A 61,689-nucleotide genomic window follows, 5' to 3' on the forward strand; every position below is an offset into this window, starting at 1 on the left:
ACTTGTGTAACAGTACAAATTTAGACCGTCCCTCGCCCATACCCGGGCGCGAACCAGGGACCTTCTGCACACATCAACAGTCACCCTCGAAGCATCGTTACCCATCGCTCCACAAAAGCCGCGGCCCTTGCAGAGCAAGGGGAACTACTACTTCAAGGTCTCAGAGCAAGTGACGTCACTGATTGAAACGCTATTTAGCGCCCACGCTAACTAAGCTAGCCGTTTCACATCCGTTACACTTGCTTGGTGGTTCCCCTTGCTTAGTGGTGTTGGAGACTCCGGGGCCTTTCAGAACAAAAATACTGAGATCATGTGACAGATCATGTGGCACTTAGATTGCACACAGGTGGACATTATGTGACTTCTGAAGGTAATTGGTTGCACCAGATCGTATTTAGGGGCTTCATAGCAAAAGGGGTGAATGCATATGCACGCACCACTTTTCCATTTTTTTTTTTTTTTTTTTAAACATGTTATTTTTTTTTATTTCAATTCACCAATTTGGAAAATGTTGTGCATGTCCATTACATGAAATCAAAATCCATTTAAATTACAGGTTGTAATGCAACAAAATAGGAAAAATGCACCTGTAGCTAGCTAGCTAGTAGTAGTAGCGTATTGCTTCTACTGCTGCTTTTCCTGCTGCTACTACTACTGCTTATGCTACTGCTTCTACTACTGCTGCTGCTACTACTACTTCTGCTGCTACTACTACTGCTGCTACTATTAGTGTTACTGCTGCTACTACAACTACTGCTGCTGCTACTACTGCTCATTAAATTGTTGCTAGTAGTTGTACTAAATTATCCTCTAATTTCACAAGTTGCTTTTGTTTACATTGTGAACCTAGCTAACTTCTTGCTGCTACTGCTACTGCTACTACTACTGCTACTGCTGCTGCTGCTATTACTACTGCTGCTGCTACTGCTACTTCTGCTGCTGCTGCTAATACTACTGCTACCCTTATGAAAAAAGATTGCTGTCAGAGTGCAGTATAACTGCAGTACACTCTAGTATAACTGTAATTAGAATGCAGTATAACTGCAGGAGGCTGCAAATACTGCGTCCTAAATAACACATTTTTTTACTGCATTAATTTAGCAGTTTAACTACAGTTACAGTGTAGTATAACTGCAGTTCAACCCAAGTAAACTGCAGTTATTCTGCAATCACTGCGTCCACAATAACTGCAGTTACTGCACTTTTACTGCTGTTTCAAAATTGCTATCTTTTTTTGTAAGGATACTACAACTGCTACTGCTTCTACTTCTGCTTATGCTGCTACTGCTGACTACACTACAGTGTCTGTGTGAAACTGTGAAAGACATTTACATAAAGTCACTCACTGTCTTTTCCAAAATAAATATTTTCAAAGATTTGTATCCATTAGCATTTTAGAAGCAGTCACTGAAATGGAATGTTAGCATACTAGGAGTCATGGATGACAGAGTCCATTTAAAGTGTGCTCTCGTGAGAATTTGTAAAGTTATGATGTGCAGTAGGCTATTTAGCCTGCTTTCTATAACTTAACCTCATGCTTTACAATGGCCATGGCTTGGATCGTCTGTCTCGTTGGTTTGTCTTCTTCTTTTTTCCCCAGATGACTTTCAATACAGGAAGAGTAGCTGCTGCTTTCGCAACAACTAATGGGTATCCAAACATAATACCCCAAAAAACAAACAAATAAATACACTGTGGCAAGATAAGAAACACTGTTTTCCTGATCCCTCCTATACTGTATCTGAATCCAAGGCCATCCATGTGATTTGCTGTGCGAAGCCGAAGATTACATTTCAGCCCCAGGCTTTGGAGTGGCCAGCCACATGTCTTGGGAGAATGAAAATTGACTTAGTGGGGAATGGTCTAACAAGTACTCCAGACCGGTTTTCATTGTAATCCTTTTGAATGGCGGTAAGAGGTCAGAAACCGTAGAGCACATGAAAAGAGGGGAGTATCAGCTTAAGGCTACACGCAGCAGGCATGTGGATCCAACACAAACCCAAACCTCTCACACACTGAATGTAACTAGAGTGAATATCCTATTGATTTTCACAGTTGTTTCTAATGCACATTTGTTTCTAATGGTTTTTAAAACAAAACAAAATTGTTTTTATTTACCAGACATATCGAGCATTAAAACACCTACACGTTGCAACTAGCTCCTTTTTTTCAGGGGTTTTGTGCTGTCCACTTTATGTTAGAAGTAATAAAAACACTACTCTGTGTGTGCTTTACCCCTCTCTGAATTCTTCAATCAAAGTCAATCAACGAGAGGGATCATCAGGTTCAGGATTAAACATCTGTACTGAACACCACTTAGAAAACCATCTTCCCACTAAAATGTCCTTTCATGCATGAACCAAACATTGCTTTGCACTTACCTAACATAGAACGTGATTTCCCACCCACATTAGATGACTGCCAGATCCCTTTTTAAATTGCTTATGCGCCCCAAGCAAAGTTTGTTTGTTGACAGCTACAACAGCTACCACTGTAATGTGAAAGCCTGATGCAATGTGTCTTTATAACGCACGACTGGCATGCTAAAGTGGTATCCAGGAGCTTATTACTTCCATCTTATTAGTGAACCCAGAAAGCGCATGTAGTTCCTTTAGACCGGGTAAATTCATCTCAAGCAGTGGGATTAGTTAGCTCAGTGTTAAGGTGGTGACAAAACTGTTTTGTTCACTTACTATATTTACCTCCTTCTTCCTCTCTTTTAGAATTGAGGAAGTCTAAGCCAAGAAGCGTAAAATAGAAATTGAAATTGTGCTGTGGAACATGAGCTGAATGGCTTCACAGAATGCGCTGTACAGTACAAGTATGTTGATGATATCAGTGGGGGAGTAGTTAACTCCAAACCAAACAGACACAGCTGGCATACATGTCTGGACGTATTTTAAGGTGTATTCATCAGCCTGTGGGGAGTTGAATTTAATGTCTCTCATTTAGAACTAATGACTGAGACCTTTAACTACACAAAGCATTGATTGAGTTACTGCTGTTGTCTCGTTGTCTGTTCTACCAAGAGTGCTGCTATCTGAATCAATAGTGCAGCTTTACAATCTGTATGGCTGAAGTTCTGGAAGGAGTGCACATACCTGCACAACGTTATGGTTTTGATCCTCCTACACTCCCAGTAGGTATCCTATTAAATGTTGGTTTGAAGGTTGTGTAAAACATTCTCACATGGGGCACCATTTGTGCTTCTTGATGCATCAAAAGTTTAAACACATTTTTTGAAAGACAGCAGCATGCAACCTTAGACCCTTCCTATGTTCCTGCAATCCTATTTTTCTAATTGAAAACCATTGAGTTGACTGCGTTGTTTTACAAATACATTTTCCCAGTTTGGAAGCACTCTGTTTGATCACCCCATTAGGTTTCCAGACCATTACACTCAAATCATACATCGACATCAAAGTTGCATTCATTCAGCTAAATGTAAAAGCGTATTATCCACACACAAGCCAAAACATCTCCAATGCCCAGTTTCCTTGCTGCTCTTATAGGTTTAAACAAACAACACAAATATTCAAAGGGGAAAATACACAGATATATATTATATATCAGTCTACAGATATATACTAATCTAGCGATCAGGCAGAATATTTGTCATATTTTGGTCTGATAAACAAAATTATAGTATAACAATAAGTGAAATGTTTTATCTCACTGTAGTTTTACAGTCAAAGTCACAGCAATGAGCAGCAATCAGTGCATGCATCCTTATTGAACGGTATCTCTCTAGACCTGTCCTTATATGAGTACATTTGTTTGGGGGACAGAGTTAGAGCAGATGGTGTCTCTATGATTTAATCAGTCGGCTTTGGATGCGATCCTCTCGATGCTCCCAGTTCCTCTTTGATTTAATGAGCACTAAATGTGAGTGACTACCAGCAATAGTACCCTACTACCAGCCAATCAATAAGCACTGTCACCTGTGAGAAATAACACTGATCAACATTCTGACTAGTAAACTTAAACCATTTGTTTTCTAGTTCAGTGACAGATAATGGCTATGCATGATTGCACATCTCTATGAATTAGAATGGAGGACATTTTAGGGGATGAATCACTTTTGTTGTGGGATGCGGTAAGCGAATGTAGGAAGTGAGCTGATAAAACGTGGAGATGTGGAGAGCAAGACTGTTGTGGGTATAAAAACAAATAGGTTAGATGAAAAACAAAGAACCTAATTAGATGTAGGATGTATGATCTTAATTTGATCACGCACAGCAGGAAATGCAAACTCGTAGTGCACAGGTGTCAAACTCATTCCACAGAATGCCGATTGGCTGTGGGTTTTCGCTCCTCCCTTGTACTTGATTGATTAATTAAGTTCACTAATTAGTAACAAAAAAAACTGCAGACCCTAGGCCCTCCATGGAATGAGTTTTGCACCTGTTGTAGTCTTTTCATGGTTTAAAAAAGCTTCTGAAGTTTGTAATTTACATAAAAAAATGTCAGACTTGATTTGCCCTAACTAAAAATTTATCAACCCCTACAAAAATGCCTATTCATTAATTCTACAGTATAATCCACACATGAATTCAAACTTCCTGTTGCTGCAGGATTATTTTCCTTGTTTTACCTGGAACCAAAAAGGGTTCTCCTGTGGCAGGGGGGTCAAACTCATTCCATGGAGGGCCAAGTGTCTGTCTCCTTTCAAATAAGACCTAGACAACCAGATGAGGGGAGTTCTTAACTAATTAGTGATCTTAATTTATCAATCAAGTACAAGCGAGGAGCGAAAACCTGCAGTCACTCTGCCCTCCATGGAATGAGTTTGACGCATGTCTTATGGGGACAGACGAATAACCCTTTTTTCTAAAAGTGTATGATTACAATATTTTAGTTTATGTATGTAGACATTAGCCATTTTGTATGCCATTTTTTTTACCCAATATAGCTTATGACAGGTTCTTAATTTCACTGAACATTTACAGTTTTTCTCACACGTGCCTTGCTTTGTAATTGTGGGCCTTTTATATCACAAGAGGTCATACTGTAGGGTTTGAATCTTTAGGTAATGCTGTTATTGGGATAAGACATATAGAGAGCTACTTGTATAAATGACTCTGTCTGTCTGTGACATGTAACATGATGACACAGTAAAAGATCATCACCGGTACAATGGCCACCATTAAATATGAGGATAGTGCGTCATGTCATCACCACCAGTAGTTGGTCCGCCTCTAACCCCCCTTGTAACCCCTCCATGGCAACAATGGTGTCCGTGACAACCTCTCACTGGGATTCAGGTGTATAATCATCCACTTGCAGAGGTCCTGAGGGCAATAGAGCACAATCACTGGAGGCAGATGGATGACCTTGTCAAGATTTTCTAAATGAGCCTACCAAGGCGCAGCGTGCATTGAGTTCAAATCAAATCAAATTTTATTTGTCACATACACCTGGTTAGCAGATGTTAATGCGAGTGTAGCGAAATGCTTGTGCTTCTAGTTCCGACAATGCAGTAATAACCAACAAGTAATCTAACTAACAATACCAAAACTACTGTCTTATACACAGTGTAAGGGGATAAAGAATATGTACATAAGGATATATGAATGAGTGATGGTACAGAGCAGCATAGGCAGGATACAGTAGATGGTATCGAGTACAGTATATACATGAGGTGAGTATGTAAACAAAGTGGCATAGTTAAAGTGGCTAGTGATACATGTATTACATAAGGATGCAGTCGATGATATAGAGTACAGTATATACGTATGCATATGAGATGAATAATGTAGGGTAAGTAACATTATATAAGGTAGCATTGTTTAAAGTGGCTAGTGATATATTTACATCATTTCCCATCAATTCCCATTATTAAAGCGGCTGGAGTTGAGTCAATGTCAGTGTCAGTGTGTTGGCAGCAGCCACTCAAAGTTAGTGGTGGCTGTTTAACAGTCTGATGGCCTTGAGATAGAAGCTGTTTTTCAGTCTCTCAGTTCCACATCTTTTTAATAAAACGTGAAACTAGAAACAAAACAAAACTTACAAAGAACGTGAAGACGTAGTGCCCAAACACACTAACACAAACACTATCCCACAAAATACAGGTGGGAAAAAGGCTACCTAAATATGATCCCCAATTAGAGGGAGTTAGAGGCCAGCTGCCTCTAATTGGGAGCCATACAACTCACCAACATAGACATACAAAGACTAGAACACCCCCCTAGTCACGCTCTGACCTAAAAACCATAGAGAACCAAGGGCTCTCTATGGTCAGGGCGTGACAGAACCCCCCCAAAGATGCGAACTCCGGCCGCAAAACCTGAAAACAAATGGGGAGGGTAGGGGGGGTGCCTAGTGTCGGTGGCGGCTCTGGTGAGGGTCGTAGCCCCCGCCCAGACCCCGGATCCGGCCATGGCGCCGGGCTGAACGCCGTGCCTGTACTGGGCACCGGCACAGAGGAAGGCTCCTGCCACGGAGCGGGACTGGACGCCGTGCCTGGACTGGGAACCGGCGCAGAAGAAGGCTCCTGCCATGGAGCGGGACTGGACACCGTGCCTGGACTGGGAACCGGCGCAGAAGAAGGCTCCTGCCATGGAGCGGGACTGGACACCGTGCCTGGACTGGACATCGGCGCAGACGAAAGCTCCAGCCATGGAGCGCGACTGGACACCGTGCCTGGACTGGGAATCGGCGCAGAGGAAGGCTCCTGCCCTGGGGCAGGACTGGACACCTTGCCTGGAAGCTCCAGACCATTGACCGTCGCTGGAGGTTCCGGATCGTTGACCGTTGTTGGAGGTTCCAGACTCTTGACCATCATAGGAGGTTCCGGACTCTTGACCATCGTAGGAGGTTCCGGACTGTGGACCATCATAGGCTCTGGACTGTGAATGCGCACTGGAGGCCTAGTGCGTGGAGCCTGTACAGGTGGCACCGGACTGGTGACACGCACTCGCCCTGGTGACACTCAGGGCGAGTGCGGGGAGCTGGCACAGGACATACCGGACTGGGGAGGCGCACTGGAGGCCTGATGCGTGGAGCCGGCACAGGTGGCTCCGGACTGGTGACAGGCACTTCAGGGCGAGTGCAGGGAGCTGGCACAAGACGTACCGGACTGGGGAGGCGCACTGGAAGCCTGATGCGTGGAGCCGGCACAGGTTTCACCGGACTTGCACAACATCTCTCTCATCTCTCTCTCTCCCAACTTCTCCATTGTCTCCCTGACGGTCTCTGGCTCTTTAGGGAACCAGCACAGGACATACCAGGCTGGGGAGGCGCACTGGAGATCTGGTGCGTGGAGCTGGCACAGATGGCACCGGACTGATAACCCGATCTTCAGCCCGCCTGCGCTGCAGCCTATTCTTTGCCAACATCATTCTCCAATTCCTCTCTTCACACTGCTCCATCGACTCCCAGGCGGGCTCTGACTCTCTTCTTGGGTCGACCGACCACTTCTCTATCGCCTCCCTGATGGTCTCTGGCTCTTGCCTCGGCTCAACCCTTGTGCCCCCCCCAAAAAAGGGGTTGTCCTTGGGCTTTCTGTGTCCGTGAACCCTGGCGTCGTCGCTGTCCTCCATTATTACCTGCCGCCAAGGAAGGGTTTCGCCTACACCCATCACTTCTTCGCAAATCCAAAACTCCTTTCCCATTTGGGCATGCTGCTTGGCCCTGGTTTGGTGGGATATTCTGTAACGATCTTCAAAATGAGCTGACCAAGGTGCAGCGTGCATTGAGTTCCACATCTTTTTAATACAAAGTTAAACTAGAAACAAAACAACAAAACGTACAAAGACCGTGAAGACGTAGTGCCCAAACACACTAACACAAACACTATCCCACAAAACACAGGTGGGAGAAAGGCTACCTAAATATGATCCCCAATTAGAGGCAACGATTACCAGCTGCCTCTAATTTGGAACCATACATCTCACCAACATAGACATACAATGACTAGAACACCCCCCTACTCACACTCTGACCTAAACACCATAGAGAACCAATGGCTCTCTATGGTCAGGGCGTGACAGACCTGGCTTTCACTGTGACGAGAGTGATGGACTCATGGATGACTTTTCACCATACAGTGGGTGGTTATATAGAATCACACAAAGAAAGAACGGTTGCTGTGCTGAACCATCTGAAGGTATCAACAACCAGACAAAGAACCGTTAAAGTTAGAGATAGATAGAAACATTAAAGACAGAAGCTTCAATTTAGTTTAGTGTATTGGTAACTCAGCATTAAGACATATTGAATAAATCTGATATAAGACCTTGGAATAAACAACCACAGCGTCCCGGACATACTTTCAACCTCCTCGTGGACATACTATCAACCTCCTTGTGAACATACTAACAACCTCCTTGTGGACATACTATCAACCTCCTCGTGAACATACTAACAACATCCTCGTGGACATACTATCAACCCCCTCGTGGACATACTATCAACCTCCTCGTGGACATACTATCAACCTCCTTGTGGACATATAATCAACCTCCTCGTGGACATACTATCAACCTCCTTGTGAACATACTAACAACCTCCTTGTGGACATACTATCAACCTCCTCGTGAACATACTAACAACCTCCTTGTGGACATATAATCAACCTCCTCGTGGACATACTAACAACCTCCTCGTGGACATACTATCAACCTCCTCGTGGACATACTATCAACCCCCTTGTGGACATACTAACAACCTCCTTGTGGACATATAATCAACCTCCTCGTGGACATACTAACAACCTCCTCGTGGACATACTATCAACCTCCTCGTGAACATACTAACAACCTCCTTCTGGACATACTATCAACACCCTCGTGGACATACTATCAACCTCCTCGTGAACATACTAACAACCTCCTTCTGGACATACTATCAACACCCTCGTGGACATACTATCAACCTCCTCGTGAACATACTAACAACCTCCTTCTGGACATACTATCAACACCCTCGTGGACATACTATCAACCTCCTCGTGAACATGCTAACAACCTCCTCGTAGACATACTATCAACACCCTCGTGGACATACTATCAACCTCCTCGTGAACATGCTAACAACCTCCTCGTAGACATACTAACAACCTCCTCGTAGACATACTATCAACCTCCTCGTGAACATGCTAACAACCTCCTCGTAGACATACTAACAACCACAGCGTTCCGGACATACTAACAACCTCCTCGGGAACATACTAACAACCTCCTCGTGAACATGCTAACAACCTCCTCGTAGACATACTAACAACCTCCTCGTGAACATGCTAACAACCTCCTCATAGACATACTAACAACCTCCTCGTAGACATACTAACAACCTCCTCGTAGACATACTATCAACCTCCTCGTAGACATACTATCAACCTCCTCGTAGACATACTATCAACCTCCTCGTAGACATACTAACAACCTCCTCGTAGACATACTATCAACCTCCTCGTAGACATACTTTCAACCTCCTCGTGAACATACTAACAACCTCATCGTAGACATACTAACAACCTCCTCGTAGACATACTAACAACCTCCTCGTGGACATACTAACAACCTCCTCGTAGACATACTATCAACCTCCTCGTAGACATACTAACAACCTCCTCGTAGACATACTAACAACCTCCTCGTGGACATACTAACAACCTCCTCGTAGACATACTATCAACCTCCTTGTGGACATACTATCAACCTCCTCGTGGACATACTATCAACCCCCTCGTGGACATACTATCAACCTCCTTGTGGACATACTATCAACCTCCTCGTGGACATACTAACAACCTCCTCGTAGACATACTAACAACCTCCTCGTAGACATACTATCAACCCCCTCGTGGACATACTATCAACCTCCTTGTGGACATACTATCAACTTCCTCGTAGACATACTAACAACCCCCTCATGGACATACTAACAACCTCCTCGGGAACATACTAACAACCTCCTCGTGGACATACTATCAACCCCCTCGTAGACATACTAACAACCCCCTCATGGACATACTAACAATCCCCTCCCGGACATACAACAACCCCCCCCCCCCCCCGTGGACATACTAACAACCTCCTCATAGACATACTAATGACCCCTCCCGGACATACTAACAACCCCCTCATGGACATACTAACAATCCACTCCCGGACATACAACAACCCCCCCCCCCGTGGACATACTAACAACCTCCTCATAGACATACTAACAACACCCCCGTGGACATACTAACGACCCCCTCCCGGACATACCAACAACCCTGCCGTGGACATATGATGTTGAAAATGAAAGGGAGGAAGAGAGATCATCTACTTTATTCTATCAATTCATCTACTCTATGCAGGACATTTTATTTTGAAAACAACAGGCCCTCATTATGACATGTGGTTGAAGTCGTGGGACTAATTAAACCTGGGATTAAATTCTAGACCAACAGACTGGAAAAGCCAACAGATACAGACAGTAGGTAATACATTAGGTTATAATGACAATCTATGTCTTATTTTGATCATCAAGTTGACTATATTGAATTTTCAGTCAACAGCTGCTCATGAGTGGAGGTTATTGGAAATGTATCTCAGTGAGACACTGTATCCTACTGTCACTGTTATTCCTTATTATCTACACAAACCTGGTTAACCCAGGTCAACGCACCAGTTCTAAGCGCAATGGTTTCAAGAACCTCTGAAAGCAAAACCACAGGTCTTGCAATAAAGAGGGTTCCTTCCGCACATATGGATGTAAATTTCAGATTTATTGAGCAACGCTAAGACTTAAGTCAGAATAATACCAATACCCACATGTATTACAGTAGCTGCATTGTTTGTGATCCCAAAGAGTGTCCCAGTGCTCAAAACTGGTGGCAATTATGTTTAATGTGATGTCATTTATCACGTCAGGTTGTACAGTGCATTCGGAAAGTTTTCAGACCCCTTGACATTATCCACATTTTGTTACTTTACAGCCTTATTATAACATTGATTAAATTATATTTTCTCATCATCAATCTACACAAAATACCCCATAATGACAAAGTGAAAACAGAAATACCTTATTTACATAAGTATTTAGACCCTTTGTTATGAGACTAGAAATTGAGCTCAGGTGCATCCTGTTTCCCTTAATCATCCTTCAGATGTTTCTACAACTTGACTGGAGTCCACCTGTGGTAAATTCAATTGATTGGACATGATTTGGAAAGGCACACACCTGTCTATATAAGGTCCCACAGTTGACAGTGCATGGCAGAGCAAAAACCAAGCCATGAGGTCAAAGTAATTGTCCTTAGAGGGCCGAGACAGGATTGTGTCAAGGCACAGATCTGGGGAAAGGTAACAGAAATGTCTGCAGCATTGAAGGTCCCCAAGAACAGTGGCCTCCATCAATCTTAAATTAAATAAGTTTGGAAGCACCAAGACTCTTCCTAGAGCTGGCCGCCCTGCCAAACTGATCGATCTTGGAAGAAGGGCCTTGGTCAGGAAAGTAACCAAGAACCCGATGATCACTCTAACAGTTCTCCAGAGTTCCTCTGTGGAGATGGGAGAACCTTCCAGAAGGACAACCATCTCTGCAGCACTCCACCAATCAGGCCTTTATGGTAGAGTTGCCAGACGGAAGCCACTCCTCAGTAAAAGACACATGACAGCCCTCTTGGCGTTTGCCAAAAGGCACCTAAAGGACTCAGGCCGTGTTAAAAACAAGATTCTCTGGTCTGATAAAACAAAGATTGAACTACTGGACTGAATGCCAAGCATCACATTTGGAGGAAACCTGGCACCATCCCTACAGTGAAGCATGGTGGTGGCAGCATCATGCTGTGGAGATATCTTTCAGTGGCAGGGACTGGAAGACTAGTCAGGATTGAGGCACAGATGAACAGTGCAAAATACAGAGAGATCCTTGATGAAAACCTGTTCTAGAGCGCTCAGGACCCTCGGACTGGTGTGAAGGTTCACCTTCCAACAGGACAATGACCCCAAGCACACAACAAAGACAACTTAGGAGTGGCTTGTCGTTGATTTGAAGTTTAGAAAGGCTTCTGAATTCACAAATCTCCTGTTGCTGCAGGATTATTTTCCTGCTGTAGCAAACAGGCTCAAATTAAGAACCTACACCTTTACTTTGACAAAATCTGCACAAGGGGAGACAAGCTGCCTGGAAACAACAGAGGTTTGGCAAAGGCTCCCTAGTGTGGAAACCACAACAGCCATGTCTCTAGGCTTGAGGTTGAACTAGGGGAAGAGGGAGGCCTGCCGCAATAATCAAAGACTAATTTCCTACGTAGTTGTGTTGGTGCAATTCAACCTTTTCCAAGGTGTTTACAGCACTAGGACCTTAAAATGATCTATTTTGCTAGCGAGACACTGTCCATTTCTAGGGGAGAGCTGCAGCTAGGTTGCAATAATAATTAGGACCCTGTGCAGCTAGAGATATTGGGTTAATCAAACGACACAGCTGTGTGTTAGGCAGAACGTTTTCGCTAATTCCTATGATTATTTGCAGAGAACTAAATGCAGGGAAGGAAACACTTTGCATGATTAAGCCTTAATTTTCAGAGTGTGTGAAGACTAAACAGACATTAATACACACATCTGTCACTACCTCAGTTCTGCCTTTCCATACCTGTCTGTGTGTGCATCCATGGAACCTGCCCTCCATGTCCTATACCATAAGATCTTTGTTCCTGTGTTCTAATGTACATGATGTATGTTTGGCTGTCTTGACCAAATAAAGAGTTGCGGGCACTAAAAAGCTATAACAATTGTCTTCAATGCATGCGCAACACGGCACTCTAGCATCTAGCAATAGCCTGCCACAAAAAACTGTACTGAGTTTCAGGGTTTTTAAAAACAAATGACTTTTTAGTGCCCACTAATGTACCAATGTTTTGGCAAAGCAAATCATGCTTTCTCAGGTATTGGCTGTCTCAGTGTCTCATGCAGACAGGGCATATTCGTTGGCATTAGTTCATCTAATATAGAAACTCAGGTCTGGATAAATACATTTGAGTCATTTAGCAGACACTCTTATCCAGAGCAACTTACAGTAGTGAGTTCATGCATTTCATTTGTACTGGTCACCCTGTGGGAATCGAACCCACAGCCCTGGTGTTGCAAGTGCCATGCTCTACCAACTTGGTTTCATTTCTGATCCTCTGAGATGCATAAAAAATGCGGTGATAATATGAAGGTCAGCCAAAGTGTTAGTGAAAATAGGCTTCTACTTTTTATATTTTCTTCGCTTTGACTTCGCATTTGGAAAATGACACAAATGATTCACAAGTGGCTCGTAAATTATCTCCATAAATCATTCACCAGGTGGAGACGTAGGTAGGTAGCGCAACTAGGAGTACCTGCAATGACATTTGCCCTCCAGCAAATCTCAAACCTCCCTGCCATTATGGTGGCATGGAAAACATGAATCTGCACATTGCGCTTTAAAACAGAGTGATGGCACATGTCATTATTGCACCTGTCAATCTTCTCACAGCCTCAATGCTAATACTGTATGTCCCTACACTGGTCTTCCCTTAACAATTCAATAATTACTTTGAAACCACAACCATTTCCAGGTAGAGGCAAGCAACCACGGCTAGGTAGAGTAGAACATTTTTTGGAAGTACCTTGTCAATTCAGTGGCTCACCCACCCTTACTGACATGTGTACAGTTTATGCTAATACAATTAATTCCGTTGGCTGGTCACAAGCAGCAACTTGTTCTGTGAAGAGGCTTCTTCAGGCGTGATTTGGGAAGGCTGAATGGTAACTACAAAGTCATGCAGAATAAGGATTTACAAAGGAGGTACAGCCAGGTAATTACTGGATACTTTGAGTGGTTTAACGAAAGGTTTTCTGCCACAAGGGCCCTTTTCTGCCTATTGGCCCTTTGACGATTCTAAATATTGGGCCTGTGTGGATTCTGCCTACTGGGCCTGTGAAGATTCTGCCTAATGTGCCTGTGCGGATTCTGCCTATTGAGACTGTGTGGATTCTGCCTATTGGGCCTGTGTGGATTCTGCCTATTGGGCCTGTGTAGATTATGCCTATTGGGCCTGTGTAGATTTTTTTTAACAATCTGCTTAAAACATATTATGTATTCGCCCTGTGATTTAGCAGTTGGTTGGTTGCTATGTTAGGTGATAAACGAGAGAGGGTGAACTTCAATTTAGGGACATCTAATCTTTGACTGCCCAGTTTCATTCTAGATTTCCATCACAACATCTCCACACTCCAGCCTGGAACTCCTGCATTCCAGACAATCCAAAGGTTCGTCAGCCTGAAGTGTTTGCTTATGCCTAATTAAGGTGTTAAATATTGCCCTGTTTCGATCATCTGGAATGTTTGTTGTGTAGATCAGCAGTAGGGGCTTGGATATGCACTGGTTGCACTGGGTGCCATGCACCTTTGTTGTAATGCACTTTGTTTTTAGTGTTGTATGTTTTATATTTGCTATTTTTACTCTGTATGTGTCCTTGGGTATCTTGAAAGGCGCAAATCAAATGCATTATTATTATTATTACTACAGTATGTCTACCAGGAGTAACAAGTGTTTTAAGGTTGTTCCCTATATGTACTTCTGTACCCAATGCTTTTAGAAACTTAGATTCTTACTTAACTATCACCACAACAAGAACATTTCAAGACCATTTTATTATTTTGTTTGTTGCATAGAAATCCTGAAATTGGACCAGAGCTGCACTCCTGGTATCTTTTGTTAACTGGAGGGTACAAGCTAATTGATTTGTTTTTGTAGAAAAAAAATAAACCTCCCCTCCCTTTCGTTCATTTTTCTGCTCAGAACATGAGAAAAGAGAAGGGGCTCCAGCTGCAATGGGAGTCCTTCAAGTGTTTCTACACACACATACTCCGTGACGAGGGGTCTCCAGTTTCAAGAATAAATCTCTATTTGAAAAGATTGATCAAACGAAGACGCAGGCAGAGTTCTGCATAGGCCCGGCCCAATCAGCCAGCCAGGGCTAGGCCTGCATGGGGCTGGGACTGAGGCTGGAGATACGGCTGGGGCTGCTATCTGAATAAAACATCAGAGGAGACGTTGGATACGTTTGACCTTTAGCGAGGCGTGCAGTGGCTGAGGGAGGCCTGCCTCCTGCTCTCTCCGGGGCATTAACCTTATCTTAGAGATGAATAATAGGCTATTGACGGGCTGCCTTTAGTCGTCCTGTAGGGCTGGGACTGAGGCTGGAGATATTGCTGGGGCTGCATGGGGCTGGGATTGGGGTTGGAGATATGGCTGGGCCTGCATGGGGCTGGGATTGGGGTTGAAGATATGGCTGGAACTGCATGGGGCTGGGATTGGGTTTGGAGATATGGCTGGGGCTGCATGGGACTGGGATTGGGGTTGGAGATACTGTATGGCTGGGACTGTATGGGGCTGGGATTGGGGTTGGAGATATGGCTGGGGCTGCATGGGGCTGGGATTGGGGTTGGAGATATGGCTGGGGCTGGGATTGGGGTTGGAGATATGGCTGGGCCTGCATAGGGCTGGGATTGGGGTTGGAGATATGGCTGGGCCTGCATGGGGCTGAGATTGGGGTTGGAGATATGGCTGGGCCTGCATGGGGCTGGGATTGGGGTTGGAGATATGGGTGGGCCTGCATAGGGCTGGGATTGGGGTTGGAGATATGGCTGGGCCTGCATAGGGCTGGGATTGGGGTTGGAGATATGGCTGGGGCTGCATGGGGCTGGGATTGGGGTTGGAGATATGGCTGGGGCTGCATGGGGCTGGGATTGGGGTTGGAGATATGGCTGGGGCTGGGATTGGGGTTGGAGATATGGCTGGGCCTGCATAGGGCTGGGATTGGGGTTGGAGATATGGCTGGGCCTGCATGGGGCTGGGATTGGGGTTGGAGATATGGCTGGGGCTGCATGGGTCTGGGATTGGGGTTGGAGATATGGCTGGGCCTGCATGGGGCTGGGATTGGGGTTGGAGATATGGCTGGGCCTGCATGGGGCTGGGTCAGGGGAGTCTGCTGAAGCACTATTCTTTGCAGGCCCATATCTTCCATTCTCTGGAGTCAGACTCCATAGGTTTGACCCTTTATGGACTAACTCTTTTGACTCATCACATACGCTGCTGTTACTGTTTGTTATCTATCCCGTTGCCTAGTCACTTTATCCCTACCTATATGTACAGTACATATCTACCTCAATGACCTCCTACACCTGCACATCAACTCAGTACTGGTACCTGTGTATATAACCATAATCATTGAGAATTTATTTCTTGTGTTATTATTTTTCTACTATTTCTCTTCGTTTCTCTCTGCATTGATAGGAAGGGCCCGTAAGTAAGCATTTCACTGTTAGTATAAAATGTAATTTTATTTGATTCTCTTTCTCTCATCCCATTGGATTACTGTCAGGTTTCCAAAGAATTGAGTGACCTGTCAGAGAGATATTCTTTTTAATTCAGACTTGACGAAGCTGCCAATTCCAATGCTATGGATGTGGCAATGTTAACTAACAAATGGTTGGATGAAAGGTAACAATTCACTGGGCAAAAACTGGATGAATCGATGTTAGTTTCAACCAAAAAAATCAACGTGATGAAGTTGAATCAACGTGGAAAACTGATTGGAGTTGCACAACTTCATCAACGCAAGAGCATTCAGGCTTTTTTTTACCCATGGTGAAATGTTTTGTTGATTTTACGTTGAATTCACATTTGTTGAGAACTCAACCAAATGTAAATTCAAACTAGATGTTGAACTGATGTCTGTGCCCAGTTGGAACTGAAAAAACCTGTATCGCGTTACTGGTGACAATGTTGCTAAAGCAACACCCTTTGTACTTTGGCTGTACATCAAACAAAGCAGTTTTTTTTAAGAGCTGTGATTAGCATCTCGTTTGGACCCCAAAAAATCCTGTTAGTTCAGTTGGCATTATTATTGTACACTCCCTTTGGTGGTAAGTACCAGAAATTAAAAATATATATATATTTTTAAACAATACTTTTTTTAAAGTACTTGAAGTCAAAATGGCCATTCTAACTTGTAACTCAAACCAGTTACAAGTTACCTGGTTAAACAAACAGCTATTAATAGGGCTAGCACAATTATCGTATAATCGTGTTACCTGTATGATGTACAATAACCGTGAGCTTTAAAAAATAACCGTCATGATCATCTGAATAAATAAATTTTTGAAAAAGGGGGAATTGAACTTTATATTAACTTAGATATAGTTTACCCAATAGCCAATAGCCTGACCTTAGAGAGCCTGTTTATTTCTCTTTGGTTAGGTCAGAGTGTGATTTGGGTGGGCATTCTAGTTTTCTATTTCTTTGTTGGCTGGCTGGGTTTGGTTCCCAATCAGAGGCAGCTGTCTCTCGTTGTCTCTGATTGGGAATCATACTTAGGCAGCCTGTTTTCCACCTGAGTTTGTGGGATCTTGTTTTTGCACAGTAGCTGTATAGCCCTGCAGAACTTTACATTCGTTGATCGTTTTTTTTTTTTGGTGTTCATTCTAAAATAAAGAAAGATGTACACTTTCCACGCTGCGCTTTGGTCTCATTCCAACGATGGACGTAACACCATTTCTCATTTTTAAAACCAAGTGGGGGATTGGAAGTGATGCAGACAATTACATTGATGGAAGCTACAATCTATCTGCAATATTAAAGCTGATCTACCCCCCAAAAAAATGTAACATCCATGTACAGTATAACTGGCCAAATTATGAAAGACGAGCACTGTCAATTTGAATTCCATAAAGTGAGTGTCGAAGATGTGAACAAATTATCAACAATGACACCTGGGACTGATCACCTGGGACTGACAATTTGGATAGAAAATTACTTAGACAATCTAAGCCTACAGGAAAGTGTTTGCCCTTAGGCCTGGAAGGAAGCAAAAGTCATTCTGCTACCCAGGAATGGCAATCACCTGACCAATCAGCCTGCTACCAACCTTTAGTAAACATTTGGGGAAAAATGTGTTTGACCAGATACATTGCTATTTCACAGTAAACAAATTAACAACTGACTTTTCAGTGCCCTTATTGGGAAGGGCACTCAACACTTATAGAAATGACTGATGAATGTCTGAAAGAAAGAGAGAGATTGTGGGGGCTGTTTTGTTAGACTTCAGTGTAGCTTTTTACATTATCGATCATAGCCTGCTGCTGAAAAAAATTTACAGTGCATTCGGAAATTATTCAGACCCCTCGACTTTCCCACATTTTGTTACGTTACAGCCTTATTCTAAAATGTGTTAAATAAAACAAATCCTCAGCAATCTATACACAATACCCCATAACGACCAAGCGGAATACTTTGCAAATGTATACAAAATAAAAAACAGAAGTACCTTATTTACATAAGTATTGAGACCCTTTGCTATGAGACTCGAAATTGAGCTCAGGTGCATCCTGTTTCAAATGATCATCCTTGAGATGTTTCTACAACATCATTGGAGTCCTGTGGTAAATTCAATTGATTGGACATGATTTGGAAAGGCACACACCTCTCTATATAAGGTCCCACAGTTGACAGTGCATGTCCGAGCAAAAACCAAGACATGATGTCGAAGGAATTGTCCGTAGAGCTCCGAGACAGGATTGTGTCGAGGCACAGATCTGGGGAAGGGTAACAAAAAATGTCTGCAGCATTGAAGGTCCCCAAGAACACAGTGGCCTCCATCATTCTTAAATGGAATAAGTTTAGAACCACCCAGACTCTTCCTAGAGCTGGATGCCCGGCCAAACTGAGCAATCAGGGAAGAAGGACCTTGGTCAGGGAGGTGACCAAGAACCCGATGGTCACTCTGACAGAGCTCTAGAGTTCCTATGTGGAAATGGGAGAACCTTCCAGAAGGACAACCATCAATGCAGCATTTCACCAATCAGGCATTTATGGCAGAGCGGCCAGACGGAAGCCACTCCTCAAAAATGTCTAAAAACAATGTTTATTTTTTTTATTATGGGGTATTGTGTTTAGATTGATCAGGGAAAAAAACGATTTAATACATTTTAGAAAGGGCTGTAACCTAACAAAACATGGAAAAAGTCAAGGGGTCTGAATACTTTCCGAAGGCACTATACATTAACAAATTAACAGTAAACATGTTGTCCCCCACGAATGACGCAGCCCCCCCTTGGGCCAATTGACATGTTGTGTGTGACTAACACATTTCTATGAATACCTGTAGCTCCCACCTTGGGCCAATCTGTGTAATTATGTAAATGCCGGATCTCTATGGCAAGGCGCATCATTCACCAATGTTCAGTCAAAATCGACCCAGTGATGTCTGAGATATCGCGTGTGACTAGCGTATGAACAAACGGACGGAAGGAGACAGATCCAGTCTTCTTTCTGATTGCCTCATGGGGGACAATGAAATGAAAAGATGAATGGCTATATCACCATTCATTCATGTATTTCACAGCTGCAAACAACAAGCAACTCTGCATGGCTAATGACCATTTATGTGTTGACGTTAATGGATGATCTGCCAGGTCCAGAGATTATAGTGCTGTTGGCGAATCCTGATTAGTTGATTTCGGAAGCAATAGACCTACGTAAAAGGAGTTCCCAGGAGACTGAGTTCTCCACCTGCCTCTCTGCAATATGGGTAGCATCCCAAATGTCACCCTATTCCCTATGTAGTGCACTACTTTTGACCATAGCCATATGGGCCCTGGTAAAACAAAAAAAATAAGTAGTGCACTACATAGGGAATAGGGGCCCATTTTGGACATAGACCGGTCTTCCTGTATTCCCCTACAATGGCAGAGACTTTAAGAAGGAGCATAGAGTGGAACATAGAACATGTCAATAATGATCAAATCAAATCAAATCAAATGTATTTATATAGCCCTTCGTACATCAGCTGATATCTCAAAGTGCTGTACAGAAACCCAGCCTAAAACACCAAACAGCAAGCAATGCAGGTGTAGAAGCACGGTGTCTAGGAAAAACTCCCTAGAAAGGCCAAAACCTAGGAAGAAACCTAGAGAGGAACCAGGCTATGTGGGGTGGCCAGTCCTCTTCTGGCTGTGCCGGGTGGAGATTATAACAGAACATGGCCAAGATGTTCAAATGTTCATAAATGACCAGCATGGTCGAATAATAATAAGGCAGAACAGTTTAAACTGGAGCAGCAGCACGGTCAGGTGGACTGGGGACAGCAAGGAGTCATCATGTCAGGTATTCCTGGGGCATGGTCCTAGGGCTCAGGTCCTCCGAGAGAGAGAAAGAAAGAGAGAATTAGAGAGAGCATATGTGGGATGGCCAGTCCTCTTTTGGCTGTGCCGGGTGGAGATTATAACAGAACATGGCCAAGATATTCAAATGTTCATAAATGACCAGCATGGTCGAATAATAATAAGGCAGAACAGTTGAAACTGGAGCAGCAGCACGGCCAGGTGGACTGGGGACAGCAAGGAGTCATCGTGTCAGGTAGTCCTGGGGCATGGTCCTAGGGCTCAGGTCCTCCGAGAGAGAGAAAGAAAGAGAGAAGGAGAGAATTAGAGAACGCACACTTAGATTCACACAGGATTCCGAATAGGACAGGAGAAGTACTCCAGATATAACAAACTGACCCTAGCCCCCCGACACATAAACTACTGCAGCATAAATACTGGAGGCTGAGACAGGATGGGTCAGGAGACACTGTGGCCTCATCCGAGGACACCCCCGGACAGGGCCAAACAGGAAGGATATAACCCCACCCACTTTGCCAAAGCACAGCCCCCACACCACTAGAGGGATATCTTCAACCACCAACTTAACATCCTGAGACAAGGCTGAGTATAGCCCACAAAGACCTCCGCCACGGCACAACCCAAGGGGGGGGGGGGGGGCGCCAACCGAGACAGGATGACCACATCAGTGTATCCACCCACTCAGGTGACGCACCCCCTCCAGGGACGGCATGAGAGAGCCCCAGTAAGCCAGTGACTCAGCCCCTGTAATAGGGTTAGAGGCAGAGAATCCCAGTGGAAAGAGGGGAACCGGCCAGGCAGAGACAGCAAGGGCGGTTCGTTGCTCCAGAGCCTTTCCGTTCACCTTCCCACTCCTGGGCCAGACTACACTCAATCATGTGACCCACTGAAGAGATGAGTCTTCAGTAGAGACTTAAAGGTTGAGACCGAGTTTGCGTCTCTGACATGGGTAGGCAGACCGTTCCATAAAAATGGAGCTCTATAGGAGAAAGCCCTGCCTCCAGCTGTTTGCTTAGAAATTCTAGGGACAATTAGGAGGCCTGCGTCTTGTGACCGTAGCGTACGTGTAGGTATGTACGGCAGGACCAAATCAGAGAGATAGGTAGGAGCAAAACCATGTAATGCTTTGTAGGTTAGCAGTAAAACCTTGAAATCAGCCCTTGCTTTGACAGGAAGCCAGTGTAGAGAGGCTAGCACTGGAGTAATATGATCAAATTTTTGGGTTCTAGTCAGGATTCTAGCAGCCGTATTTAGCACTAAGTTAAGTTTATTTAGTGCTTTATCCGGGTAGCCGGAAAGTAGAGCATTGCAGTAGTCTAACCTAGAAGTGACAAAAGCATGGATTAATTTTTCTGCATCATTTTTGGACAGAAAGTTTCTGATTTTTGCAATGTTACGTAGATGGAAAAAAGCTGTCCTTGAAATGGTCTTGATATGTTCTTCAAAAGAGAGATCAGGGTCCAGAGTAACACCGAGGTCCTTCACAGTTTTTTTTGAGACGACTGTACAACCATTAAGATTAATTGTCAGATTCAACAGAAGATCTCTTAGTTACTTGGGACCTAGAACAAGCATCTCTGTTTTGTCCGAGTTTAAAAGTAGAAAGTTTGCAGCCATCCACTTCCTTATGTCTGAAACACATGCTTCTAGCAAGGGCAATTTTGGGGCTTCACCATGTTTCATTGAAATGTACAGCTGTGTGTCATCCGCATAGCAGTGAAAGTTAACATTATGTTTTCGAATAACATCTCCAAGAGGTAAAATATATAGTGAAAACAATAGTGGTCCTAAAACGGAACCTTGAGGAACACCGAAATTTACATGATGATTAATGTGTGTGTGTGTGTGTGTGTGTGTGTGTGTGTGTGTGTGTGTGTGAATGCATACATGCAGGGTACAAAAGGTCTGCAGTGTATTGTGTTATCTACACTATAGCGGTGAATTCTGTCAATTGAAAAGAAAGGCATCTTGTTTGATATAACAATAAAGAACTACAGTTGAAGTCGGAAGTTTACATACACATAGGTTGGAGTCAGTGAAACTTGTTTTTCAACCACTCCACAAATTTCTTGTTAACAAACTATAGTTTTGACAAGTCGATTAGGACATCCACTGTGTGTATGACACAAGTCACTTTTCCAACAATTGTTTGCAGACAGATTATTTAACTTTTAACTCACTGTATCACAATTCTAGTGGGTCAGAAGTGTACATACACTACGTTGACTGTGCCTTTAAACAGCTTGGAAAATTACAGAAATTTATGCCATGGCTTTAGAAGCTTTTGATGTGCTAATTGACATCATTTGAGTCAATTGGAGGTGTACCTGTGGATGTATTTCAAGGCCTACATACAAACGCAGTGCCTCTTTGCTTGACATCATGGGAAAATCAAAAGAAATCAGCCAAGACCTCAGAAAAACAATTGTAGACCTCCACAAGTCTGGTTCATCCTTGGGAGCAATTTCCAAACGCCTGAAGGTACCACGTTAATTTGTACAAACAATTATACGCAAGTATAAACACCATGGGACCACGCAGCCGTCACACCGCACAGGAAGGAGACTCATTCTGTCTCCTAGAGATGAACGTACTTTGGTGCAAAAAGTGCAAATCAATCACAGAACAACATCAAAGGACCTTGTGAAGATGCTGAAGGAAACAGGTACAAAATTATCCATATCTACAGTAAAATGAGTCCTATATCGACATAACCTGAAAGGCCGCTCAGCAAGGAAGAAGCCATTGCTCCAAAACCGCCATAAAAAGCCAGACTACGGTTTGCAACTGCAACTGCAACTACACACACACACACACACACACACACACAGACACACACTTCAGTGCCACCATCTCTTCACAAAGATCGTACTTTTTGGAGAAATGTCCTCTGGTCTGGTGAAACAAAAATAGAACTGTTTGGCCATAATGACCATTGTTATGTTTGGAGGAAAAACGGGGAGGCTTGCAAGCCGAAGAACACCATCCCTACCATGAAGCACGGGGGTGGCAGCATCATGTTGTGGGGGTGCTTTGCTGCAGGAGGGACTGGTGCACTTCACCAAATAGATTGCATGATGAGGAGGAAAATTATGTGGATATTTTGAAGCAACATCTCAAGACATCAGGAAGTTAAAGCTTGGTCACAAATGGGTCTTCCAAATGGATAATGAACCCAAGCATACTTACAAAGTTGTGGCAAAATGGCTTTGGCCATCACAAAGCCCTGACCTCAATCCTATAGAAAACTTGTGGGCAGAACTGAAAAAGCGTGTGCGATCAAGGAGGCCTACAAACCCGACTCAGTTACACCAGCTCTGTCAGGAGGAATGGGCCAAAATTCACCCAACTTATTGTGGGAAGCTTGTGGAACCTGAAACGTTTGACCCAAGTTAAACAATTTAAAGGCAATGCTATCAAATACTAATTGAGTGTATGTAAACTTCTGACCCACTGGGAATGTGATGAAAGAAATAAAAGCTGAAATAAATTATTCTCTCTACTATTATTCTGACATTTCACATTCTTAAAATTAACTGGTGATCCTAACTGACCTAAGACAGGGAATTGTTATTATGATTAAATGTCAGGAATTGTGAAAAACTGAAATGTTTTAAATGTATTTTTTTTAAATGTATTTGGCTAAGGTGTATGTAAACTTCTGACTTCAACTGTGTATGGCGCTTCTACTCAACTGTCATGACAGTCTTCCTCCCCCTTTGTCACACACTATGACAGTCCAAGAACACACAAGTGCTGGAGAGTGGGACCGTTCAGGTTGGAGTGTTAAGACTGCATCACAGCTGGAATAACATTAAATAGGATGTCAAGATGTGTCTAGAAAACCACTGAGGCTATTCTCAAAGTGTCTCTGACCATAAAAGGCCAAAGACTCTGCAACTTTATCCGGTAACATACCACACTTGCTTAGCACACAACATAACATAGGCTTAAAATAGCAAATACTATATAAGCGTCCCTGAAAATGTGTCCAAACTTCTGTGGTTGAAATGACTGATGATTTGTTCCATTGTTTAGAATGGGCTAAATCCTTTATGTTGCGTTGCACTGACATTGTGCCTAATGGTGTTGCAGTAAGTTTAGTAAGTTCCAACTGTAACCTGTAACCACACAATGAGTAAGTTACACCTTTATGTTAGAAGTTACAATACTGATGTACTGTAGGAGGATTTCACAAAGATGGAGTGTTAGAAAAATACTTGCTTTAAGTGTCGTCCACCACCCAAATGTTGCAAGTGTTATGTATAGTTTAATTGACTTGTACATACTTGCCTGTTTGTTCTGAGCTTATTTTAGAAGTAGTTTTAGTACTATATGACTAGTATGCTACTTTTTAAGAATTTAAAGAATAGTACCTCAACCTTGTCTGTGAGATTTTTGCCTGTAAAAGTTATGTTTTCTCTTCAGAGTTTTCTATGACACTGTCATCTGCTGGTGAAACACAGAACTTTATCTAGGTTATCTTCTTAACCATTTATGTTAACTGTAAATGTACACTACATGGACAAAAGTATGTGGACACATGCCAATGTTTGGCAACTGCCAATGTTTGGTTATTGAGATTGCATGGCTGTGTGCTCGATTTTATACACCTGTCTGTAACGGGTGTGGCTGTAATAGCCAAATCCACTAATTTGAAGGGGTGTCCACATACTTTTGCATATATAAACTCAGCAACAACAAAAAAACGTCCCTTTTTCAGGACCCTGTCTATCAAAGATAATTTGTAAAAATTCAAATAACTTCACACTGGTTTAAACACTGTTTCCCATGCTTGTTCAATGAACCATAAACAATTAATGAACATGCAAATGTGGAATGGTCGTTAAGACACTAACAGCTAACAAACGGCAGGCAATTAAGAGGCCTTTCTACTGACTCTGCAAAACACCAAAAGAAAGATGCCCAGGGTCCCTGCTCATCTGCATGAACATGCCTTAAGGAAGGCTGCAAGGAGGCATGAGGACTGCAGATGTGGCCAGGGCAATAAATTGCAATGTCCGTACTGTGAGACGCCTAAGACAGCGCTACAGGGAGACAGGACAGACAGGTGATCGTCCTCGCAGTGGCAGACCAAGTGTAACAGCACCTGCACAAGATCGGTACATTCGAACATCACACCTGCGGGACAGGTACAGGATGGCAACAACAACTGCCCAAGTTACACCAGGAATGCACAATCCCTTCATCATTGCTCAGCTGTCCGCAGTAGGCTGAGGGAGGCTGGACTAAGGGCTTGTAGGCCTGTTGTAAGGCAGGCCCTCACCAGACATGATTGGCAACAACTTCGCCTATGGTCACAAACCCACCTTCCCTGGACCAGGCAGGACTGGCAAAAAGGGCTCTTCACTGACGAGTCACGGTTTTGTCTCACCAGGAGTGATGGTCGGATTTGCGTTTATCGACAAAGGAATGAGCGTTACACGAGTCCTGTTCTCGGGAGCGGGATCGATTTGGAGGTGGAGGGTCCGTCATGGTCTGGGGCGGTGTGTCACAGCATCATCGGACAGAGCTTGTTGTCATTGCAGGCAATCTCAACGCTATGCGTTACAGGGATGACATCCTCCTCCCTCATGTGGTACCCTTCCTGTAGGCTCATCCTGACATGTCCCTCTAGCATGACAATGCCACCAGCTATACTGCTCGTTCTGTGCGTGATTTCCAGCAAGACAGGAATGTCAGTGTTTTGCCATGGCCAGCGAAGAGCCCGGATCTCAATCCCATTGAGCACGTCTGGGACCTGTTGGATCGGAGGGTGAGGGTTAGGGCCATTCCCCCCAGAAATGAACTTCCACCTTGGTGGAAGAGTGGGGTAACATCTCACAGCAATATTTGGCAAATCTGGTGCAGTCCATGAGGAGGAGATGCACTGCAGTACTTAATGCAGCTGGTGGCCACACCAGATACTGACTGTTACTTTTCATTTTGACCCTCCCCTTTGTTCAGGGACACATTATTCAATTTCTGTTAGTCACATGTCTTGTGTCTCAGTTGTTGAATCTTGTTATATTCATACAAATATTTACACATGTTGAGGTTGCTGAAAATAAACGCAGTTGACAGTGAGAGGACGTTCCTTTTTTTGCTGAGTTTAGTGTATATATGTATTGCTATCGAAAATTAAACATTGATAAATAAAGGTGGTTAAATGAGTACTGTGGGGAGGAAATCATACGAGAAGATTCATATGAATATGATTATTTATATTATAATAAACATGTAGATGATTTATATTATAATAAAACATGTAGATGATTTACTTCTCAATATTTATCTTACATGGCAGTGTACATTTTTAGATTGCTCCCATCAGATCATGTTGTATTACACGCTGTTAAAAGCTTTTACTTCATGGTGCAATCATCAGCACTCAAATCTTATGATACTGTGTTCATTTACGCTGAATATAGGCCTATGTTCCTTGGATGATCACTGCTCATCCAAGGAAGAAAATTTGAATGGTGACTCATTGCCAGTAGATTTAGTGCATTTACAGTGTGCAATTACAGCCAGAAGTCTCAAACTAAAAGGAAAACCCACCCATGCCCAAAACAACAAAAACTCAGACAATGTTTCATTTCAAATTTCGACTTAATATGTGGACACACACCAGCGCCAAGAAGATTCATCATCTTGATGTAGGGTAAATATTTTACGTAGATATTTCATTCCATTCGATTTCCACCATTTAAATTCTATCATTCTAATTCCATCATTCCAATTCCATCATTCCATTTCCGTCATTCTAATTCCATCATTCCAATTCCATCATTCTAATTCCATCATTCCAATTCCATCATTCCAATTTCATCATTCTAATTCCATCATTCTAATTCCATCATTCCAATTCCATCATTCTAATTCCTTCATTCTAATTCCATATGACAATTGACAATTTTTCTATGAGCTGTATTTTGTAAGTGGAGGGGTAAGGGACTGGAGGGTGGTAAAATCTCATCCAATGACTCAGTGATCACACCAAAGTGCATGTTGAAGGATGGATTCAACTACTGCTGAGCAGGAGCGGGATGGAAGGAGAGACTCAATCACAATCACCAAAGCCATAACAGGTGAGAGTTTCACACCTGTAACAAGCCTAGAGGGAATGACATGTAAGATATTGAAAAGCTCTACCGCTCACAATGAAAATGTGGTCACACGTACGCATGTGCACGGCCAAGTACGCTCAAAAGCATGCAGGCACATGTAACGGATGTGAAATAGCTAGCTAGTTAGCGGTGGTGCGCGCTAAATAGCGTTTCAATCGATGACGTCATTTGCTCTGAGACCTTGAAGTAGTGAACTTGCTCTGCAAGGGCCGTGGCTTTTGTGGAGCGATGGGTAACAATGCTTCGTGGGTGTCAGTTGTTGATGTGTGCAGAGGATCCCTGGTTCGCGCCCGGGTATGGGCGAGGGGACGGTCTAAAGTTATACTGTTACACACACACACAGAACACCCCCAGACGCAGGCACACGCACACGAACACCACATACTGTATATACACTCACACTCACATGCACACGCACACGCACACACACACACCACAGGGATGCACTGTTCTGCTGAGTGATTTTTTAAAATGTCTTTTAAGGGTCAAAGGAAGAGAAAAGCCCTGCTGTCTCAGCTTCAATTCACACATCTCCATCAATTCCCATCTCTCCAGGGAGCTGTCCTGTACACACATTCTATAATGAATCTCCTATTCACCTGGGCCTGGACTCTATTACCTATGATCTACTGCCACTACGACTCTATTTACTATCATCTTAGATTGAATACCCATATCAGAAGTCTTTCACTATCATCAAAGGGATAGTAGTGTTACCATGAGATCGCACTTAAACCAAAATACAGAATGATGTATCTCTGTGCTTTTTCTGTCTCCAGGCTTTTTGAAAACATTCTATATCACTGGAGAGCTATACGCTTGAGAATTAAAACTTGCTTTTCAAAGAGGTGACTTGCATATTCTCAATTGTAATACTGTGATTAGGAGCCACGTGATCTGACTAATGACAGTGGACAGTGTGGAGTACCTGCTAACCGCTCGTATCATTTCATCTCCTGCCTTTTAGCTTCTGGATCGAGTAGAGTGAGTAAACCTTCGTCAGAGCTGTCGCAGCCAGTGTGACCTGTGCATCAGTCCAGCTGGTGCTCTCGCACCCCCTGGCTTTGTGAAAGAGAGAACACAGAGACAAATGCATAGTCCAACGCAGTGGCGACCCGTCATTCAGGGCAGGTGGGGCAGCCCCACATTTTTTGCAAAAAAATCAAAAGAACAAAAAAAACATGTACAGTATATCTATATATTTATATATAACTTTATTTGGGGGGGGGGCTTGCCTGTTTTACATGTTATTTTGGCATTAATACGTTTCACATATCAGTTTGCAAAAAATTCAAAAATAATTATGTAATTGAGTTAATAAAGTTGCATACAAACAGGCAGCTCCCAAATGCAGGTGTTTCAGCCGAGCTCAGTGCTTTCTGTGGTGACGGGGCAGGCCAGCAGAAAATAGCACCGTGATCGGCTCAGTGTTCTGTCACTCATGGGGACACTACATCACCCGCCTTTAGTAAGGGTAGACACCAAGAATGTGAGCCCTTTGGGTGCTGCCATAGAGTTACATTAGAAGTGTCCTTCCAAGAAGGCTCAAGGCCATTGAAATGACATCAAATAACATTATATCTACAGTAGCTTGATTGGACTGATCATGTCAACATCTTACTTTCTAAAATCTTAGCTAGCAGTCATCATCATATATCAAGTAGACAATCTACTGGCAAATCCTTTTTAATCCTTGTTATATGAAGATAAATAATGAAGAGAATGTATAGATAAAACGTATAGGTGCTCATCAGCCACTGGACATAAACATTACACAACAAGTTGGAAATCGCAAATTCAACAATGAGTTGTTTGGAAGGAATCGGTGACAGTGGCTAACCACAAGCATCGCAACTGGGAAGTCAGACTGGGAACATATGTTTTGAACGGTCATCCAACTGGGAAGTCAGACTGGGAACATATGTTTTGAACGGTCATCCAACTGGGAAGTCAGACTGGGAACATATGTTTTGAACGGTCATCCAACTGGGAAGTCAGACTGGGAACATACGTTTTGAACGGTCATCCAACTGGGAAGTCAGACTGGGAACATACGTTTTGAACGGTCATCCAACTGGGAAGTCAGACTGGGAACATATGTTTTGAACGGTCATCCAACTGGGAAGTCAGACTGGGAACATACGTTTTGAACGGTCATCCAACTGGGAAGTCAGACTGGGAACATACGTTTTGAACGGTCATCCAACTGGGAAGTCAGACTGGGAACATATGTTTTGAACGGTCATCCAACTGGGAAGTCAGACTGGGAACATACGTTTTGAACGGTCATCCAACTGGGAAGTCAGACTGGGAACATATGTTTTGAACGGTCATCCAACTGGGAAGTCAGACTGGGAACATATGTTTTGAACGGTCATCCAACTGGGAAGTCAGACTGGGAACATATGTTTTGAACGGTCATCCAACTGGGAAGTCAGACTGGGAACATATGTTTTGAACGGTCATCCAACTGGGAAGTCAGACTGGGAACATATGTTTTGAACGGTCATCCAACTCGGAAGTCAGACTGGGAACATATGTTTTGAACGGTCATCCAACTGGGAAGTCAGACTGGGAACATATGTTTTGAACGGTCATCCAACTGGGAAGTCAGACTGGGAACATACGTTTTGAACGGTCATCCAACTCGGAATTGTAAATCTTTTTCTTTGATGGCAAAATTTGCCACTGAAGGACCTCCGCACACAACAATGTGAGTCCATAAATGTCTTATATGCTTCTGCATAAGTGATGTAATATGCCAGGGAGATATGGTCAGCCATATCAGCTATGTGTTTTTATAAAAGGCAGTAAATGAGGCTGAATGAAATGTTTGGCTGCCAGACAGGACTCTGCTGATAGCCAGGTGTAGCGGTGGTAAGGATTCACTCCATTGTGCTGAAAGAAAAGCTCTGCTGTTGGGACAGCTTTGTGTAGGCCCTAACAGTTTGTGGGCACCTCTGGTTGCCATTATTGTGCAATTAATGTATTATTTAGTGTTGTGGCTTTGATTTTGCCCCATCAAGATTTACATGCTAAAATCGCCACTGGTCACATGCAACCTCCAAAGAAAATGGAGAGTTTGCTATTAGTGCAGGCAACAGAGATACAGGTGAAGGATCTTAATTTGATCACCCTGTTGCAGGATAACTTTCCTGCAATGCACATTAAAAATGTGTGGTGTATCTGAGTTTTAAAAATCCTTCTAAAGTTTGCAATTTCAACTTTGACATTTCAGACTTGATTTGCCCTAGCAAGGAATCAAACTCTACAAAAATGTCCATTAATTATAATCCATATAATGATTCACATTTCCTGTTGCTGCAGGATTATTTTCCTGCTGTATCAAACTGGCTCAAATTAAGATCCTATATCTATCTGTACAGCATATTGGACTGCATAGTCAGATAGAGAAGTCACTATCGTCACCATCTCAAATTGAACTGTCATCAGCTACGAGAGTGAGAAGCTATGTAATTTGATAGGGCTGGTGTATTCTTGTTGAGTAGCGTGCAGGACTACTAATGAAATAGACCTTATTCCCACTGATGTTTCCTAGCAGTGGCTTTCCCACAATAATCTGTAAATGTTTTCACCAGCAGATGGCATGATCTACTATGTTTGATATTTATACGATGATTTTACACTATAGAGAGCAATAGTAATGGCGTCTCTTTGTAGGCACTAACAGAGGCTCCCTCCGCTGTGGCTTGTCAGCCGAAGCCTATGAGTAAGTTAATAGGCGTTTTGGATAAACGCAGACAATAAGGTTTGTGGTAAACACAGGCTTAGGAGATCTTATACGTTTTGGTTTATGATATAATCTTTATCAGCTAAAGTTACTTTTGGAAGCATTTATGCATTCAAAACAAGCACATAAAGCACATACAGGCTTCGTCATTCATAAAGGTCATGTTAACGACTGATATTATCTCATAGAAGAAAACTTATAAGATCTCCTAAGCCTGTGTTAACCTCAAACCTTATTTTCAAAAAAAAACATTCGTTCTCCATTCATTTTTCCCATAGGAATGGCTGAACAAAGTGGACGTTTTGGGACTACAGGCTAGCGAGTTCTACAGCATTCACATTCCACTGAGGACTTCCCAGTCTCTCTATTATTTTATAGCTTCTGTCTGATGCTGAGTTTTAGCTCATTACAGGGTGTTAATATGTGTTTATAGTGTGGCGTATAGTTCATTTGCGTGCCTGCCCACGTTTGTAGTAATATAAACATCCTGTAGCCTCCTCCAACCCTGACTGACTGACTGACTGACTGACTGACTGACTGAAGGTGTGAACTCTGACAGCAGAAGTCATAGGGTGCCATCTGGTGGATACAGAGGAAAATGTCTCATCTCAGATTAGTTTAACCAGCCCCATGTTCCTCACTCCTGGTCTTGGAGGACCAATGGTACCGTTTTCACACTTACTGAGCCAAGCCAAGCCATTTGTAGTTGTAAATGGTATTTGGTCTTTAAAACAGGAAACTCTTTGTACTGTAACACTTCATTCAAAAGACTCAATCATGGACACTCTTACTGACTCTTACTGACTCTTACTTACTCTTACCACTCTTACTGGCTGCTTCGTGTGATGTATTGTTGTCTCAACCTTCTTGCCCTTTGTGCTGTTGTCTGTGTCCAATAATGTAAGTGTCATGTTTTGTGCTGCTACCATGTTGTGCTGCTGCCATGTTGTACTGCTGCCATATTGTGTCACTACCATGTTGTGCTGCTACCATGTTGTGCTGCTGTCATGTTGTACTGCTGCCATATTGTGTCACTACCATGTTGTGCTGCTACCATGTTGTGCTGCTGCCATATTGTGTCACTACCTGCTGCTGCCATGTTGTACTGCTACCATGCTATGTTATTGTCTTAAGTCTCTCTTGTTGTGATGTGTGTTTTGTCATATATATAAAAAAAATAAAATATAAAATCCCGTCCCCGCAGGAGGCCTTTTGCCTTTTGGTAGGCCTTCATTGTAAATAAGAATTTGTTCTTAACTGAATAAATGAAGTTTAAATATAAATCTTATAAATATAAAATGAAGATACATTTCCATTTTTCTTGCTACTACAATGAGAGGTAAACTTTATCATGTAACACTTTATTTGGATAGTCCATCTGTAGATGCTCTACAGACTATGTACAGACTATAAGTATTTATGCTGCAGTAGTTTATGTGTCGGGGGGCTAGGGTCAGTTTGTTATATCTGGAGTACTTCTCCTGTCCTATTCGGTGTCCTTTGTGAATCTAAGTGTGCGTTCTCTAATTCTCTCCTTCTCTCTTTCTCTCTCTCGGAGGACCTGAGCCCTAGGACCATGCCCCAGGACTACCTGACATGATGACTCCTTGCTGTCCCCAGTCCACCTGGCTGTGCTGCTGCTCCAGTTTCAACTGTTCTGCCTTATTATTATTCGACCATGCTGGTCATTTATGAACATTTGAACATCTTGGCCATGTTCTGTTATAATCTCCACCCGGCACAGCCAGAAGAGGACTGGCCACCCCACATAGCCTGGTTCCTCTCTAGGTTTCTTCCTAGGTTTTGGCCTTTCTAGGGAGTTTTTCCTAGCCACCGTGCTTCTACACCTGCATTGCTTGCTGTTTGGGGTTTTAGGCTGGGTTTATGTACAGCACTTTGAGATATCAGCTGATGTACGAAGGGCTATATAAATAAATTTGATTTGATTTGATTTGATTATAAGTAACATTTAAATTAACTAACCCTTACCCTAACCCTAGCCCTAGCCCTAGCAGTTGTTTATCAACAGCTAATTTGTTGATAGTATGACTATTTGTACAGCATCTACAGATGGACTATCCAAATAAAGTATGTTTCAGTCCCTATCTCTATCCCTGATGGCAAGCCCACTATGCTACATATGCTTCCATGAATATGTACTGCTATCTGAAATACCTGGAGGTGCAGAGTAAACAGAGTCAGATAAAAGGTCTACAGAGAAGCTGCTGAAGATCCCAGCTCCAGTTTGGCTTGGCCCGCATACTGACAGAGCCATGGAGCATAAACCATTCCCCCCTGTCTGCTTTCATGTGGTGGAGTCATCAATCTTGGAGATATCCCAGCTACACACCACAGTCACTTTTACATTTTAGTTATTTAGCAGACGCTCTTACCAAGAGCAATTGGGTTAAGTGCCTTGCACATTGACAGATTTTTCACCTAGTCAGCTCAGGGATTTGAACCAGCAACATTCCAGTTACTGGTCCAAAGATCTTAACCACTAGGCTACCTGCCGCCCACAGACACATACTTGAAGACACATGCGCACACACAGATAGTCAAACTTTTAAAAGAAGAGGTCCTACATGTGAACTGGAATATGGACATGAAGCTAGGGTTAGGGTTGAACTGGGATATGGACATGAAGCTAGGGTTAGGGTTGAACTGGGATATGGACATGAAGCTAGGGTTAGGGTTGAACTGGGATATGGACATGAAGCTAGGGTTAGGGTTGAACTGGGATATGGACATGAAGCTAGGGTTAGGGTTGAACTGGGATATGGACATGAAGCTAGGGTTAGGGTTGAACTGGGATATGGACATGAAGCTAGGGTTAGGGTTGAACTGGGATATGGACATGAAGCTAGGGTTAGGGTTGAACTGGGATATGGACATGAAGCTAGGGTTAGGGTTGAACTGGGATATGGACATGAAGCTAGGGTTAGGGTTGAACTGGGATATAGACATGAAGCTAGGGTTAGGGTTGAACTGGGATATGGACATGACGCTAGGGTTAGGGTTGAACTGGGATATGGACATGAAGCTAGGGTTAGGGTTGAACTGGGATATGGACATGAAGCTAGGGTTAGGGTTGAACTGGGATATGTACATGAAGCTAGGGTTAGGGTTGAACTGGGATATGGACATGAAGCTAGGGTTAGGGTTGAACTGGGATATGGACATGAAGCTAGGGTTAGGGTTGAACTGGGATATGGACATGGAGCTAGGGTTAGGGTTGAACTGGGATATGGACATGAAGCTAGGGTTAGGGTTGAACTGGGATATGGACATGAAGCTAGGGTTAGGGTTGAACTGGGATATGGACATGAAGCTAGGGTTAGGGTTGAACTGGGATATGGACATGAAGCTAGGGTTAGGGTTGAACTGGGATATGTACATGAAGCTAGGGTTAGAGTTGAACTGGGATATGGACATGAAGCTAGGGTTAGGGTTGAACTGGGATATGGACATGAAGCTAGGGTTAGGGTTGAACTGGGATATGGACATGAAGCTAGGGTTAGGGTTGAACTGGGATATGGACATGAAGCTAGGGTTAGGGTTGAACTGGGATATGGACATGAAGCTAGGGTTAGGGTTGAACTGGGATATGGACATGAAGCTAGGGTTAGGGTTGAACTGGGATATGTACATGAAGCTAGGGTTAGGGTTGAACTGGGATATGGACATGAAGCTAGGGTTAGGGTTGAACTGGGATATGTACATGAAGCTAGGGTTAGGGTTGAACTGTGATATGTACATGAAGCTAGGGTTAGGGTTGAACTGGGATATGGACATGAAGCTAGGGTTAGGGTTGAGAGTAGAGACTGAGAGTAGAGTAAAAGTGGGGTTGGTGGGTGGCGGGACACAATGCAGATAGCCCGGGTAGCCAATGTGTGGGAGCACTGGTGGGTCGGGCCAATTGAGGTAGTATGTACAGGAATGTATAGTTAAAGTGACCATGCATATACAATAAACAGAGACTAACAGCAGCGTAAAAGGGGGGTGGCACACAATGCAAATAGTCCAGGTAGCCATTTGATTACCTGTTCACGAGTCTTATGGCTTGGGGGTAAAACCAGTTAAGGAGCCTTTTTGTCCTAGACTTGGCACTCGGGTACCACTTGCCATGCGGTAGTAGAGAGAACAGTCTATGACTGGGGTGGCTGGGGTCTTTGACAATTTTTAGGGCCTTCCTCTGACACCGCCTGGTGTAGAGGTCCTGGATGGCAGGCAGGTTAGTCCCAGTGATGTACTGGGCCTTACACACTACCCTCTGTAGTGCATTGTGGTCGGAGGGCCGAGCAATTGCCGTACCAGGCAGTGATGCAACCTGTCAGGATGCTCTCAATGTTGCAGCTTTAGAACCTTTTGAGGATCTCAGGACCCATGCCAAATCTTTTTAGTTTCCTGAGGGGGAATAGGCTTTGTCGTGCCCTCTTCACAACCGTCTTGGTGTGTTTGGACCATTCTAGTTTGTTGGTGATGCGGACACCAAGGAACATGAAGCTCTCAACCTGCTCCACTACAGCCCCGTCAATGAGAATGGGTGTGTTCTCGGTCCTCCTTTTTTCTGTAGTCCACAATCATCTCCTTAGACTACACCGCCTGGTGTAGAGGTCCTGGATGGCAGGCAGCTTTGCCCCAGTGATGTACTGGGCCGTACGCACTACCCTCTGAAGTGCCTTGTGGTCGGATGCCGAGCAATTGCCGTACCAGGCTGTGATGCAACCTGTCAGGATGCTCTCGATGTTGCAGCTGTAGAGCCTTTTGAGGATCTCAGGACCCATGCAACCCATGCGACTGTCTTGGTGTGTTTGGACCAATCTAGTTTGTTGTTGATGTGAACACCAAGGAATTTGAAGCTCTCAACCTGCTCCACTACAGCCCCGTCGATGAGAATGGGAGCGTGCTCAATGCTCATTTTCCTGTAATCCACGATCATCTCCTTAGTCTTGGTTATGTTGAGGGATAGGTTGTTATTCTGGCACCACCCGGCCAGGTCTCTGACCTCCTCTCTATAGGCTGTCTCATCGTTGTCGGTGATCAGGCCTTCCACTGTTGTGTTGCCTGCAAACTTAATGATGGTGTTGGAGTCGTGCCTGGCCATGCAGTCATGGGTGAACGGGGATTACAGGAGGGGACTGAGCACGCTCCCCTGGGGGGCACCAGTGTTGATGATCAGCGTGGCAGATGTGTTGTTACCTACCCTCACCACCTGGAGGTGGCCCGTCAGGAAGTCCAGGATCCAGTTGCAGAGGGAGTTGTTTAGTCCCAGGATCCTTAGCATAGTGATGAGCTTTGAGGGTACTATGGTGTTGAACACTGAGCTGTAGTCAATGAATAGCATTCTCACATATGTGTTCCTTTTGTCCAGGTGGGAAAGGGCAGTGTGGAGTGCAATAGAGATTGCATCATCTGTGGATCTGTTTGGGCGGTATGCAAATTGGAGTGGGTCTAGGGTTTCTGGGATAATGGTGTTGACCAGCCTTACAAAGCACTTCATGGCTACGGACGTGAGTGCTACAGGTCTGTAGTCATTTAGGCAGGTTGCCTTTGTGTTCTTGGGCACAGGGACTATGGGGTCTGCTTGAAACATGTTGGTATTACAGACTCAATCAGGGACATGTTGAAAATGTCAGTGAAGACACCTGCTAGTTGGTCAGCACATGCCAGGAGCACACGTCCTGGTAATCCGTCTGGACTCGCAGCCTTGTGTAGGTTGACCTGTTTAAAGGTCTTACTCACATCGGCTACGGAGAGCGTGATCACACAGTTGTCGTTAACAGCTGATGCTCTCATGAATGCCTCAGTGTTGCTTGTCTCGAAGCGAACATAGAAGTGATTTAGCTCGTCTGGTAGGCTCTTATCACTGGGCAGTCCCGCACCTTGAAAGCGGCAGCTCTACCCTTTAGCTCAGTGCCAATGTTGCCTGTAATCCATGGCTTCTGGTTGGGTTATGTAATCAAATTAAATTAAATTAAATTGTAATTGTCACATATACATAGTTAGCAGATGTTAATGCGAGTGTAGCGAAATGCTTGTGCTTCTAGTTCCATGCAGTAATATCTACCAAGTAATCTAACAATTTCACAACAACTACCTTATGCACACAAGTGTAAAGGAATGAATAAGAATATATACATAAAGTTATATGAATGAGCGATGGCCAAATGGCATAGGCAAGATGCAGTAGATGGTATAGAGTACAGTATATACATTTGAGATTAGTAATGTCGGGTATGTAAACATTATATAAAGTGGCTAGTGATACATTTATTATATAAATGTTTCATTATTAAAGTGGCTGGAGATGAGTCAGTATGTTGGCAGCAGCCACTCAAAGTTAGTGATAGCTGTTTAACAGTCTGATGACCTTGAGATAGAAGCTGTTTTTCAGTCTCTAGGTCGCAGCTTTGATGCACCTGTACTGACCTTGCCTTCTGGATGATTGCAGGGTGAACAGGCAGTGGCTCGGGTGGTTGTTGCCCTTGATGATCTTTTGGCCTTCCTGTGACATCGGGTGGTGTAGGTGTCCTGGAGGGCAGGTAGTTTGCCCCCGGTGGTGCGTTGTGCAGACCTCACTTCCCTCTGGAGAGCCTTATGGCTTACACCTCCTCCCTGTAGGCCGTCTCGTCATTGTTGGTAATCAAGCCTACCACTGTAGTGTTGTCTGCAAACTTAATGATTGAGTTGGAGGCGTTCATGACCACGCAGTCATGGGTGAACAGGGAGTACAGGAGAGGGCTGATAACGCACCCTTGTGGGGCCCCAGTGTTGAGGATCAGCGGGGTGGAGATGTTGTTAGCTACCCTCACCACCTGGGGGCGGCCCGTCAGGAAGTCAGGAAGTCCAGGACCCAGTTGTATGTACGTACAGTCACTATGGGGACGACGTCCTCGATGCACTTATTGATAAAGCCAGTGACTGATGTGGATATGAAGCTAGGGTTAGGGATGAACTGGGATGGGAGGTGGATATGAAGCTAGGGTTAGGGATGAACTGGGATGGGAGGTGGATATGAAGCTAGGGTTAGGGTTGAACTGGGATGGGAGGTGGATATGAAGCTAGGGTTAGGGTTGAACTGGGATGGGAGGTGGATATGAAGCTAGGGTTAGGGTTGAACTGGGATGGGATTTGGACATGAAGCTAGGGTTAGGGTTGTACTGGGATGGGAGGTGGATATGAAGCTAGGGTTAGGGATGAACTGGGATGGGAGGTGGATATGAAGCTAGGGTTAGGGTTGAACTGGGATGGGATTTGGACATGAAGCTAGGGTTAGGGTTGAACTGGGATGGGAGGTGGATATGAAGCTAGGGTTAGGGTTGAACTGGGATGGGAGGTGGATATGAAGCTAGGGTTAGGGATGAACTGGGATGGGAGGTGGATATGAAGCTAGGGTTAGGGATGAACTGGGATGGGAGGTGGATATGAAGCTAGGGTTAGGGTTGAACTGGGATGGGAGGTGGATATGAAGCTAGGGTTAGGGTTGAACTGGGATGGGAGGTGGATATGAAGCTAGGGTTAGGGTTGAACTGGGATGGGATTTGGACATGAAGCTAGGGTTAGGGTTGTACTGGGATGGGAGGTGGATATGAAGCTAGGGTTAGGGATGAACTGGGATGGGAGGTGGATATGAAGCTAGGGTTAGGGTTGAACTGGGATGGGATTTGGACATGAAGCTAGGGTTAGGGTTGAACTGGGATGGGAGGTGGATATGAAGCTAGGGTTAGGGTTGAACTGGGATGGGAGGTGGATATGAAGCTAGGGTTAGGTTTGAACTGGAATGGGAGGTGGATATGAAGCTAGGGTTAGTGTTGAACAGGGATGGGAGGTGGATATGAAGCTAGGGTTAGGGTTGAACTGGGATAGGAGGTGGATATGAAGCTAGGGTTAGGGTTGAACTGGGATGGGAAGTGGATATGAAGCTAGGGTTAGGGTTGAACTGGGATGGGAGGTAGATATGAAGCTAGGGTTAAGGGTAGGTTGTGGTTGAAGCTAGGGTTAGGGTTGAACTGTGGTGTGGACATGAAGCTAGGGTTAGGGGTAGATTGTGGTTAGGGTTAGGGGTAGAACCAGGATGTGGACATGAAGCTAGGGTTAGGGGTAGATTGTGGTTGAAGATAGGGTTAGGGTAGAACCAGGATGTGGACATGAAGCTAGGGTTAGGGTTGAACTGGGATATGGACATGAAGCTAGGGTTAGGGTTGAACTGGGATATGGACATGAAGCTAGGGTTAGGGTTGAACTGGGATATGGACATGAAGCTAGGGTTAGGTCACGAATCTCGCCGAAGATGGTGCCTCTTCCTGTTCGGGCGGCGCTCGGCGGTCGTCGTCGCCGGCCTATTAGCTGCCATCGATTCCCTTTCCGTTTGTTTCTGTTTATTGGGTAATTGGGTACACCTGTTTTGAGTTAGTGTTTGTTTGTAGGCTATTTAAGGGCACTAGGCCCGCTGGGTATTTGTGCGGGCTTGTTTTCTGTTATCTGGTGTATGAGTGTTCCCGGACAGTTTTAGTCCGTTGTATTTTGGGACGGGTTGTTTCATGCGCCCTGGTGTTTTGCATGTCGTGGCTCCACAGTCTATGGAATAAAATATCCACGTACTGAATTACCTGCTCTCTGCGCTTGACTCCTCCACTCACCATTGTTAGAAGTTGTAACATAGGGTAGAACCAGGATGTGGACATGAAGCTGGGGTTAGGGTTAGTGGCCATCCCAGTAGCTAACTGTGGTAACAGTAGTAATTATTTCCCAGAGACTCATTAGCGAAGGATAAGAAGAGACACAGAACCTAATCTGCCCACCACTCGGCACACTCCACAGGGTTTCCCTCCAGGGGTGATGAAAAGGGCTGGGGAGACACACTAAAAGACTGTCCCCTTGGTTGACTCACCAGACCCAATCAGAAGGGGGGCATTAAACCTTGCTCACCCTCTCCCTCCCCCCGAACATAATTAGTGAGCTACAGTGGAGGAGAAACAGAGCACAACAGAGCTCCAAATTTTCAGTCACTACACTCCAGGTTGAGATGGCTAATAGCCTCCACTTCTTCTCTAAAATCCCTTAAACTAACGTGCATCAACCCGAGAGGAGAGGCGAGACGTGGATCCCTGTCAATCAACAGCTGATTATCTCCTCCTCTTGCTCCCTTTCCTCCAGGGAATAATGACACTTTGAACAGTGATAGTCCCTGATCGCTTTCTATTGGAGAATTGAGAAACAATTACACAGTAACCACTGTCCATCTTGAGAAGTCTAGCTTCCGGAGTCAATTGCCCATGCAAAGATGTCACAGTTGGGAGAAATAAACAAATCCAACGTTTTGGCTTGGGGAAGGCTTAAAAGACTTAAAACAAAAAAATGACAGAGAGAGAGAGAGAGAGAGAGAGAGAGAGAGAGAGAGAGAGAGAGATGCAGTGTCTTGAAAGTAACAGGGTTTGAACAGCAGGAACTTACTTACCCATTAAGTACAGTTAATTACACGTTGGTAACCACTGTCCATCTTCCGAAGTCAATTTCTCATGCAAAGACGTCACAGTTGCGTGTAGCGAGTGTTCTCATTGGGAGTTTATTTCAGCATCTGCAACATTGCTAATCTCACCAGGGATATGTCTCATCTGACTATTCATGAGTGAATTGCTTTTTACCAATGCACGTCCATTGACAAATTACTCAACATGTTTTTCTAATTATAGCTTTACATGTCAGGCATAGGTCTCTCTGTTCATTGTGTCTGTGTGTCTGTGTGTCTGTCTCTAGGGGTCTAATTCAGTACGTGATGAACTTCATGACAATTGGATGGACTGTGTATTAACATGTATGATTACGTAGCTATACTATGAGTGTGTGTCTACGCATGCAAACACACTTAACTGTAATGGAAAACCTGAGACCATAATTTTAATTCAGTCGTTTACCTCTGATACTGTGAGAACCTTTGCAATTCTCAACTGACAGCAACTCTAGCAGCACTGAATTTTATACATAGATGAGTTTGACCAAAACGGAACATATAAACAATTTATTCAGAACTATGTAGATTGTTTGCAACTGAAGTTTCATAAACTGGCACAACCTTTTAAATAAAGCCTTTGATACGGATTTCCTACAATCAGGTTTTTGCTTAAAAAATAACTTTTTGTTTTACAGTAACTCGTAAAAATACCCTATTCAGTGGGAACTTTTCAACAATTAGGCTTTAGAAATATGACATAGCCAGTATTTGTTCACTTGCCTGATGCTTTGAAGAAAATAAAAAGTAACGGCTCACTTCATAAGTCACTCTTCACTGGAGAGACAGTTCAAGGAACTGGCCCATAAATCATAAAACTGGGATATTACACACACACACACACACGCACGCACGCACGCACGCACGCACGCACGCACGCACGCACACACACACACACACACACACACACACACACACACACACACAAGGCTCAATGGCTCTCCTACCGAACATCCATAACTGTCAGCAGCAGACGGGGGATAGCTGGCCTCTGACACCACAGGAGTTTGAAAACACCAGGGACCCCAGTGCAGGCTGGGAGTTAGCATGAACGATGGGACCTGCCTGAAACGTCTGTCAGTGGAGTGTCGGCCTGATGAAGAGAAAACACACACTTAAGGAGTGTGTGGAAGGGAGGTGTGTGTATGCCTGCACGTTTGTGTGTGTGTGTGTGTGTGTGTGTGATGTTTAGCGAGAAGTCAGTGGAAATGGGTGTTAGTAATGTTATTGTAGGCCAAAGGCAAATGTTTGGAGTTACAGTGGTAGGAGTGTTAAGCGTTGATTATCAGTCATCTGAATGAAACAGAGGGTGTCTGCAAAGAAACAACGGCTAGTGTAATAATCTCATGTAAAAGATAGTTTTCCACTCAGCATTTCTCTCAAGGCATGACGCTAAAGTACAGAATCCACAAAACAACAGACGGCCCTCAGGACCTCGGGTGTGTGTGATGTCACAGCCTCCCTGTGCACACCAGAGAGGTGATGTCAATGGAAGGGGATGCGGGTCCGGATCTTCCATTGGTCGCAGGGTATTGGACTACATGTAGCCGTGGTTACACACACACACACACACACACACACACACACACACACACATACAGAGAGAGAGAGAGAGAGAGACAGACTCACACACACATATACACACACACACACATATACACACACACACACAGAGACACACAGACTCATACACACACACACAGAGAGAGAGACACACACACAGAAAAACATAGAGAGGCACACATACTCACACACACAAACACACACACACACACACACACACAGACACACACACATATACACACACACGTATACACACACATATACACACATACACACACACACACACACACACATACACACACACACAGACACATAGACTCAAACACACATACACACACACACATCCCGCCCCCCACACTCACAAAAACTATCATCCAATATGATGCCTTGCAGACAGTAATCAGACGCCTTTTCTTTCCTACGAGAGGAAAATGGCTGCTCCTCTCCTCTTACAGACAGACAGGCCACAGTAAGAGTCCTATCCTTCCATAATTAGATTTAACAGGCATCCCTCTGCAGTGTGCTGATGGCCGAATTTCAGCAGGCTCCGGCCCACTTTCGCTGGTCAACACTCTCTCCCTGCACTGACGATAGGGGACCTGCTGAAAGGCTTTTGGCCACTGACACCGGCTGACTGGCTGACTGCTGAGCCATTAGAAAGAAAAGCATCCTCTCGCTGAAGTCATGGGACGTTGACTGTTCTGTTATGACACATGAACAGGAATTTCGATCAGCATTGGCATGTTATTGTTTTTATTCCAACAGACCAAGGAAAGCATAGGAAAGTGAGCTATAAATCTGGGTCACTAGGAAAAGTAGTCTGGAATTTCAGACAATTGTACCTGGCCCAGGATGTAGCACCAGAGTAGATTTATTAGGATCCCCATTAGCAGACAGCTAGTCTAGTCTGTCTAGTCCCCATTAGCAGACGGCTTGTCTAGTCTGTCTAGTCCCCATTAGCCGACGGCTAGTCTAGTCTGTCTAGTCCCCATTAGCCGACGGCTAGTCTAGTCTGTCTAGTCCCCATTAGCAGACACCAATGGCAACAGCTAGTCTTACTGGAGTCCAACACATAGCAAAAAAGACATTACATACAAAGGACTTTATCATTTACATACATTTAAAAACATGAACATGTAGTGTGTGTGTGTGCATCAGTTCCACATACATGTCAGTACATACACACAACAAGTAGGTCACATGGGGGAGACTCGTTGTGCCGTGAGGTGTTGCTTGATTTGTTTTTTGAAACCAGGTATGATGTTCACTTGCGTATATATAAGATGGAAGGGAGTTCCGTGCACTCATGGCTGTGTATAATACTGTACATTTCCTTGAATTGGTTCTGGACCTGGGGACTGTGAAAAGACACCTGGTGGCATATCTGGTGGGGTACGTGTGTGTGTCAGTGCTGTGTATAAGTTGACTATGCAAAAAATGTGGAATTTTCCTCAACTCTTAGCCAAGAGAGACTGGCATGCATAGTATTAATATCAGCCCTCTGATTACAATGAAGAGCAAGACGTGCCGCTCTGTTCTGGGCCAGCTGCAGCTTAACTAGGTATTTCTTTGCAGAACTGTAAATATAACTGGACAATAATCAAGTTAAGATGAAACTAGCTTTGTGGAGTGTGGACCTCTCCCCATTGAATCTATGTGTTTTGACCATGACAGTTTACAATCTAAGGTAACACCAAGTAATTTAGTCTCCTCAACCTGTTCAACAGCCACACCATTCATAAGCAGATTCAGCTGAGGTCCAGAACATAGGGAATGATTTGTTCAGGACCAGTTTAATACTGGCCACCCATTCCAAAACAGACTGCAACTCTTTGTTAAGGGGTTCAGTGACTTCACTAGCTGTAGTTGCTGATGCGTATATGGTTTAATCATAAGCATACATGGACACACATGCTTTGTTTAATGCCGTGGCAGGTTATTGGTAAACATAGAAAAGAGTAGAGGGCCTAGAGAGGTGCGAATCCACAATATAGCAGAGGTTGAAAGGTCATAACACATAAGTTTTCTCAACAACAGGTTACGGTCAATAATATCAAAGGATGCACTGAAATCTAACAGTACAGCAACCACAATCTTCTTATTATCAATTTCTTTCAACCAATCATCAGTCATTTGTGTTGAGTGCCCTTCTCTATAATCATGCTGGAAGTCTGTTGTTCATTTGTTTACAGAGAATTTCTTTCATTGTTTTTTTTTATGCATGAGTACGATGGCTCACTGTTTGTTGTTGCATTTTCTGCCTAAGTTTGGCCACTTTGCCAATGAAGTAATCATTAAATATTCGGCAACCTCAAATGGTTTTGTAATGAATAAGCCATCTGATTTGTCTAATTTTATATATTTGTCTTTCGACTCCAAAGTGTATATCATTGGCTTAATCTTGGCTTCATAATACAGTTTCTTATTCTTTTTGTTGAGTTTAGTCACGTAATTTCTCAATTTGCAGTAAGCCAGCCAGTCAGCTGTGCAGCCAGACTTATTAGCCACTACATTTGCCCCATCTCTTTCAACCATATTTCAATTCCTTATCAATACATGGAGCCTTAACAGTTCAAACAGTAAATTTCTTAACAGGTGCATGTTTATCAATAATTGGAAGAAGCAATTTTCTAAATTCATCAAGTGCAGCATCTGGATGCTCCTCGATGGCAATTTTAATGCACAGAGAAACCATGACAAGATCCTGAGGCCCATTGTCGTGCCATTTATCTTCCGCCATCACCTCATGTTTCAGCATGATAATGCACGGCCCCATGTCGCAAGGATCTTCTGTACACAATAACTGGAAGCTGAAAATGTGCCAGTTATTCCATGGCCTGCATACTCACCAGACATGTGAGCATGTTTGGGATGCTCTGGATCAATGTGTACAACAGCGTGTTCCAGTTCCCGCCAATATCCAGCAACTTCGTACAGCCATTGAAGAGGAGTGGGACAACATTCCACAGGCCACAATCAACAGCCTGATAAACTCTATGCAAAAGGAGATGTGTTGCGCTGCATGAAGAAAATGGTGGTCACACCAGATATTGACTGGTTTTCTGATCCATGAATCTACCTTTTTCTTAAGGTATCTGTGACCAACAGATGCATATCTGTATTCTCAGTCATGTGAAATCCATAGATTATGGCCTCATTTATTTATTTCAATTGACTGATATCCTTATATGTAACTCAGTAAAATCTTTGAAATTGTTGTGTTTATAGTTTTGTTCAATACATATCAACCACTAGAGGGAGGTGATCTGTAGCTTGGAGTGAGAGAGAGGTACAGGCTCCCTAACTGACCTGACTATTTTATCAATCAGGTGAAAATGCCCTCTTGAAAACCCTTGATCCACTAAAGCATAAATGGTGCAGCTATAGGAAGCTACACACTTCAGATACCTTCTGTTCAAACTCTGTTTGATGTAGCTGTATGTCTTCCTTTCGACAGCTCAGCCAAGCTCCATCAGTCGCCCCCACTTTCCCCCTCAGTCCACTCCTCCCCCACCTCCCTTCTCAGTCCTCTCCTCCCCCACCTCCCCTCTCAGTGCTCCCCCACTTTCCCCCTCAGTCCACTCCTCCCCCACCTCCCTTCTCAGTCCACTCCTCCCCCACCTCCCCTCTCAGTGCTCCCCCACTTTCCCCCTCAGTCCACTCCTCCCCCACCTCCCTTCTCAGTCCTCTCCTCCCCCACCTTCCCCCTCAGTCCTCTCCTCCCTCACTTCCCCCCTCCTCCCCTCTCAGACCTCCCCCACAGTCCTCTCCTCCCACACCTCCGTCAGTCCGCTCCTCCCTCACTTCCCCCCTCAGTACTCTCCTCCCACACCTCCGCCAGTCCTCTCCTCCCTCACTTCCCCCCTCAGTACTCTCCTCCCACACCTCCACCAGTCCTCTCCTCCCACACTTCCCCCCTCAGTACTCTCCTCCCACACCTCCGCCAGTCCTCTCCTCCCTCACTTCCCCCCTCAGTACTCTCCTCCCACACCTCCGCCAGTCCTCTCCTCCCTCACTTACCCCATTAGTCATCACCTCCTTCACCTCTCCACTAGGTCCAATCCTCCCCAGCACAACCATGATAGGGAGGGAGAGAGGGGCAGTCTTATTAATGGTTTAGGTTAACCTAGCGAGGTCAAACCCATTGGAGCTGGTGATGGATCTAGTCTGTAGAAGCAGGGAGCCTGCCCTGGGATGAGGCAGGGATGACTCCTCCACCCTCTTCCCACACATCTGTCTTCAGCCTGGCCGGCCTGTTTCTGTAATCACAAATACTGTAGGGGGGGGGGGGGGGGGATAAAGCGCAGGAATCAGAGGAATTGGGACATACTACAGGGGGGGGGGGGGGGACATACTACAGGGGGGGACATACTCCAGGGGGGATACACGGAAGAAGTTCCCGGGGGAGTAACTGATGGCCATTCAGATACAGTAAAACACATTATTTCACACATGCACATGTGCGCACACACAGAGACTGTCTGTAAGGGGTAGTGGAGGGTGGTCCATTACTGAGAAAGCTTCTTGCCATGAGCTTGTCTAATGTGATATATGTTCTATTGGATGTCTACTGAACATGCTAGATGCATAGGGGCGGCAGCGTAGCCTAGTGGTTAGAGCGTTGGACTAGTAACTGAAAGGTTGCAAGATCGAATTCCCGAGCTGACATGGTACAAATCTGTCGTTCTGCCCCTGAACAAGGCAGTTAACCCACTGTTCCTAGGCCGTCATTGAAAATAAGAATTTGTTCTTAACTGACTTGCCTAGTTAAATAAAGATAGATGTTTTTTTGTAAGATAAGAATCAGAGTTTAATTAAAAGTAGAGATAATCCGAAGCCAAGAAAATTCCATCATTCCCATTATGATATGCGTTGAAATTGACCCAAGAATTAAGCTTCTCATCAAAGGACCCTTGTTTTGACACGTGTACTGTATTTCCTAGATAAAATACTCTGATGCATACTTTTTATTGACAATAACCAGGAAGTGAAGTAGTGTCCCTAGGAAAACAAAGGTAGTGCAATGTCAAAGCATCTGACATAAGTTACACTTAAAGCAAGCATACTGTTCATATGGACAGGTTTTGCACGATGAGACGCTATCCGCTACAGAACAGACAGTGATCTCAGAGAGAGAGAAACACAAAGGGCTGACGTCAGCCCTCAGCAGAGGAGAAAGGCAGAGAACATGCTCCTGTTTCCATGTGGTGGGATAATAGGAATACATGTGACTATAGGGGGGAGAGGGGGATTAAGTTGGATAATAATATCAACGATTTATATTGTATCTGAAGAGATGCAGTGCCTGAAGTTTTTTTAATGATAATTCTAATTTCCATGTAGATTATACACATTATACTAGGTACGTCAATAGTTAAATTACAGTATATTACTGTAGTGTAACGCTATGGTTACATCCCTGTAAAGCAGATTATTCCTTGTCTACAATGAGTGAATCCTAAACTGTGTGAATATAATAAAACATAATCTATCACAATTGAGGTTTTTATTATCTTTTTATTTGATCATTTTAATAGAAATTATAATGACAAAATGTCTAACTGCTTCCTGTGCTGGGGCCTTGTAGCACAACACAGACACAGCTAATGAGGTTACATAGCTTTACCGCAAGGCACACTGCAGACATGTTAGTAAGTCAGTCCATTTCATTTCTGTTCTGCTCTGAAAGTCCTGAGTGGTATACAGTAGAAGGTTGGGTTGTTTGTGACAAAACCAATACGTGCAATACCCTTGGGGCAAAACAGACAAGATTGTTGACAACGTATATATTTAGTCTCCAAATGTTTATTAAAAACATAAATACATTTTCACAATGAGCAGTTGTCTCTCAGATACATTGTTACAGTTGTTGGTTAGCTAGCTAGTGAATTTTTGCCATATTAGCATAGATGTGGCTTGAGTCAAAACAACTCGGAACAAGACATGATATCAATAACAAGACAACGAGCTGAAACGAGCCACCTACGATTCCCCACATAGCAGCTTTTTTGTCATTGTTGCTAGCTGTCTGACCATCCAGAATCATAACAACACGGCCTTCTACCTCTAAGATGTGTGTGCATCGTTTTAGTGACTGTAGGGCAATGGAATTATAAAGCACAGGGAATTACAATATTCACACTGTCCTCAACTTATAGGACATACTATAGTTGATCTTTAGATGGATTATTTCCTGGACATACAAAGCATGCTTTTTATTTATTTATTTTATTTAACCTTTATTTAACTAGGCAAGTCAGTTAAGAACAAATCCTTATTTACAATGACGGCCTACCCCGACCAAACCCTAACCCAGACGACGCTGGGCCAATTGTGCGCCGCCCTATGGGACTCCCAATCACGGCCGGTTGTGATACAGCCTGGAATCAAACCAGGGTCTGTAGTGACGCCTCTAATACTGAGATGCAGTGCTAGACCGCTGCACCACTCTTAATGGAGTGCTCGAACCGGCTCAGAGTTTTCAAGTCACAGAGGGGTACATTTTCAGCAATGCATTGTTTAACATCGGGTGTTAACCTGAAAGTAAATTTCATCTGTGTGTTGTGAACTGAAATGCACTGCTCAACCTCGATGAGCAGACCTTTAAATCTTGAAGCAGTTCATCTCCTCTGACATTTGACTCTTTTGACCAACAGGTTCACAGTTTGTTGACTCCATGGAGAGGCTTCATGTCTCTACAGTCTCGGAGACAACCAGTCAGTTATCAGCATCTAGGCCTACATTATTTTGACTTCTGTATGTCCTCTTCAATCAATCAGTGTCACAGTCAGATTTCTGTCAGTCAACATTGGGGGTTATAAACGTGCGCAGTAGTAATGCTAAAGTTAGAGAGGCTGTGAGTCAGTCAGCTGGCTGGACATGCAGAAGAGACATTCACAATCACATGGCCCAGGATATGTTGGCCGCATGTTCCTTAGCCTTCATCCGCAGCACAGCAATGCTGGATGAGCGTCTCTCAAATTCAGGCTTGGTCTCGAATGGGTGTCCATTGGGCGAGGGCGTGAGGAGGGAGTCGGCCGTGAAGAAGTTGTTGAGGGAGACGTGTCCAAACTGGTTCTGCTGGTTGGGGAAGCCCACGTACCCGTGGTCGGCTGCGGAGCGGGGGGAGTGGGAATACGAGGTGACACATGGGGGAGATCCACGGGGGAGCATGCAGGAGGAGACCACAGAGCCACTGGGAGCAGGGCTGGGCCACAGGTTGTTGGAGATCTGTGGAGTAAAATAAAACAGATCATTAATTATCTGGTTATTTATTATTCTACCAGAGAAGTTGATTGGTCTTGGCTTTGATTATGAAGTGCTACTGATGTTTAGTACTTTGCCATTGTGAGGCCATAGGGAAATGTCCACATTGCGTTGAAGTTATTCTATTCTACAGTATATTGAGGGTATCTTCTTTTTATAAAGTGCTACTTCAGATAGCCTATAGCCGAAGCTTACATTTCAGATTTCAGTCCAGATGTCACAAATTGTATTCCTGATTAACCAGGAAAAATCATATCTGTAAGATCTGAACCCAAAAGGGTTCTATCTAGAACCCAAAAGGGTTCTACCTGCAACCAAAAAGGGTTCTCCCTGGAACCATAAAGGGTTCTCCCTGGAACCATAAAGGGTTCTCCCTGGAACCATAAAGGGTTATCCTATGGGGACAGCCAAAGAACCCTTTTGGAACCCTTTTTTCTAAGAGTGTACCACTGGGCTGGAACTACAGTAGGCTACTGCCAAATGTTGGTTTACAGACAAATTTAGCAAATATTAGAAAGACAATTAATTGTGGTGCAGGTGAAGATTGTGGTCTGGTTTGGTGGTTATAAGTAATGACGATTTGTTAGCGTTTATATTTTCAACTGGTTGCAAACAAAATTATTTCCCTAAACATATGACATCAGAGAGCATATCAGATATGACCTCAACCATCTATAAATATAGCAACAATTTTACACAAACTTCACATTTTAAAACCAATACAGATCATACTCTTTCATAGAAATGTCCATGTCCAACCCCCAAAAAATGTAACTCATGTTCCCCCTACAGTATGTACAAGGAAGAAATCATCAACTTTCAAATGGATTTAGTCATGGTCTGAAACAAACAGTAAAATATTGGGCATGTTTCAATCCACCACTTGGCGTCAGTGCCCTCTATAGTAAGTAATATATCTGGATAAACTATATTAAAGGCGATGGCTTTATTCTAGTGTTAATATGAGAAACATATGAGAGGGAATTCAGGCATGGATTTAGGACAGGACATTGAGAGCCTGGCTGTACGCCTTTACATCTTCAAAGCTAATCCTCTTCAACGACGTTAGTCTGTAAGAGTAGTCTATTTACTTCAAACGCGACTAACGCGTTCTACACTGACGGCGTGACCACACCCCAACTAAGGATTTTGATGGGTCAGACAAAGTTAAACATGTTTCATTATTTACGGGAATGAAGGCTTTATACATTTTATTTTTGAGTAATGCTTTCTGGCAGCCCGTTATGGCTTTAACGTTTAATGTTGGCTTTCAGTGGTTTGCCGAGATACCTTCTAATCAACTTTGGAAATCTTATCTGAAATATGGTGCATGATAAATCGAACCCGCCGTCAGAGTTGGTCAATCTATCAAGGGTTTGTGGCGGTCAACAGCACTTATTTATAGTCTAACCTATTCCATTTTAACGCACGACATGCTCCACAAATGATATTAGGTCATTATTAACAATAATTAGAACTTAGTATAGCCTACCAAAACCATATGTTTAATTTCAGATTATATGATTTTACAGAAGACGGAGACAAAAAAAACCGATTCAATAGTGGCAAATAAAATTGTTGTTCTGGTGAAAGAGCAAACTTGCCTGTGAGTAACTGTCTGTTCTTGGCAACACGGATATGTCGTATGTGGCTGCAAAGTGACTTTTTGCCTGTTGAATCTGTCCATAACGTTCTCTTTTTCTCCACTTGGCTCTTCTGTTTTGAAACCACACCTAAAACGGGAACGAGAGATACAAAATAAGCAAACTTTGTCAATAAAGAAATTGGTCAACATGTACCCTTCTTTTTCAGCGTTGTCTTAACCTATTGCTCTGTTAGATGACATTTAAAGTTCACCAAGCCGTCACACAAATACAGAGCCAATAAAGAAATCGAGGATCAATTCTTAATTGACAGTAGTAATTCTTAAAATATGCTCAAAAAATATGGTTAAAAAGCCTAAATGGCCTGCATTGCACTACATTAAATAACCTTGGGCCTACTTATTTTGTACATTCTAAATACATAACAAATTGTTTTAATAGACCTAAAATAAGACCAAAGTGATCTCAGTCAATAGTAAGCTACATGTGATGTTCCCGATTCTGTTCCTAAACAACGTGGCACTAGAACAACGGAAGGACAGTGAGAGTAGGTCTATATTACCTGCACTCTGGCCTCGGTTAGTTCCGTCCTCATCGCCAGTTGTTCTCTCACATAAACATCTGGGTAATGAGTTTTCTGAAACACCTTCTCCAACTCCTCCAGCTGTGCGCTCGTGAATGTCGTCCTGTGTCGCCTCTTCTTACTGCTCGATACGTTACTGTCACACTTGTCACCCATTTCGTCCAAATCCGTTTTCTCTTGACACGCCGTTACCGGCGAGGCCCTCAGATTGCAACAGTTGTCGATCGACCTTCCAAGGTCCGCGTGCAAGGTATCTTCCGTTTTCTGGACACCATAATTCGCTATATGAAAGAAAAATAAAAGGTATTATTTGTATTATAAATCAATGAATAACGCAGATGTTGCAAAAATATAGGCATGTGCCATATTAAGTAATCTATGACAGATGAGTGAGGCTATAAATAATAGGCCATTGACGAATCTATTTACATGAGATGAGATGAGATGTTGCATGTAGGCATATTTGTTATGTAACCTATATGCGGTGAATGTGAAATATTTTGCAGTACGGTTATATTTCAGTTTTGGTGATGTAAAATAATATTTACAAAACCACAATAATGTGAGCCTATAAACATACTTCCATTCCTCATTTAAACAGGTAGATTTTAAATATGATCACATCTGCCCATTGCTCTTTCAATGTGTTGCTAGCTTGGCAATATAAAAAAATAACTCAATTGCCGCAATTCAATAGTTTATGGATTTAGAGCAATAAGAATCACATAACATTCAAAAAAACTTGTTTGAGATATGGCACATAAATGTGGAGATGTGAGGAATTTACGCACAAGTAGCCTACCATGTTCATTTCTCAGGCACAATTTTGAGAACAAAAAACGTGGGTAACACTTTACTTGCAAGTATAGACTATAATGCATGTACATTTAGTTATAGGCCTAATGCATCGTAACACATCTCATAGCCTACCAATTTCAGCGACAGTTAAAAAAATATATTTGGTAGCGTTTTATGCATCGTGAGTGGAAAAGGTTCCAGTAACTAACCGTGTTGGTCTCCGCAAGGCGAGGACCGCTCCATTCGCGAGTGGTGCTCGCTGCTCTGTATCCCGAAGGCCTGCACACACTTGGGCGAGGTCTTGCTGTAGTACTGCACACTGTCCAAACTCTCCATAACTTGGTCCAGCGCGCCGCCAGAGCCCATGTAGTAGTCGCTGCCCTTAATCGCTTGACTTTTCAATGCGAATTTATCGTTCATGTATTCCATGATCTCCTTCCCGAGATCTCGTCGCTCACAGAACCTTGTCAACTGACCATAAATAAGTTCTGTCGACGTTCAACAAATTTGAAGAGCTATATCGGCTACCCCGATAACACAATAATTGTTCAAAGCCGTTAATATGTCTTGTCTTGAAGGCACTGTGGTCTCTTTATAACTGGAGGAGAGGGGGTTCCTTGAAGAAGCCTCCCTCCCCACTTTTGAATATGGAGCAGTCGGAACTCCTCCCACCCGCACAGTCCAAACCAAACACACTTAAGTGATTCTAGACCCTAGAATTGGGCTTAAAGGAAACAATCGAATTGACTTAAATTTACAACATGTTGAGCCACCCCAAATAAAGTGGGGTAATGATTTATCTAGCCTACTGCAAGTTGAGACTGCACATACAATTTGTTAGAGCGCATGGAAACGGACATTGGTCTTAGACACTCACTTGATGGTCATTCCAGTTATTGGTTGAAATTATTGCTAATAAACTGAATAACTTTATTATCATGGCAATATATTTATGAAAATATTAATTTACATTGTGTAACAACTTTTATGATATGTTTTACCCTTAAAAACTATGCTTTTAAATGTGAAATGTTTTTGTTATTTAACTAGGCAAGTCAGTTAAAAACAAATTCTTATTTACAATGACGGTCTACCAAAAGGCAAAAGGCCTCCTGCGGCGACGGCGAAAGGGATTAAAAATAAGAAAAATAATATAAATATATTAGGACAAAAACACACATCATGACAAGAGAGACAACACAACACTACACAAAGAGAGACCTAAGACAACAACATAGCAAGGCAGCAACACATGACAACGCAGCATGGTATCAGTACAACATGACAAAAACATGGTAGCATCACAACATGGCAGCAGCACAACATGGTAACAGCACAAAACATGGTACAAACATTATTAGGCACAGACAACAGCACAAATGGCAAGAAGGTAGAGACAACAATACATCACGCAAAACAGCCACAACTGTCAGTAAGTGTCCATGATTGAGTCTTTGAATGAAGAGATTGAGATAAAACTGTCCAAGTTGAGTGTTTGTTGCAGCTCGTTCCAGTCGCTAGCTGCAGCGAACTGAAAAGACGAGCTAAATGCTATACTTTCTCTACAAAATGGTGAATTATAGGCCGATGCAAATTGCTGGTGGGTCTTTTAGATACATTCTAGAAATGAAGACGGACTTATTTGTGTGTTTTGAAAGAGAGTTGTACATGCGCCCAATGTTGTGGTAATTCCTAAGGCCTACTGTATAATAATAATAACAAAATGATGTGTATTCGATTTGCATTTGTGTTGTCACGTTTCATCGCATTTGCTGCATTTACGCAGCAAACACATTATGTTTATGCGAGGCTTTTTAATCTGTTGAAATGCATTGTTTGGTTAAACATAGGCCTATTGTACATATTACAATCAGATGTATTTTTAAATCTATATCCTAACACATGAAGCATGCATGCATTATTTATTACACTGTAAGCGCAAGAAATTGTAGTGTAGTTTAAGATGTTACAACAGGCCTCTCTATATGTGCACATTTTTAAAACGGGATTTTAAAAAAAGTCGATAATAACGGTGATCCTTATAAAGTAGGTCTACCTGCTTAAAACTCATAATGAATTTAGACCAATTTAATGCATCATATTTAGTAATAGCTCAAGTTTGCGTGTGCCTCAATTGTGATTCCAGTATTTCAGAGCTAATAGCTATGCAGTTATAACGTGCACAATTATATCACAACAGGACACTTTGGTAAAAATATATTTAACTTCAGGGAAACGAATTCATATGTTTACTGGGATGGTATTTACATGTCAATGGAATCTGTGTGTCGTGTCTCAATGTTCAGCAATGTTAATCGGATTTAGTGAGAATCCATGGCTACCCACTGCAACTCGCACGAAACCATGTGGACAGCATATTTTTGTACGGATCTTTAACAAGCAATGCAATGCTCTGTCCAATTTAGCAGACCAAACAAAGACAACGAAAGTTAGGCTATATGTCAGTATGGACAGAGAATGAGATAATTTACCTATTTACTTGTTATAGGACTGCATTCGTGGTATGGTTTTGATAACAACCACTTGAGTGAATTTATATGTCAGTGTGCATATGTGTGTGTGTGTGTGTGTGTGTGTGTGTGTGCACGGGCGTGTGTGATTCATTTTCAGTATATATTCTAGTCTAACGATTTGGGGTGATAGGGGCTCAATGCAAACTATTGAACAAAGTCATAAAATAAGGCTATGCATAACCTTTGAATGAATTAAATATAGGCTATATTAAAGATACATATAATACATTGACGAGGAAAAGTCTGCAGGAAACCAAATAGTACATATGACCACCGTGCTTAAAAAACAACAGGAAGACAAGTTCCTCTCCATATAATGACAATAATTATATTGCCAAGAACAGAAACCATCTTCCCCCTCCTTCCATCTCGTGGGCCTACCACCTGCCATGCAGACCATATTTAGCTACGGTTCGCTATCGGGTCAGTGATAATACCTGGGGTTGGATGGTGCCACTCGAGGAAAAATATAAATAAATATGAGTGCTCTTAAGTAGCAGGGGGGAGAGTCTTATTGGGCTTCTAAGGTGACCTCGCCATGCGACCTCATGCTGAGGAGAAAATGCGAAAAGTTCGCGGCGGTTTGGTCCGTAGGTGGGCGGTGGAATGAGAACTCCTGCCACAACCCGCAAGTTCTTGAAAGTGGACATGATGTTGTCATTGCTGCAGGCTTGCCATAACAAAGGATCGCATCTATTAATGAAATATTTTAAAAGTGAATTCAAAAACCAGACCCAGGATAAATTATGGTTGCAATGTTGGTTTATCTGTTGCTCAAAATAAAACTAATTTCATGCACCGTCATTTATTAAGTCCTTCAGAAAATAATCTAAATATCATTATAGTAAAAATTACGAATCGAATCGAGTAAAAAGTCATTGATTAGACCAACAATTAATCACAAAAACAGCCTTGTTGAGCCTTGGTCTGAATAATAATAAACAATTGGAAAGTCATTTAATAAGACTGTAGCTGTAGCCAAAGCCACAGTGTGAACTCTAACTTAGTGTCAGTGTTTTTGTCACTCATGTTCAAGTCTTAGATATACAGTATTACAGGCGACTCTCAAAATCAAAAGCAACCAACGTTTATGTTTTTGTTGCAGCCTGCCTATACGATTAGCCATTTATATAGAAACCTCTCTCTCCAAATGTTTACAAAATGTTAAAGCAATTGATTAGTCCTCAGTGTTTGTTTTTATTTTGTTGGTTTGTCTTTTGTTTTGCATGCTCACGCAGACAGACATGCCTAGAAACGCAGGCACTGAGTCAGTGTAGAATGTAATCTGGGTTCATGTACACAGGTCTCTACGGTCAATGGTCTAATTAAAATGATAATAAACCACTAGATGAGCTTACTGAGCTGATCCCAGATGTAGAAGAGATAGCCACTACCAATCAAAATACAAATCTATACATTCTTGGAACAAGTTCTCAAAAACGGAAACATTTGGAAAAATAGAAGAAAATAAAACTACACATTTTTTAAATATTTATAATGTTGACCATTTGTGCTACAATTCAAGTTGACCACACAAGTCAAGGTTAGAAGTTCATGCAACACAACAAGGGCATAACTTTGTGTTGAATATTGGGAGGGGGGGGGGGGGGGGGGGGTTCAGGGTCAATGGGTTCTGGTGTCAACACTGAAAGCAATGGTCCCTCTAAATTGAGCACGTGCACAGGCGCACAGCTCCCCAGGGACTGCTGCACAGAAGAAATATCAGCCTGTGCAGAGAAGCACATATTTGAACTTTGCTGAACTTTCTAGTTTTCCCCTTTAACTTTAAAGGGGAACTTTAACTTGAACTTTAAATCAACTTTACCTTCCACTGTGGGAATTGACAATATTAGCCACTTTCAATGCAACATACCGAAACAAAACGAACTATGCAATATTTTTTTTGTAGGCAGAACATACCAGAGTAGGATTCTGTTGCATTGACAGGCATGACTCAGCCCATACTCTACAGACCGGTGCAGCATAACCAATCAGAGCTGCAGTATCCCTATATGCAAATAAAACATTGACATATATGGATCTGTGCCATTCACTTTGAACTGGACTGTGTTTACAGCATGAGTGGTCATTAGTAGATGCACATGTTTAAGATCAATGCAAGAGCTGCATGTTGCCACTTGTGCACATTTGTCCATATCCTTTGCCAGTAAGCATTATTAGTCCATTTATAGCTAATTTCTAGTCAGCAATGAGGGAGTGGTTGCTTCCTACAAGAGCACAAAATGGGTGCATTTCTAGCCATATTTGAAAAGCAAGTCAGGTAAAGAGCATTTTTTCTGTCTTAAAGAGGCACTGTTGTATTTTGAGACAGGCTTTAATAAGCAAAGTAGCCAATAGGCAGAGGGTAGCATAAATAGTATATTTCTCTTTAATGATCAAATAGCCACAGTAGCACTTGGCCACTGTTATAACTGTAACTTAAAGCGGGTACAGCCTCAGTGTTCACAGAAAACGCCGCCAATAATTGCACCGAATTTTCACAACTTCCAAGTTTTGGCTCAGCAGACCTGACATTTGCTCAGTGCCGATTTTTTTTTTTTTTTTAGGAAACATTGGTGAAATGGTTGTTTCTGATTAATTTCGAAGGGAAAATACGTTTAAAAAAATTCCTGATAATTTGGTCAAAATACCCCAAACACAACTGAAACGCCAATATTTTTCTATTTACTTTAAACTGTGTTCTTACTCGTACAAGTTCAGAAAGTCACCACCACATCACTTCTTTAACTACTTTTAAATGTCAAAACCCATTATTCTACTTGTGTACCCTTTACCACACTTGGCTAGTACATGGTCTTGAATAACTCGTTTCTTATACCCAAGTAACTTAAAAGGAGTCGAGTCCAGACACTTCTTACTTGGTTACACAATTTAATGTCAGTATTAATTCATAAAAACTTAAGTGACAGTCAAAACATAACTGTTTAATATGGCTCAAACTAGAAGAAAAATAAACGCACACCTATTTAGGCGAGGTGCTGGCTAGCGGAGTAGAAAACTTGAAAATAAAAGAGAGCCGCACACTCTAGGAGCTCAGATGCAATATGGCTCAAGCAACAGACTTCAAAATAAACGAATCAGTATGGCGTCATGCTCAAGCAACGGACTTCAAAATAGACCAATCAGTATGGTGTCATGCTCAAGCAGACTTTAAAATAAACCATCAAGCAACAGACTTCAAAATAAACCAATCAGTATGGCCTCATGCTCAAGCAACAGACTTCAAATTAGACCAATCAGTATGACGTCATGATCAAGCAACGGACTTAAAACATATATATAAACAACATATTGTCATTCACCATCAAGAAAAAAACATACACATTCAATAACCGGTTGCAACCTTATACAAAGGTGGGCATAGTGGCACAGAAAGGGGTCAGATCTAAGGTCTGAAGTCAGTAAAATGCACTAAATACCTGTTTAAGCCTGTCACTGACAGAAACAACATTTGGGCATGTTGTTTTCCTATCTATGGTATCCAGCTTCTCTTGGTGGATAAGACAGACGCAAAATAGTTCAATCTGCTTTGGGTGCGTTCGTAAATTCGCTCTGGATATCTACTCCAATTTCAGAGCGCTCTCCTCCTGTGTGCTAGAGCGCAGAATAACTGATTCATTTACGAACGCTCAACACCCCTTGAATATGGCCGGTGTCAGTAAACCACGGCTAAAAGGCGTATTAAATTGTTGCCAGCAGCACAGTTTCAGTCACCAATGCTCTGGATAACATGCAAACAGCCTAACCAGCTCTGCTAGGGCGAGTAAAATAGTCTCTAGTTTGTGTGGGGCGGCAGGTTGCCTAGTGGTTAGAGCGTTGGGCCAGTAACCGAAAGTTGTTAGATCGAATCTCCGAGCTGACAAGGTACAAATATATCGTTCTGCTCCTGAACAACGCAGTTAACTGATCCTCGGCCTTCATTGTAAATAAACATTTGTTCGTAACTGACTACATTTAAAAACGTAGTTAAATTGTTGCCAGCAGCACAGTTACAGAGATTGGAGATATGGATAACAGAGCCTTGTCTGGAAGCCGTGTGCTTGACTGCGGTTCAGGTCAGAACGGTCAAAAATGTACCCTCTGAATTTATGAACAGACAATCTGACAAAACTCTGAATTTACGAACGCCCAGTGCGTACTCTGGCACTACAAATTGAATGTTGTGCGCAGCCACTAAATAAAATCAGAATACAGGCAACAACATTTGTTATAGCTTGGTCTACAGTCAGCAAAGCTGAGACGTTGAACCGATATCTCCAATCTCTGTGCGATGTTAATTGCTGTCCCAACGTGCTTTACCAGAATGCCGTATAACTCAAATTCTCACCTGTTCGTCCTCTCCCTGCCTCAACATGGGCGGTGCTCTCTCTCTCACTATTTGAACCCTGACATAATCATATTACAAACATGACGGGGTTAACTTATTAACATGACGTATACCATGGCATTGTTGAATACTCGTTTCTGATTGACTTGAAATAAATTCTAGAACATGCATTATTTAAGTGATAATGTCCGAGAAGCCGTGTTCGGATGATATATTGGCACAGGTGTTGTTCGTCGAGGGCCGCCAAACCGTGCCAATATATCGTCCAAACACCGACATTAGCACATTTATACAACGGGTTACCAACATATTCACATAATGATTTACATATTTTAATTAAAAAGGTTATTTTGATTAATTGATTTAATCCTTCCACAAGATATAGTCCCGACACAAATATAGTGTTTCTACCCAAGCCGACTGGTCATTTGTTCTATCGGTTTGGTTGCAGGGACGCAACCCAGTTGTTCAGTGAATATGTATAGATAATAAACATAGAGTAGCAGCAGTGTAAAAACAAAGGGGGGTCCCGGTGGCCATTTGATTAATTGTTCAGCAGTCTTATGTCTTGGGGGTAGAAGCTGTTAAGGAGCCTTTTGGACCACTAGCCATGGTATGAAAGGGTTATACTCAACTCGTTGGTTTATGCGTTCTTTGGAAAGTAATGCAACTCCATTGACAGTCAGCTCCACTCCGCTAGCGAGTCGTGGAACACACCTTCCACGTTGTTCATTATTTTCCATAGAATGCATAGTCTCTTGTTGATTATCCCTTACTTAGATTCTGATTTTATTAACTCAATTATTTTACTGTCTGGCAATAGGTATAGCTAGTTGGCTGACGACATAGTACCAGTCTACAGGGCTGGCGTTATGGGCCTGCCCTACCGTCCCTCCTTGACCGTCCCCAAAAAATATTAAACTATAGATAATTTATTTGACCAAAACGTATGACGACAGAAAGGCGCATCAATCTCAGATAAAGCAACCGAGCGAGCGAAACAGCGTCCCTCTTTCTCCATATGTGTAGACCATGTATCTTATGCTTTCTGGACAAAAGGAGTATGGCATGTCATACCTTTTCTGGCTAGACATCATCAGATCCATGAGCTACATATTCTAAGATAGAGGGGTGATGTTTTGCTCGCTAGTTTCAGCAGAGAGGAAGAGTCGAAGCGAGATGGCTCGCTCTTGCGAAAATGTGTCCTGAATAAGCCCAATGCATTTCTATGGGCATAATATGCAGACCTAAACTTGTCACCTACATTCCTGCCTAGGACAACTTGCATTGTTAGGGCGGAGACAAATACAGATATCTGGTTTCAGACACTTGCGAATTAGAAAGCAAAGTTGGCGGGTGCACTGTTCGGATGCTGGCTTCCCCTAAAGTAAATTGATGTCTTGCCAAAATTATACAATTACTCCTGGCGAGGCAGACAGGCAGAGTAGAGATATGAATGCGATTGAAATAACCTGAATTTTCATCAAGATATTTTCTACTTTTTTTATTTGTCAGTTTTAGGCCTATGTATTTCACTTAGTTGACGATGAAGTTATAGGCACACTGCTCCATTGGCCTATGGGCCTATATCTTTAGCAGCCAATGGATCACGGTATTATCAATGTGTCCATATGGCAAAGGCTGGTGATCTTGCATGCACTATTTCAAGAGTGTGCACACAGGATATCCCATAAAAAAACGGGCCCACCTATAGAAATAAAATGCCCATCCAACTGATTCGTTCTGGTGCTGGCCCTGCCAGTTAATTATTAATTGTATAGTTAGATAGCTAGCTATTCATTCATTTACTTAGTCTTCTGCATTCCCCCCAAATATCTTATGTCCTGCATTTTTCTCCCTTTTGGCATTGGCACATCCATGAACGGCACTAGTTACTTTTTTCACTAGGGTGAACACTGACTCATTGAGTGCTGATCACCTGAAACTGCAGTTGAAAAGGAAAGTATCCAGATACGGTGCTAGCTTAGCTAGCTAGCTAACGTAAGCCTAGCTAAAACAGCCAACCTAGCATTTTATCACTCGGTATAAAACTCATTTTACACAATATTATCTCATCACCAATAGTTTGGTAGTTACACAAGAACATAGGAATACATCTATGGCATTTTCAATAACTTTTACTCGTTTATACATTTATACCTATAAGAGCCTGCGAATATAGCTACCCTGAGAGGTATCCTATGGAGCCAGCTAGATCTACTCAGGGTTTTCAAAAGCTAACCAGCTTCAGTTGGCTTAAAATTCCAGTTCAGGCTTCATCCGTACTAGGACGGTGGATATTGCTGTCTGCCTGCCTCTGAACTCTAGCAGGCTTGTAAGTGCGAGTGCATTGTTGCACATGGATAGTCGAACACCGAATTCTTCATGGACACAATTCTGAAAAATTAATTCATTTCCATTGGTGAGTCAGTGACACATTTTCGTTTGTGCGAAATC

The 61,689-nt window shown here is 43.1% G+C and overlaps 1 protein-coding gene and 1 long non-coding RNA gene across 2 annotated transcripts in view; both read right to left on the reverse strand.

Annotated features, from left to right (window-relative positions):
• The window catches only part of LOC110499699 (uncharacterized), a 16,250-nt gene extending 13,537 nt beyond the window's left edge, over positions 1-2,713 (reverse strand). Inside the window, exon 1 of the long non-coding RNA XR_002469996.3 lies at positions 2,382-2,713. This is a non-coding gene — a long non-coding RNA (uncharacterized LOC110499699). The remainder of the gene's footprint in view (positions 1-2,381) is intronic.
• A 45,173-nt stretch (positions 2,714-47,886) lies between these two features.
• On the reverse strand, positions 47,887-52,848 carry alx1 (ALX homeobox 1). The gene is made up of 4 exons (XM_021576768.3): positions 52,560-52,848; positions 51,532-51,833; positions 50,970-51,098; positions 47,887-49,329 (listed from the first exon to the last, which is right to left on the reverse strand). The coding sequence occupies exons 1-4, from the start codon at positions 52,777-52,779 to the stop codon at positions 49,000-49,002; spliced, it is 981 nt and encodes a 326-aa protein (XP_021432443.1). The 5' UTR covers positions 52,780-52,848; the 3' UTR covers positions 47,887-48,999.
• Positions 52,849-61,689: the final 8,841 nt, after the last annotated feature.

Source organism: Oncorhynchus mykiss, chromosome 2 (genome assembly GCF_057628025.1).
Source record: "Oncorhynchus mykiss isolate SJ-2025 chromosome 2, ASM5762802v1, whole genome shotgun sequence".
NCBI classification, from domain to species: domain Eukaryota; kingdom Metazoa; phylum Chordata; class Actinopteri; order Salmoniformes; family Salmonidae; genus Oncorhynchus; species Oncorhynchus mykiss.

What these genes read in the sequence shown, in the direction of transcription:
- alx1 (XM_021576768.3), bottom strand. Translation starts at nt 52,779, where the DNA reads ATGGAATACATGAACGATAAATTCGCATTGAAAAGTCAAGCGATTAAG. An exon ending in GCCTTGCGGAGACCAACACG is followed by an intron (nt 51,834 to 52,559) that starts GTTAGTTACTGG and finishes TCTTTCATATAG; the next exon opens with CGAATTATGGTGTCCAGAAA. An exon ending in TAACCGAGGCCAGAGTGCAG is followed by an intron (nt 51,099 to 51,531) that starts GTAATATAGACC and finishes TTCCCGTTTTAG; the next exon opens with GTGTGGTTTCAAAACAGAAG.